The following is a 62,499-nucleotide window of genomic DNA, read 5'->3' as shown; positions in this document are numbered from 1 at the left end:
AAGGAGGATTTCCTACTGCTGCTCCTCTGTTTGTGCCACCCATGGAGGGGTGCATCTGGTACCAGGACCTGGAGGGGCTACAGGAAGGCTGCAGAGGGACTGTTCCCAAAGGCCTGCAGGGACAGGCCCAGGGGCAATGGCTTCAGAGCAGAGCAGATGGAGATTGGATGTGAGGAACAAGTTCTGCCCCAGGAGGCTGCTGGAACACTGCAGCAGGCTGCCCAGGGAGGTGGCTGAGGCTCCATCCCTGGAGCTGTTCCAGGGGAGGCTGCAGAGGGCTCTGGGCAGCCTGCTCCAGGGGAGGATGTCCCTGCTGGGGGCAGGGCTTGGGCTGGCTGAGCTCTGGAGCTCCCTCCCAGCCCAGAGCACTCTGTGGTTCTATGGTCTATGAACATGCAGCATCACTCCTGGCCAAGACCTCTCCTTATCTCAGACACTGTGTGAGTTGATGTCTCTAAGGGGGAGACATGGACTTGATGGATGGAGCACGGGGTGGGGATGGGGCTGGCTGCATGCTCACACTCACAGTTGTGATCAAGAGGTCCAGGTGGAGAGCAGTGCCAAGTGGAGTTCCTCAGAGCTCTGTCTGGGCTGCAGGGCTGTTGAACATCTTTGTCAGGAGCATGGGCAGTGGGACTGAGGCACTCCCAGCAGGTTTGCTGCTGACACCAAGCTGTGTGGTGCAGGGGAGTCACTGGGGGCAGGGAGGGCACCCAGAGGAATCTTCACAGGCTGGAGAGGTGGCTCTGTGCCAACTGCAGGAGGCTCAACAAGTCACAGGGCAGGGTCCTGCAGCTGGGTCAGGCCAATCCCAGGCACAGATCCAGGCTGGGTACAGAGGGGGTGGGAGCAGCCCTGAAGGAAAAGCCTTGGGGGTGCTGGGTGCTGAGCAGCTCCCCAGGAGCTGGTGGCCAGCCCAGCCCTGACCCTTGCCACTCCCCACCAGATAAAGAGACAGAGCTGCTGGAGCAATTCCAGAGCCTTCTGGAGAGGCTTTGCTTTAGCAGCTCCTCTGGGTGGTGGGGGAGGCTTTAATGGGTTGATAAAAGGAGGCCTGAAATCTCTTTGGATTTGAGAAGAGAAATGAATTCTTCTTCCCTCAGCTGGTTTTCCCCTGGGGATGGAGACAAGAGCCACTTGCCTTCACCTCCTGCAGCCACGGGGGAGCCAAACCAGTGTAGCATCACAGGTGCCAAAGGGATCCATGGGCAGGGACCCTCCCTGCAGAGAGGCTCACTCCAAGCTGGGTGTGCTCTGGGCAGCTCTTCATCAGTTCAGATATGCCACAAAGAGCTGGGAGGAAAGATCTGCAGAGAGCTCAGAAGTCCTCTGGGAGCGCAGGGCAGCTCCCACCCCTCCTGCACCTGCAGCTCCTCCTGCCTTGGCCACCTGGTCTGAGTGCTGCAGCTGGGCATGGAGCAGCTCTTTTTTGCTGCCCAGGAAAGTGGGACAGAGAGAGAATCAGAAAGGTTGGAGAAGACCTCTAAGATCAGCAAATCTAACCTTCAACAACCTCTCAGCAGCATGAGAAAGCAGAGTTCCTGCAGAGTGCCCAGACATGCTGGGCCATAGAGGGGAGAGGAGGAGACTGAGGAGAGGCCCTGGAAGGCAAAGCCAAAAGCTGCAGCAAGCCTGAGACTCCTACTTGGAGGGAATTCCACCACTGGCTCCCTGAGATGTGGAGTTGCTGCGGAACTGGAGGCTGCTCTGAGGCAGGAGGCCTGAGGCTGCCAGTCTGTGTGAGATGAAGCTGAACACCCCCAGGCTGGGCAGGTCCAGCAGCCCACTGCTGAGCAGCAGATACCTCCAGCAAGAGGAGAAGCTCTGAGGAGAGCCTAAAGCAGGCAGGGACCTTCTGCTGATGAAACAGCAGCTGTGGGTGCAGCTGAGACGTGAACTCAGAACAAAAAGCAGTTTGGGGGATGGTAAACCCTATCCCTGGAGGAGAGCTCTGGTCCTGCTGCCTGCCTGGCTGCTCAGAGGGAAGCAAGGGAGCCTAACCAGGCCACACCAGCATGGGCCCCAGTGCCCATCCTTCTGCAGCGTGTCTCACTCGGGTCTGGGGCTCTCCTACTCCTCCTCAGAGTGCTGTTGCTTGGCTTTGCTCCTCATGCTGTGAGTCTGACACTTGCTGGTTGCTTTACAGCCTCTGCCCACTGCTGCAAGGCAGCAGCTCCCCCCTCCAGCCAGGCCAAGAGAGGACACAGGGACAGTCCTCTGGCACCAGCCTTGAGTAACAACCTCACTGCAGCTGACTTCAAGTCCCAGCTGTACCCTGGGCTGTGCACCCCCCAGGAGCCCCCCAGAACCTGAGGGGCATGGGCATGGTAACAGCAACAGCTCCCAGCAGCACCTGGTGATGGTCAGGCAGAGGGAAGGATGCAAGTTAGGTCTGAGCTCAAGGCAATGAACCCAAACCCTCCAGGAGAAGGTGTGGAAGCAGGTGTGGCTACATCAGGCCAGGACTGGAGTGCCAAGGATGAGCTTAAACTGGGCCCATGAGCAGAGGTTGTGGTGGGGTCACAGGTGAGGCTGGTTGGGTTAGTGAAGGCCACACCTCAAATCCTGGGGGCAGTTGTGGGCTCCTCACTCCCAGAAGGACATTGAGGGCTGGAGCAGGGCCAGAGAAGGGCAACAGAGCTGGGGAAGGGTCTGGAGAGCAGAGCTGGGGAGGAGCAGCTGAGGGAGCTGGGGGTGTTCAGCCTGGAGCAGAGGAGGCTGAGGGAGACCTCATTGCTCTCTGCAGCTCCCTGAGAGGAGGCTGCAGGGAGCTGGGGGTTGGGCTCTGCTCCCCAGTCCCAGGGGAGAGAAGGAGAGGAACTGGCCTGGAATTGTGCCTGGTCCCCACCTGCAGCACAGCCTGGTCCCCACCTGCTGCACAGCCTGGTCCCCACCTGCAGCACAGCCTGGGCTCCACCTACGGCACAGCCTGGTCCCCACCTGCGGCACAGCCTGGTCCCCACCTACGGCACAGCCTGGTCCCCACCTGCGGCACTGCCTGGGCTCCACCCGCGGCACAGCCTGGGCTCCACCTGCAGCACTGCCTGGTCCCCACCTGCAGCACAGCCTGGGCTCCACCTGCAGCACAGCCTGGTCCCCACCTGCAGCACAGCCTGGGCTCCACCTGCAGCACAGCCTGGTCCCCACCTACGGCACAGCCTGGTCCCCACCTGCAGCACAGCCTGGTCCCCACCTGCGGCACAGCCTGGTCCCCATCTGCAGCACAGCCTGGTCCCCACCTGCGGCACAGCCTGGTCCCCACCTACGGCACAGCCTGGTCCCCACCTGCAGCACTGCCTGGTCCCCATCTGCAGCACAGCCTGGGCTCCACCTGCGGCACAGCCTGGTCCCCACCTGCAGCACAGCCTGGACTCCACCTGCTGCACAGCCTGGTCCCCACCTACGGCACAGCCTGGTCCCCACCTGCAGCACAGCCTGGTCCCCACCTGCGGCACAGCCTGGTCCCCACCTACGGCACAGCCTGGTCCCCACCTGCAGCACTGCCTGGTCCCCATCTGCAGCACAGCCTGGGCTCCACCTGCGGCACAGCCTGGTCCCCACCTGCAGCACAGCCTGGACTCCACCTGCTGCACAGCCTGGTCCCCACCTACGGCACTGCCTGGTCCCCACCTGCAGCACAGCCTGGGCTCCACCTGCGGCACAGCCTGGTCCCCACCTGCAGCACAGCCTGGACTCCACCTGCTGCACAGCCTGGTCCCCACCTACGGCACTGCCTGGTCCCCACCTGCAGCACAGCCTGGGCTCCACCTGCAGCACAGCCTGGTCCCCACCTGCAGCACAGCCTGGGCTCCACCTGCAGCACAGCCTGGTCCCCACCTGCAGCACAGCCTGGGCTCCACCTGCAGCACAGCCTGGGCTCCACCTGCGGCACAGCCTGGGCTCCATCTACGGCACAGCCTGGTCCCCACCTGCGGCACAGCCTGGGCTCCACCCGCGGCACTGCCTGGGCTCCACCCGCGGCACTGCCTGGTCCCCACCTACGGCACAGCCTGGGCTCCATCTACGGCACAGCCTGGGCTCCACCTGCTGCACTGCCTGGGCTCCACCTGCGGCACTGCCTGGTCCCCACCTGCAGCACAGCCTGGGCTCCACCTGCGGCACAGCCTGGGCTCCACCTGCGGCACTACCTGGGCTCCACCTGCAGTCAGCTGCTCTGTGGCAGGAGAGGGCAGATTCGGTCTGAGGCAGGACCTGGCCTCAGGCTGGTACAGGTGGACTCCTGCCCTGCAGCTCAAGCATTTGCTGGGTGACTTTCAACCTCTAACCCCATCTAGGGCTTTATCTCTTATTTCCCAGCAAGTGATTGCACTGAAAGGGGAGTGAAAACATTTCTGCCTTTGACTAACAGCTGTTGGGTGGGAGGATGGTGCAGGGCTGGAGGTGCAGGGGACACTGAGCTACCTTTCCACCTGGATCTCAAGTGTGAATGCAGGAGAGTTCACAGAGAAACCTCCTGCACAGTGGTTTGCACAGGGCTCCCTCATCCTTCTATCTAGGCAGAGAATTCCAGCAGCCACTTGTCCTTCTTCACCCTGGCAGCTAATGCTGCACCCAAGGTGCCCAGAGGCTGCCTGCCAGCGTGGCTACTGCCAGTAGTGAGTGCCAGCTTCACAGGGCAGGCCACTGCCTGTTCCGTGGGCAGTGGTTCCAGGAGCAATTGGTGAAGCCTGCAAAAGCTCTGCAGGTTGGAGATGACAGAGTGGTAGGGGCTGGAAGGAGCCTCCCCAAAGCACCATCCTTTGATGAGATGTGGACTGACTTCAGCTGGAGCAGCAACAAAACCCCTGGGGAAGAGGGAGGGCTGTGCCCCAGCTTCCAATGGTGCAAAGGTCATTTCTCCTGCCAGCAGCCAGCAAGGGTTTCTCTCCCCTCAGCAAAGCAAGGCCATGCAACCCAGAGCCCAGCAGCACCCGTGGAAGGAGCAGTCCCAGGGACCATCAGAGGCACCAGGACAGAGTCATTCTCGCTGAGCCTGCAGCAAAATGTGTGCCAGTGCTGGGGCTGGGCCTTCCAGCCCTGCTGTGACACTGCCAGCCCCTAGCAGGGGGGGGCTCCCAGCTGCTTCTACTGTAGATCTTGGCTGAGGGAGCTAATTACAGAGCAGTTCACTCTGCTCTTCTCAAGCTGTTGGATGCAGAGAGAGCAGCAAGAGACTCAGCTGAGCCTGGAGACGAAGGCAGCTCTGGGGAAAACTAATAACAACTCTCCAGTACCTGAAGGGGTTACAAGAAGGCTGCAGAGGGAGCAGACTGCAGGGGCTTGGACTGGATGAGCTTTGAAGGTCCCTTCCATGCCAGACCATTCTGTGACTGTGATTCTCAGCTGTCACTCAGTAGTGAAGAGGAAGGGTGAGAGAAGAAAGAGGTTAGAAGGAGGTGCTCCATCAGCCTGGAGAGAGTCTGGCTGGAGATTCAAGAAGTGACTCTAAGCTTTGGAATCCTCAAGTGAAAGTGAAGAGGGCTGGAGAGGGAGATCCCAAGCATCAGAAGTGCTAATTCAATAGCTTACAGCCTGAAATTGAAGGGGGGTTCCCCCCTAAAAACACAGCTCTCTGCTGGTTACTGTGGGCACAGGGTGCACTTGCTCTTGGACTGCATTTCCCAGCTCTAGGTGATGGCTGCTGGGTGGAAGCTTAGGTCTCTAAGTTACTATTAAGGTATCTAAATCACCATTAAGAAGCTGCAAAGCCTATTTCTTGACTGCAGAAGAGCCAGAGCTGACAGTGCTGCAGATAAGCCAAGCCAGAGCATCAAGGGGGATTTTCAAAGGTTCCCCTCCTGCAATTCCACCTCCTAAAGGCTCCTGCTCTGCTGATGTGATCTTGATTAATGACAGAGCAGAATCAGCAGCAACCCCCAGAGACAGTTCCATAAAGCCACAAATGCTGCTCCCCCCTGAGGTTTGTGCTTCTCCTGGCAGAGCAGAAGCAAAGCTAAGCAGGAGGGGAGGTTCTTGGGACTCCTGGAAGCATCCTGTGTGGCTTCCCTTCTGTCCCATCATGGATATAGACTTCATAGGATCACACCATGGGCTGGGCTGGAAGGGAGCTCCAGAGCTCAGCCAGCCCAAGCCCTGCCCCCAGCAGGGACATCCTCCCCTGGAGCAGGCTGCCCAGAGCCCTCTCCAGCCTCCCCTGGAACAGCTCCAGGGATGGAGCCTCAGCCACCTCCCTGGGCAGCCTGCTGCAGTGTTCCAGCAGCCTCCTGGGGCAGAACTTGTTCCTCACATCCAATCTCCATCTGCTCTGCTCTGCTCTGAAGCCATTGCCCCTGGGCCTGTCCCTGCAGGCCTTTGGGCACAGTCTCTCTGCAGCCTTCTTGTAGCCCCTCCAGGTCCTGGCAGGCTGCTCTGAGGTCTCCCTGGAGCCTTCTCCAGGCTGCACAGCCCCAACTCTCCCAGCCTGCCCCCACAGGGGATGTTCTCCAACCCCCTGATCATCTTTATGGCCTCCTCTGGACACTCTCCATCAGGTCCAGGTCCTTCCTGTGTTGAGGGCTCCAGAGCTGGCCCCAGCCCTGCAGGTGAGGTCTCCCCAGAGCAGAGCAGAGGGGCAGGATCCCTATCTCCATCTGCTGTCATTTGGTCAGGGCTCCAGAACACATCTGACACTCCACAGTGCATTTGGTTGGTGCCACTTGAGCCAGGCCACCCTAGCTCTACAGCTGACACTGGGAAAGGACAGCTCAGACTGGTGGGAGCATAGCCTTCCTGTAGGCCAAATGAAATGGTATTGGCAGTTCCACGGAATGCCCTGGGTTGGAAGGGACCCCAAAGACCATTCAGTTCCAGCTCTCTGCCTCCTCTTCCTCAGGAAGGACGCTGCCAAGATCCTTCCTCCTTATCATCTCAGCTCATAGGAGCTCTGCATCACAGAACACAACCTCTCTGTCCCACAGACCCCATCTGTACTGAAGGGCAGGATGAAGCCAGAGCAAGGAATATGGAACTGAGGATTACAAGGCAATGCAGGAAAGCAGAAGCTGCATGGAGAGGCCTGGGCTTGGCAGATGTGGCCTACATTCTCTTGCCAGGGCAATGTGTTTGGTATCCTGATGCCCTGCCAGGTGAGACACCCCCTGAGGGGCTCCCTCCCCTCTTCTGCAGGCAGACTGCTGACAGAGGCAGCGGGGCAGCAGCACAGGCTCTCAGTGTGGGTAAGCCATCAGTGCTCCTCTCCCTTCAGCACAGGCCATCTGCTCACCCACAGACCCAGCCTGGGAACCTCCTCTTCCCCCAGGTCCTGAACAAACCCTTGCACCCCTGTGCTGGTTTGGTTTTGCACCAGGTGATAAATTGGAACTTACCCCAGGGAGTCAGCGAGCACACTGCTCACAACCACATGAGATTCTCACCTACAAAAGTAGGCTACAGAGGAAAGCTACTAACCAGATACAAGTACAGATATGTAGATACACAGCTGGACAGTAGCCCTGCACCCCCTGCACCCCGGACACCCCCTGGACAAAAGCCCAGAGAGCTGTTACCAGCTAAGAAGTTTTCTCTCTCTCTCTCTCAGCCCCACCACTGTCTCTTAGCAGAACCCAAACAGCAAGGAGGAGGCCAAGCAAGGGCAGGAGCAGAGGCAGGGGGAAAGAAGCAAGAGAGCACAACCCAAGCTGTGCTTTAGGCTACACAGAAACTCTGCAGGCCAATGAAATGGGACAAACAAATCTCTGAGGGACCCCTGGGGACTGCCCATCCCCTGGGCTCTCCCAAATTCCCTGCAAAAGCTGATTTACAGCTAAGGTGTCAATGCTCAACCTGGAACAGCCACTGCTGGGACCACCCTGCCTGCATCCCATCGGCAGGAGCAGCCACAGCGCCACTCAATACTCTCCTGACAGCCTTCTACAGACCGCTCCTGCTCCTCCCAGCTCCCCAGAGCTGTGAGCCCAAGGCCTCCTGCCTCAGGGCTCTATCCCAGCTTGCAGCCTGGGCTGGGAATCTCGGGGGCAGGTGGGGGGTGGTGGTGCTCTGCGCTGGCTGCTCACCTGCAACACTGCACGCAGGCAAACTGGGGCTAGCTGAGCAGCACCATGGCCAGCATGGCCAGCACGGCCAGGGCACAAGCTCTGGTGGCACACATGGACCTCCCCTGGTGCCTTGCAGAGACAGCCAGCCGAGGGGAAAGCTTCACATGAACCACAAAGGGAAAAGCAGCTCGATGACACAAACCCCTGGCAAAGCAAAGCCAGCTTGAGAGCCCAGCTGCAAAAAGCATTGCCAATACCAACTGCACCTCTGCTGTGATGAGTAACAGCTCCTGGCACTCAGCTAGCCAGCAGGAGGCAGGAAGGATGCTGAACAATCCCCTGGATGTCAGAGGTGATCCTTCTGGAGGCTGAAAGCAGGCAGCAGCCTCCTGAGATGCCTAACAACCATAACTGATTCCTTCTGGGGCTCCATAAGTGGGCAGCTGTGGAGCTGTTCTTGGCAGCTCCTGAAGCTGTGCAGCAGGTCCAAACTACAGCATTGCCCAGCAGCTGCTTGTGCCTCTGAACTGAGATCCACAGAGTCACAGCAGGGTTGGCTTGGAAGGGAGCTCAAAGCTCTGCCAGCCCCAACCCCCTGCCATGGGCAGGGACCCCTCCCACCAGCACAGGCTGCTCAAGGCCTCATCCAGCCTGGCCCTGAACCCCTCCAGGCAGGAGGCAGCCACAGCCTCCCTGGGCAGCCTGTGCCAGAGTCTCCCCAACCTCACTCTCAACAATTCCTTCCTCCTCTCCACTCTCAGTCTCCTCTCTCCCAGCTCAAAGCCATTGTTCCTCAGCCTGGCACTCCCAGCCCTTCTCCAAAGTCCCTCCCCAGCTTTCTACAAGGGCTTGTAGTGATAGAGGGAGGACAGATAGATAGATAGATAGATAGATAGATAGATAGATAGATAGATAGATAGATAGATAGATAGATGTAGGTCGATTAATAGATAGAAGGGCAGAGAGATGAACAGACAGATAAAGAGACAAATAGGCAGAGAGATAAGGAGATAATCTCTGCAGGCCAGCTGCTGCTGCTGCAGACACCAAAGCAGGGGTAGCTCACTGCAGCTGAGCATGAGGGCTAAGCATACTGTGTGGAACACCCCCAGAGCACAGCTGTCTTCACTGGCTCTGGAAGGGACCTTCCCAAAGGCAGGCTGGAAGCTGTGGTTGTCACCATCAACATGAGCTCTGAAATGTATTTATGTCCCTCAAGGCTGCTGGACCTCTCTGGTAGGAACTTCAACTTTCAATTCCCCTCTGCTTTGCCCTGGTGAGACCACTCCTGGAATAGGGCATCCAGTTCTGGGCTCCCCAGTTGAAGAGGGACAGGGATCTGCTGGAGAGAGTCCAGTGGGGTCTACAAGGATGCTGAAGGGCCTGGAGCAGCTGTGTGAGGAGGGAAGGCTGAGCCCTGGGGCTGAGAGCCTGCAGAGGAGAAGGCTGAGAGGGATCTGAGCAATGTCTGTAAATCCCTGAGGGGTGGGGGGCAGGGAGGGGCCAGGCTCTGGGCAGTGCTGTCCTGGGACAGGGCAAGGGGCAAGGGACACAAACTGGAACCCAGGAGGTTCCACCTCAAGATCAGGAGAAACTTCTTTTGTGTGAGGCTGCTGGAGCCTGGAGCAGGCTGCCAGAGAGGTTGTGGAGTCTCCTGCTCTGGAGACTTTCCAGCCCCACCTGGATGTGTCCTGGGTGCCCTGTGCTGGATTCTTTGACCCTGCTCTGGCAGGGGTTGGAGTCGATGATTTCCTTAGGTCCCTTCCAACCCCTAACATCCTGTGAGCTGTGATCCTTTTCCAGGTGCTCCATGGACTTCACCCTGCCCTGGGGGACCCTGCTCTGGCAGGGGCTCGGACAGGATGATCTCTTCCACCCATTCTGTGAGTCCCCTGCTGCTTTCTGTTCAAGCAGAGATTACCTGGGGCTGTGGGTATGGTAAAAACCATCACTGGAAATGGTTCCTGCTCTACTCAGGTGCAGCCTGCTGGGTGCCTGTGAGCTGTGCTGTGGAACTTCCTTGGCCTGCTGAGGGTCCAGTGTGGCTTGAGCCACGTAGTGGAGAGCAGTTGCTGCCCTTGGTGATTAACAGCTGGAGGTCACTTCCCTGCTTCAGCTCACAGAGCAGCAAGGGCAGGGCTGTTTGCAGCATGTGTTGCTCAATGTCTTGTGCAACCTCTCAGGCTATAGGAGCACTGCACTCAGGACCTCAGCAGCAGCACTGTGCCAGCCTGAAATCAAGAGGAACTCAGGACCCCATGCAGTGGCAGAGGTTTGTTTGTGCTGCTCTCTGTGCCAACAGCTGTGAACACTTTCTCTGGGCAGGAGTGCTGAAACCAGCTGTAGCTGTGTCCTTCCAGACAAGCAGAGCAGTGGCATCTGGCCACACGGCTTCACCCTGCCAGATAAAGCAAGCTGCAGGCAGATTGGTTTGCTTAAGGGCTTTGCTTTCCTCCTGGGATTGGGGGCTTTTTCCCTCATGCTTTTGCAATAGCAGGGGTGTTGAGTCCTGGCACCCCCAGCCCTTCTCAAAAGGCCCTCCCCAGCTTTCTAGAAGAGCTTGTAGTGACAGGTAGGTAGAGGATGGATAGATAGATAGATAGATAGATAGATAGATAGATAGATAGATAGATAGATAGATAGATAGGTAGGTAGGTAGGTAGATAGATAGATAGATAGATAAACAGATAGGTAGGTAGGTAGGTAGGTAGATAGAAAGATAGATAGATAGACAGACAGACAGATAGATAGGTAGGTAGGTAGATAGATAGATAGATAGATAGATAGATAGATAGATAGGTAGATAGATAGATAGATAGATAGATAGTTAGTTAGTTAGATAGATAGATAGATAGACAGATAGATAGATAAATAGATAGGTAGATAGATAGATAGATAGATAGATAGATAGATAGATAGATAGATAGATAAATAGGTAGGTAGATAGATAGATAGATAGATAGTTAGTTAGTTAGTTAGATAGATAGGTAGGTAGATAGATAGATAGATAGATAGATAGATAGATAGATAGATAGATAGATAGATAGATAGACAGATGGATAGATAGATAGATAGAAAGATAAATAAATAGATAGATAGATAGATAGATAGATAGATAGATAGATAGATAGATAGATAGATAGACAGATAGATAGATAGATAGATAGGTAGGTAGGTAGGTAGGTAGGTAGGTAGGTGGGTAGGTAGGTAGGGAGATAGGTAGGTATCTAGCTAGAGATAGATGTTGAGCCCTCCCTCATTTCCCCCTGCTGATGGAATACTTGCAGAGTAGCAAGGCGGTGCCTACCACACACTGTGACTCATGACTCTAACTCAGATGGCCAGTTGCCAGCCCTGGATAACTCCCAGGTTCCTTTCCCTCTTAGGAATGCACAGATCTTTGGGATGAGCTCCCAAGCCACCTGCTCCCTCCTCACCTGCTCTCCTTCTGTCTTGGCATGAGGTGTCTGGCTCAGGCTAGTGCCTGCAGGAGCTAATGGCTGCTGCCCTGGGTTATTGCCCCCAAAGAAAGGAGCCAGGGAATAGAGAGGCCAAGCACTTGGGTGTCTTTTTTTCCCCTGCAGGACAGGAACACTCATGAGAAGGCAGGGAAAGCAGCTTTGCTTGAACTGTCAGCTTTGTGTCCCCCTCCTCTTCCCTCCAGAGCGACCAACCTCCATGGCCTCTGCCAGCCCAGCTCCTGATGCCCAGGTAAAGAGAGCTTCTCCTCCCTCCCAGGAGAGAGCTCTTCCTGACTCACCCCAGAGCTGTACAGCTCCTGCTGCTAAGTCTTCTCCAAGGCTTCCTATGTCTGTGCTGGGCCTGTGCATCGTCACAGTCACCACAGAATCATGGCACCATTGAAGCTGGAAGAGCTCATCACTGAGAGCAGCCATGCCCCAACTCCCATGGCCACTGAACCCTACCCTGGAGTGCCACACCTACAGCTTCCTGAACACCTCCACCACCCCCTGGGCAGCCTCTGCCAGGCCCTGACCACTCTGGCACCACAGACATTTTTCCTCCTCTCCAACCTAACCCTCCTCTGGCACAATTTCAGGCCAGTTCCTTTCATCCTATCACTGCTACATGGGAGCAGAGCCCAACCCCCACCTCACCCCAACCTCCTCTCAGGGAGCTGCAGAGAGCAATGAGGTCTCCCTCAACCTCCTCCGCTCCAGGCTGAACACCCCCAGCTCCCTCAGCTGCTCCTTGTATGATGTCCTCCAAATCTCTCCCCAGCCTCATTGCCCTTCTCTGGACCTGCTCCAGCCCCTCAATGCCTTTCCTGTACTGTGGCACCCAGACCTGAGCCCAGTGCTCAAGCTGTGGCCATGCACAGGGCACAGTCAGTGTCCTACTCCTGCTGGCCACACCGGTTTTGATGGAGGGCAGGATGCCACCTGGGCACACCATGTCCCTGTCTAAACCACAGCTGGTGCTTTCCTCTCCTCCACACCACCTCTTGTCAGCTGGGCATTTCTTGCTGTTTCCCCCTCCACATGCTTGCACTAAAGAGTACTTTGGCTGAAGGGGCCCTTGGCAAAGCAACCCAGCCCATGCCATGTGCCTGGGAGATGCTGCTCTGTGCTCCCCCTGTGAGGCTGTCTGCAGGAGCAGAACCACCTGGGAGTGTTGTGCTGCCCTGTGGCACAGCTGTCAGACAGTGCAGAGGGATTGCTCTTATTGTTATCGGCCTTTTCTTCCCTCTCTATCCTCTTCCTTCCTACAACAGAAACCCAAACAGATTTAGTCTGAGGGCCACAGTGTCCCTGTTCAGCAGCTCCTCTCCTCTCACAGGGAACACTCTGGCACTTGCCTCTCCTCTAGCAAATGCCCTTTGAGCAAGCCAGTTGGCACTGCTGAAGGGTAAGCCTGGACCACAGCAGTCCCCACTCTCTGGATTCAGGAAACCGAGATGCAACAGAGGTCAGCCCAGGGCAAGAAGCAGGAGGTTTAGTTGCTGGCTAGGGCAGTGGCTCCAAGGTGTCATGCAGGCATCCCATGGGATGTGCAGGAGAACCCCATGGGATGCAGGAGGCAAATGCTGTAAGTGCAGTGGGAGATGTCTGTAGTGTAGCAACACATCCACACACCTCCCTCAAGGGTCTCTGGCTGACAGAGGGGGGCAGCTTGGAGAACACCATCCCACCACCACCACACTCCTCCCCTCCCAGGCCAGCCTGCATGGAGGCTCTTAGCTCTGCATTTGCAGCCCAAGGAGCCCCCCAGGAGCAGCCACTGGAAGTCTTCTTTAAACCTGACTATGACCAGAAAGACCTCAGGGAGGGAAGGGGCACCTGAGAGAGCCATGAGCAGGGAGAGACCTCTGCTGCCCTGCTTTCTGTGTACACCTAAAGGACAGCAGAGCTCCAGGGGCAGCGTGAGGCACCGTTTGTTACTGGGTTGGTTCCAGGTCCATCCTCTGAAGTCCTGAACATGTTGCCCAGGGAGGTGGTTGGGGCTCCACCCCTGGAGACATTCCAGGTGAGGCTGGACAGGGCTCTGGGCAACCGGGAGGATGTCCCTGCTGAGTGCAGGGCTTGGGCTGGCTGAGCTCTGGAGCTCCCTTCCAGCCCAGCCCATGCTGTGGCTCTGCCAGCGTGGATACTGCAGATGGTGATCTGGGGTGGAGTCAATGTGTGTGCAGCAGTGTTTGCCAGGGTAAGACAGCCAGGAGTGGACCTTTGAGAAGGCCTGGCAGTGCCAGGACAAGGGACAATGGCTTTGAGCTGGGAGAGAGGAGACTGAGAGTGGAGAGGAGGAAGAAATTATTGAGGGTGAGGCTGGGGAGACTCTGGCACAGGCTGCCCAGGGAGGCTGTGGCTGCCTCCTGCCTGGAGGGGTTCAGGGCCAGGCTGGATGAGGCCCTGAGCATCCTGTGCTGGTGGCAGGGGGTTGGGGCTGGCTGAGCTTTGAGCTCCCTTCCAACCTGAGCCATCCTGTGATGCTATGAATGTTAGCAGCACTTGAAATGCAAAGCTTGGGCTGCCTACAAAGGGCAGCAGCTCCTTCGCCCCCCTGGCAGTGCAGTGCTGCTGCAGTCACCTCCACTCTGTCATCTCAATGGGAACAGAGGAAGTGAAGCCAAAGGAAGCCAAGGTCTGTCCCTGGGGCTTCAGGGGCACAGCTGTGTTTTTGTGTGCAGGTTTCTCAAGGCATTTCCACTTTCCCTAGCCCTGTCAAGGTGTGTGGCTGCAGGACAAGAGCAGGGCAGTGATCTCAGGTCTGAGCAGCTGGCTGCCACCACTACAGCAGTGACATTATTGATCAGTATTAGATTTCAGATTCCAATGAGCTAGCTGCAAGGATGGAGGCAGTGCAAACCTTCTGCCAGTGTGAGAGAGGCTGAGGAGCACTGCTGTGCTCAGCCCTCATGGTGCAGCCACAGGAACAGCTACTTGGAACTCCAATGAGAAGCAGTTTGCTGGTTCTGAAGGCATCACCATGAAGCACAGAGGCAGAATCACAGAGCCACAGAGTGCTCATCAGGGCACATCCTCACTGATGATCTGGATGAGGGCATTGAGTCAGTCATCAGCAAATGTGCAGATGACACCAAGCTGGGGGCAGATGTTGGTCAGTTAGAGGACAGAAGGGCTCTGCAGAGGGACCTTGCCAGGCTGGTCAGATGGGCAGAGGCCAACAGGATGGCATTCAACAAGTCCAAGTGCCAGGGGCTGCACTTTGGCCACAACAACCCCAGGCAGAGCTACAGGCTGGGGTCAGAGTGGCTGAGAGCAGCCAGGCAGAGAGGGACCTGGGGGTGCTGATTGACAGCTGCCTGAACATGAGCCAGCAGTGTGCCCAGGGAGCCAAGAAGGCCAAGGGCATCCTGGCCTGCATCAGGAGCAGTGTGGCCAGCAGGAGCAGGGAGGTCATTGTGCCCTGTGCTCAGCACTGCTGAGGCCACACCTTGAGTCCTGTGTCCAGTTCTGGGCTCCTCAGTTTCAGAAGGACATTGAGAGACTTGAAGGTGTCCAGAGAAGGGCAAGAAAGCTGGGGAGGGGTCTGGAGCACAGCCCTGTGAGGAGAGGCTGAGGGAGCTGGGGTTGCTTAGCCTGGAGAAGAGGAGGTTCAGGGGAGACCTTCTTGCTCTCTGCAACTCCCTGCAGGGAGGTTGTAGCCAGGTGGGGGTTGGGCTCTTCTCCCAGGCAGCCAGCACCAGAACAAGAGGACACAGTCTCAAGTTGTGCCAGGGGAGGGTTAGGCTGGAGGTGAGGAGAAAGTTCTTCCCAGAGAGAGTTGTTAGCCATTGGAATGTGCTGCCCAGGGAGGTGGTGGAGTCCCCATCCCTGGAGGTGTTCCAGAGGGGATTGGATGTGGCACTTGGAGCCATGGTTCAGTCATGAGGTCTGTGGTGACAGCTTGGACTCAATGAGGTCTGAGGTCTCTTCCAACCTTGGTGATTCTGTGACACTGAGCAGTGCTCTGTGTTACCATCTTCTCTGTGTTACCTTCTTCCCTGTGCATTTCTGTACCTACTGTAACTGCTGCTTATTGTGTAGAGATTCCTTGCAGTTCATCCTGCTTGTGAACACAGCCCTGGCCTTCTGCTTCCCTGGCTGAGTTAGCTGTGGTGTGTGGGGAGGGAGAGCTGAACTCTTCTCACTACCACACCCCCAGAGAGAGTTCAATAAAGCCACAAATGCTGCTCCCCCCTGAGGTTTGTGCTTCTCCTGGCAGAGCTCTGATGAGCAGAAGCAAAGCTAAGCAGGAGGGGAGGTTCTTGGGACTCCTGGAAGCATCCTGGTGGCTTCCCTTCTGTCCCATCACGGATATAGACTTCATAGGATCACAGCATGGGCTGGGCTGGAAGGGAGCTCCAGAGCTCAGCCAGCCCAAGCCCTGCCCCCAGCAGGGACATCCTCCCCTGGAGCAGGCTGCCCAGAGCCCTCTCCAGCCTCCCCTGGAACAGCTCCAGGGATGGAGCCTCAGCCACCTCCCTGGGCAGCCTGCTGCAGTGTTCCAGCAGCCTCCTGGGGCAGAACTTGTTCCTCACATCCAATCTCCATCTGCTCTGCTCTGCTCTGAAGCCATTGCCCCTGGGCCTGTCCCTGCAGAAGGATCTATCAGAGCTGAAGGGAGGGCAGAGGACACAACCCAAATCTGGTGACAGCTGGCTCTGCACTGGGTGTGTGGAGGTCACACTGTCTGTGTGTCAAAGGAGCTCCATCTGGATGTCAGCAGCAGGCTGGGGGGCCCTGCACACAGCCCAGCTCACAGCAGGAAACTGAGATCCCTTTGCAGTTGTGAGGCAGGGCTGGGGCAGGAGGGGCACACAGCAGCCCAGCTGGTCTCAGGCCTGTGCCAGGGTCTGTGGGGCAGGGAGCAGTGATCCCCTCCCAGCATGCTCCCACCTCATGCTGAGCCCTTGGACAGCCTCATCTTCATCAGCAGCTGATTGCCAAGGTGTGCAGGAGCCCTGGGGCAGCAGGAGGAGCTGGGGGTACTGTGGAGCCCTTCTCCACTGCCCTGCTCCTCATTCCTGCCTGCACCCAGTGCACATCTTCCTGTCTCTGTGCAGGGGGGCTCAGCCCCACCCCAGAGGTGGCACATTCCCCCCCAGCAGAGACTGGAGGCAGACACTCAGCAGCTGCTGAGCATGCTTGTGGAGTGCAGGGTGGCACAGGCCTGGCTGCTCTCACCCTGGGATGGAGGCTAGTCCAGAAGAGGTCAAAGAAAGCCTGAAGGCATCTGGATGAGCACTGGTCTTGGGGCTTCCACAGGGTGACTTCAGCTGTGGTGCCAACGTGGCATGAGGCTGGGGCTCCAGCAGAGACACTGATTGTGGCTGACAGGATGGCAGTAGGTTAATCAAGCAGAAAAAGCAGTGAGAAGAAGCTTTAACCCTTCTCTGCTTCCTTGCAGGCTCTGGCAAAGGGGCTTATACCCTAAGCCACCCCTGGCCTGTGCTTGCAGCTCCCTGTCTGCCCTGCTTTGCAGTCAGGCCAACTTCCCACTGCTGTTCAGACAATCTCCTTCCACCACCACACTCCTTGAGGCCTTCAGCAGTGCCAGGCTTTGCTGGGTGGAGGCTGGGAAACCTGCAGTGCCCTTGGCAGGCTGGAGAGGAAACTGCCACACAGCACCTGGGCTGTGCCTGTACCTGCTGCCTGCTGCTGCCCTGGGGGAGCTCCTGAAGCCCCTGCCTGGGCTCTGTCCCCCACATGGAAGGGGAAAAATCCACAATCAGCTCAGTTAATGGTAAACAAAGTGCTGCTTAGGAACCTCAGCACCAGAAAGTGTGCTGCTGCTCACCTGCCTCCTGCCTGGGCTGCACCTGACCTCAGGAGGAGAATGCCACCGTGCACTGCTGTCCTCCAGCTCCTGTGGACACTGCATGCCCTGTTCAGAGCCATGCAGGTGTCCCTGTGTGTGCTGAACCCTGACAGCAGCTGCCCTCTGCTCCCAGCAGGGCTCCCACTGCTTGCACTGCTGTGGGGATGGGTTTGGGTTGCTTTATTTTCTTTAGACTGGAGAGGAGGAAGAAATTGTTGAGAGTGAGGCTGGGGAGACTCTGGCACAGGCTGCCCAGGGAGGCTGTGGCTGCCTCCTGCCTGGAGGGGTTCAGGACCAGGCTGGATGAGGCCCTGAGCAGCCTGTGCTGGTGGGAGGGGTCCCTGCCCATGGCAGGGGGCTGGAACTGGCTGAGCTCTGAGCTCCCTTCCAACCCAAACTGTTTTGTGCTTCTAAGTAAAGACTGAGATGGTTCATTAACAACCCTTCCTCCATCCCCTCCCAGGGATGCCCCAGAGCTTCTCTGAGTCCAGGCAAAAGGCTTCATTTTCAAACAATCAGCTTTTCACTGCAGCCTGACCCCCAGCACAGCTGCTGCAGGCTGAGTCCATCGGGGCAGGCTCCTGCTCCCCCTCACCGGCAAGCAGCGAAGCAGCAGCGGGCAGAGAGGTGTCTCACAGCACTGCTGCGATGATCTGCTCCTCCCGAGTCACGCAAGCAGCTGCAGCCTCCCCCTGTGCCTGGCTGAGGCCAGAAGGCTGAATGCTGAAGGGGAGGCACCGTGGAGGCAGCGGCAGAGAGCAAACAATGCACAAGCGCTGGGGAAGGCAGCGCCGGAGGCACAGCTGGGGAGAGGGGAAGGGCAGCGGCAGCTGCGGAGCACTCAGGCAGCTCTGCCTCCAGCTCATGCACTCCTCAGGTGTTCTGGGCATGGGACCGAGGTCCTGGTCTGTGGTGATGAGAGGAGGACTGAAGCAGGCAGCCCTGCGTTTGGCTTGCCCAGGGTGCGCTCAGAGCCGGGCGCGGCGCAGGCTGCCCTGCTCGGGGGGGAAGCAGCCTCTGAGCCCCTTCAGCACGGCTCCGGCAGCACACAGCCTGCCCCCAGCACCAAGGACACAGCCTCAGGATCCAGGTTACTATTTCTGAGCACTCTCAATCCCTGCAGCACGAACCCTCCCAGCACAGCTCTGGGCACAGATGGGTTTGGCAGCTGCTCTGTGTTCAGCTTTGTTCTTTCCCCAGCGGTGCTTCCCTGCTCTCTGCAGCCCCACTCAGCTTCTCCCCTGCTGGGATTCTTGGTTCTGCTGCTTCTCCAGCTTCACGTTCTGAAGGGATTGCCCCTGGTTCCCAAACCCATCCCCTGCCTCAGCTGGGGCTGTGCTTCACCAAGGGAGCAGGCCCTGCAAAGCTCTCTGCCACCAGCCAGGAGTCCCCAGGGATGAGCTGAGCGCAGCGGAGCAGGAGCCAGGTCAGCAGTGGCTCTCGGGGAAACTGAGCTCTGTCCCTGGCCCTTCTGACCTGTTCCCCTCCCAACCCTTCTGCCTCCCTGCAGGGCCACACCTGTGCCGGGAGGAGGGAAGTGCTTAAGGAAGTGTGGTGAAGGGACTGGCCACCAAAGCACAGGACACCTTCCCTCGGGGAAAATCCATCCCTGGAAAGGTTCCTTCCCCTCTTCCCCCCCCAACAGGGAAGGGAAGGCAAAGCCTGTCTGCTCCTCTCCAGGATGGCATTTTAGGAGGGAGGACAAGCTCCTGTGTGTGCCTGTCAGCACTCTTCAGACATTCTGCACCTGTTCAGCAAGAACATCACAAAGCAGGAGCAGCAAACACCATCTGCTCCCTCCCCGTGGCGACGGCGGAGTCACTGCAGCACAAACCCAACTGCTGCAGCAGCTAAGGCTCCCACTCAGAGGCCTGGGAGCTGCAATGAGTCTGGAAGCTCCAGGTCTGGATTATTATACATCCCTATGGGACGGGAGGGCTGGGCTCAGTTCTGGGCTCCTCACTCCCAGAAGGACATTGAGGGCTGGAGCAGGGCCAGAGAAGGGCAACAGAGCTGGGGAAGGGTCTGGAGAGCAGGGCTGGGGAGGAGCAGCTGAGGGAGCTGGGGGTGTTCAGCCTGGAGCAGAGGAGGCTGAGGGAGACCTCATTGCTCTCTGCAGCTCCCTGAGAGGAGGCTGCAGGGAGCTGGGGGCTGGGCTCTGCTCCCCAGTCTCAGGGGACAGAAGGAGAGGAACTGGCCTGGAATTGTGCCAGGGGAGGCTTGGGTTGGAGAGGAGGAAAAATGTCTTTGGTGTCAGAGTGGTCAGGGCCTGGCAGAGGCTGCCCAGGGAGGTGGTGGAGTCCCCATGGCTGGAGGGGTTCCTGTGGCCATGGCTCCTGGGGCCAGGGTTTGGTGGCCATGGTGGGGCTGGGCTGATGTTGGATGACCTTAGAGGTCTTTTCCAGCTGAACAGTTCCATGATTCCATGACATCTCCATTGCCACATCAGCAGAGTGGAGCTGCCAGCTGCAGCCCAGAGATGAGCTATGACAGCACTGCCACCCAACCTTCCCAGCTGCCACAGCTGATCCCTGCTCTGGCACCTGGCTCAGTCTGCAGGCTGCACTGTGGAGCAGGGCCACACGGGGGTCAGGAAGCTCTCCAGAGCTGCTTTCTGCTTGGTGCCAGGGCCCAAAGCCAGCACTAACAGTTCAGTGCACCCCAGGGCTCTGTGCCCCAAGGTTCCCTCAGCTCTCAGCCTGTTCTTTCTCTTCCACTCCATCAAGGATGCTGAGCCTAGCAAGGAGCTGCACCAGAAGAATTGGACTCCAGAACAAAACGTTCCCCATGAGCACAGCTGGGCACTGGAATCATCTCCCCAGGGCAGCAGTGGATGCCCTGCACTGGGCAGGGTGGAGGCTCAGCCTGGCAGGGGGCTGGGCCAGCTCCTTGCAGCTGCTCCACCACCCAGAGAGGTTGGGGATGAGCCCTGGGGTCCCTCCTGACCTGGCACTCTGTGAGTCTGTGAGAAAGGCAGTGAAGCACAGGACACTGCAGCACCCTGTGCTGTGCTCTCACTCACACAACATCTGGTAATGCACTGCTGGAGACCCCTCATGGTGCTGCTGAGCTCTGAAGAGTTGATGTCTGCTCTAACCTGTGCTTCAGAGGTTGCCCTGGCTTCAGACAGCAGCTCTGGCAGAGCATGATGTCCCTTTCTCATGAGGAAGCTGCAGTAACATAGTGCCAGTGGGACAGCTCAGGGACTCTGAGGATACCTGGAGCATCCTGTGGGTCCTGAGCAAGGCTCTGCCTCTGCCAGGCAGGCTCTGTGGATGCACAGAGGAGAGACTTTTTGGCTGCCCTGTCCCTGTGCCCCAGCCCTTCCACTGGTGCAGGTTGCCACAGTCAGGGTGCTGCAGGAGAGGATCAGTTTAGGAAGAGCAGTTTGGAGTTTGAATTGTGGAATTGGGCTTCTGAGGCAGAGCTGTCAGTGCAAGGGGACTGCTGTGCCCAAGCAGGGCTTCAGCTCACTGAGCCTCAGCCATGCTTAACCACCTGCCCCTTCTAGGGGCGCTCCAGGCATTCCCTCACACACATCCAAGCTGCTCTGAAATGGGTCAGGACGCCCAGGCAGGGGCTGAGGGCAGCAAGCTTCAATGCTCAGAAAGGTTCCAAGAGCTGCCCAGCCTCAGGAGTCAGTGGAACTCCACTCAGGCCTGGGAAAGATGCAAGAGCAGAAAGGCAGCAGAGCCAAATCCCTTCATGACTGTCATGCCAGAACAGCTGCACTGCAGGAACCACAGTGCTGCAGGACTCCCCATCCCCAGCTGAAATGCTGCATCCCCAACCAAACCCCCTGTGCCAGCCCAGATGTCCTCAGCAGGAAGCCTGCCCTCCTGCAGGGTGCCCTGCCTCAGCCCCACATGCCAGCAGTGCCTCTTGCAGCACCGAAATGCTGGAGAGAAAGCAGCTGCTAGGGAGCACAGCACCCCCTGACACCACTGCCTGTAAGGAAGCAGCTCCCCAGGACCTGCAGGGGCTGGGTGTGTTCCCAGCCTGCTCTGAGTAATCCATTCAGCCTGGCAGATGCCAGTGTGCAAAGCATGCAAAGAGCAAATCCCTCTCTCCCAGGGTAAATATTTACTGCTCATATTCCCTGGTATTTATTGCTCTGCAAACAGATTGTCACCACTTCCACCCAGACTCATCCCTAACTGCAGCCTGAGAGCTGCCACAGGCATATCCCCTGGGAAAAGATGGTGAGGGAGGGGAAGGGCAGCAGGCTACAGAGGGGCTTGGCTCACTGAGCCTGGCACAGCTCCAGAGGTGAACCTGGCTGACTCCAGGTGAAAGCTGCTCCATGAGCTTGTCCCTGCCACACACAGAGCTGCAGGGATGATGTGGGACAGCTGTGGGACAGCTGTGGGACAGCACTGCCAAGCAGGCTGGGAACCCCTCTTGGTACTGGATGAAAATCCCAGAGTGCTCTGGGCTGGGAGGGAGCTCCAGAGCTCAGCCAGCCCAAGCCCTGCCCCCAGCAGGGACATCCTCCCCTGGAGCAGGCTGCCCAGAGCCCTCTGCAGCCTCCCCTGGAACAGCTCCAGGGATGGAGCCTCAGCCACCTCCCTGGGCAGCCTGCTGCAGTGTTCCAGCAGCCTCCTGGGGCACAACTTGTTCCTCACATCCAATCTCCATCTGCTCTGCTCTGCTCTGAAGCCATTGCCCCTGGGCCTGTCCCTGCAGGCCTTTGGGCACAGTCTCTCTGCAGCCTTCTTGTAGCCCCTTCAGGTCCTGGAAGGCTGATCTGAGGTTTCCAAAGAGCGTTCTCCAGGCTGCACAGCCCCAGCTCTCCCAGCCTGGCCCCACAGGGGAGGTTCTGCAGCCTCTGTTCATCTTGGTGGCCTCCTCTGGAGCCTCTCCAGCAGGTCCCTGTCCTGCTTGCCTTGAGAGCTGGCCCCAGCCCTGCAGGTGAGGTCTGCCCAGAGCAGAGCAGAGGGGCACGATGCTCTCTCCAGCTCTGGCCACACTGCTTTGGCTGCAGCCCAGGCTGCCCTTGGCCTTCTGTGCTGCCAGTGCCCATTGCTGCCTCCTCTCCAGCTTCTCCCCCCAGCCCCCCCAAGGCCTTCTCTGCAGGGCTGCTTTCAGCCTCCTCACCCCCACCCTGGACTGATAGTGAGGATTGTTCCAACCCAGATTCAGGGCCCTGCACTTGCTCTTGTTGATCCTCATGGACTCTTACTGTGCAGGGCTGGAAGGTTCCAGGTGTTTAAGGGATGTGGTTCCACCTTCCTGGACATAAGAGGGGCTGTGGCAGTTCTTGGCACTGCACCAACTGTCTGAGTGTATTTGAACAGTGCAGAAACTAAACTGGTGCCAGTCACCAGCTCTCCTTCCAAGGGCAGGTTCATTCCTTCTGCCCTTTGGCACATCCCTGCAGGGGTTAATGCCTGGGATGCAGCCTGGCTGTCCTGGAGCCATTTCTGCTCAAACTAACATCCTCACATCTCCTTCCCTGCCCTTCCAGCCCAAGCCCCTTTGGCAGCATTTCACACCACTCCATAACCTCTGCTCTCCTGACAATCCAGCTGAGAGCCCAGGGGTGCTCAGCCCTGGCTGAGCCTCTGGGGACACCTGCTATGGTAAGCACACCTCAGCACCCCAGCCTTCCACAGCAGGAGGCAGAGCTGCAGGCATCTCTGAACACCTCAGAGCCATCTCCTCTGGGGTGCTCAAAGGAACAGCCTGACCAGCTGGCACTGCCCATGCAGCACAGGGAGAGAGGTGAGTGAGGGCACAGCCAGGACACCCTCAGCACTTTGTGATCACAGCTTTTTTTTTTTTTCACTGCTTGTGTTTTCCCCTTCCACATCTGGGCTTCTCCATGCACATTTTTGCTCCCTCATATGGAGACAGACTGAGGGAGTTGGGATTGTGCAGGCTGGAGAGGAGAAGGCTCCAGGGAGACCTTCTGGTGGCCTTCCAGGAGCTGCAGGGGGCTCCAAGCAAGCTGGGGAGGGACTTTGGAGGGTGTCAGGGAGGGATAGGACTGGGGGGGATGGAGCAGAACTAGAAGTGGGGAGATTGAGCTTGGCTGTGAAGAAGAAGTTGTTCCCCATGAGGGTGGTGAGAGCCTGGCCCAGGTTGCCCAGGGAGGTGGTGGAAGCCTCCTGCCTGGAGGTGTTTGCAGCCAGGCTGGAGGTGGCTGTGAGCAACCTGCTGTGGTGTGAGGTGTCCCTGCCCATGGCAGGGGGTAGGAACTGACAGAGCCTTGAGCTCCCTTCCAGCCCTGCCAGCTCTGTGATTCTCCTGAGTGTTTTTCCCAGTAGCATCCTTGCTGCCCACTACACCAACCCTAAGGCCATGTGCTTTGCTCAACAGCTTCCCATCCTGCTTTGTTATTCTTGGCCTGCAGGATAATCCCTGCACAGCACAGACCTGCTCCCCCCTCTACTGTGTGAATGATGTCAGCATCGCTGTCACCCCTGGCCGGATCAGCAGGAGCAGCTGAGCCCCTGGCATGCTGAGCTTCCTTCTTCACCTGGTCAATGCCAGGATCACTACAGAAGGACCCTCACAGGGTAGGCTGCTCTCTGCACGGTTTGGGGATGATTCTTCCTTAGGTGATCTGTAGATAACCACAAGCAGCTGAAACCAGGAGGCGGTGTGCTGGCTGTAGGACGGCTTAAAGGAAGTCCTGACCCATTTCACGCAGCCCCGTGCTTCGGAACGCAGCTCAGACACACCTTTGTGTCTCCACGTGTACCTTAGGTGACGGATAAGAGCTCCACAGCCACTAGGGCGTGCCCCATGCAGCTGGGGGATGCCAGTGTGCAAGCTTTTAGGCTGCAGAACAACCCACCCAGAGCTGACTTCAGCCGCTGGATTCAGCACTGCCTGCAGCACCGTTCTCTGCTCACAGCAGCGCTGCTGCCACAGCACCATCTAAGCCAGACCTGCAGAGCTTAGGGACTGTGGAAGTTCTGCCTCGCTTGTGGTGGACATCTGTGCCTTTCACCGCCCAGGGCGGCAAGGAGCCGGCAGCCTTGTGCCTTCTGCTCGGCTTTCCTCTTCGGAGGCGATCAGGAAAGCTGGGAGGCAACTCCAACCACTGCTCCTCGCAAACCATTCCCGCGACGCTTGCTTGCAGAACCCGGGGGCGAGAGGCGCCCAGCGGAGCTCCGCCACCGGCACGCAGCCCGCGGGGGACGCCGGAGCCCGCGCCGCGGAGACTCGGGAGAATGAGACTCATCCGAGCGCTGCTTCGGAGCCCAGAGCCAGCTCTGCAGCGCGGTGCACACCCAGGGTGAACTAACCGCGACCGGAGCCGTTCACGGCGTGGCGCAGGAGCAACGGAACGACAGCACAGCCACCGCCCGCGCCGGGCGACGACAGCACCGCGGCCAAGCTCTCCCTCCCGGCGGGGCGGAGCGGGGCGGAGCCGGGGGGGCGGAGCGGGGCGGGGCGGAGCCGGCGCGGGGCGGGGCGCGCAGGCCGAGGCTCAGTGCTGCCGAGCTCGCTCCGTCGCGAGGTGGGAGGGGCTCCGCGCGGCGGACAACAGACTGCACGCAGACGCCCTCGCGGCCGCAGCGTCAGCACCACCCAGTTGCTTCCGCCTCAAGCCCCGCCCCTCGTGCGTCTCTTCCGTGGACAGGCGGCCCCGCCCCCACTCCCTCCCCCCTCTGCCCTCGCACCTCGGTGCTTCCGGGGTGAACGGCACCCACTGCGCGCGCGGAGGAGGCGGGGCGAATGGGTGGGAGGCGGGGTCGGAGCGGGAGAGGGCGGGGCGAGAAGCAGCCGGACCAATGAGAACAGGAGGGGCGGACCAAGAAGAGCAGAAGGGGGCGGGTCCTGGGCGGGGCCAGGCCGTGGCATGTGGCGGGCGTTGGGCGGCAGCGCTCCGCTCGTTCCCGCGGCGGCCGCGCCAGCGTCGGGCGTGCGGCCGCCTCCGCCGGGAGAAGCGCCCTACTGCCTCCGCCCCGCTGTTCCACTGTGCTGCCGCCGCCCAGCCGCCCGGCCCTCCGCCGGCCTTTGCCACGTCGTAAGTGCGGGCGGGCGGGTGAGTGAGTGGTGCCTGTCTCCGGGTCCGGGATGGGGCTGCCGGCATGGGTGCACGGCGGGCTGTGTCGTGCTGTGCCGGGCGAGCGGCGGTGCTGGCGATCCCTGGGGCCGGGAGAGCTGCGGAGCGGGTGCCGAGTTAAAGTGCTGCGGATCGCGAGCGGGACGGGGGCGGGCGGCCGCGGCCCGGGGGCAGGCAGGAGCTCCGTAGCTCTTGCCTTAAACTGTCTGGGAAGCTGCAGATCAGTTTGCCGCTAAGTTGCCCCCCAGGCCCTGCGGCCCCCTGGCAGCTATGGCGGTGTGCTCACTCCGTCCTCCGCTGCAGGGCCGTGGGGGTGTGCTCCCGGGGGCTTGTTCCTGGGGAGGTGGCAGCGACGAAACTCGGTCTCGGGGCGGGGAGCGCAGCTGACTGACTCAGCTCCCTGCCGGGGCGGTACAGTTTCCAGGCCCTACGGAGCACCTCCAAAACGCAGAGTCTGTAGCAGGTCGTCCTTGTGCGTGGCATTGCTAATAGGTGCCAGTGGCTGGGCAAACAGTGTCCAGTTCGGACAGCTGAGCTTACCCCGGCACGCGGAGTCCTCTTCCTTGCGTGCTGAAGTCTTCATCACACTTGAAGTAAGGCTTTTCGGTGGATTTGACTCTACCTGGGCAGTGTGAGCACGGTGGCAGCTGGGATCCAGGCAGTGGTAGGCAGCATGAACACTGCTCTGAGGCTCTCCCATACAGCATCCTCTGTGGACAGGCTCTGGCAGTGGATCTCGCCCTAGCGGATTCAGTGACTCCCTTAACTTTCCCCTCTGCTGTCTCCCAAACTTTGTCTTCTAGGATTGGCAAAGAGAAATCCTGCCTCAGGACCTTGTCAAGTAGGGTGCCCTGATGCCCTACACCTTGGCTGGCTGCCTCCCTGCCAGGCTGGGTCACGCCACGGCACTCCTGGCTCCCGAGAGCGTGAGTTACCCGGCGGCTTCTGCGGGAGCAGCCCTCAGCAGCCACCCTGGCTGCAGCCCTGCTGAGCTCAGCTGGCTGACAGGGAGCACTGCTGCCCTTTAGACCTCAGAAGGTTTGTGGCTGGGCAGTAGCTTTGAAAGCTGGGCTGTAGGGTGCATGCTGCTGCCGTGTCTGTCTGGTCAGAGGTGCCTGCCTGCCTGCCTGCCTGTCTGGTCAGAGGTGCCTGCCTGCCTGCCTGTCTGGTCAGAGGTGCCTGCCTGCCTGTCTGGTCAGAGGTGCCTGCCTGCCTGCCTGCCTGTCTGGTCAGAGGTGCCTGCCTGCCTGCCTGTCTGGTCAGAGGTGCCTGCCTGCCTGTCTGGTCAGAGGTGCCTGCCTGCCTGCCTGCCTGTCTGGTCAGAGGTGCCTGCCTGCCTGCCTGTCTGGTCAGAGGTGCCTGCCTGCCTGCCTGTCTGGTCAGAGGTGCCTGCCTGCCTGCCTGTCTGGTCAGAGGTGCCTGCCTGCCTGCCTGTCCTGTCAGAGGTGCCTGCCTGCCTGCCTGTCCGGTCAGAGGTGCCTGCCTGCCTGTCTGTCTGGTCAGAGGTGCCTGCCTGCCTGCCTGCCTGTCTGGTCAGAGGTGCCTGCCTGCCTGTCTGGTCAGAGGTGCCTGCCTGCCTGCCTGTCTGTCTGGTCAGAGGTGCCTGCCTGCCTGCCTGTCTGTCTGGTCAGAGGTGCCTGCCTGCCTGCCTGTCTGTCCGGTCAGAGGTGCCTGCCTGCCTGCCTGTCTGTCTGGTCAGAGGTGCCTGCCTGCCTGCCTGTCTGTCTGGTCAGAGGTGCCTGCCTGCCTGCCTGTCTGTCTGGTCAGAGGTGCCTGCCTGCCTGCCTGTCTGTCTGGTCAGAGGTGCCTGCCTGCCTGTCTGTCTGGTCAGAGGTGCCTGCCTGCCTGCCTGCCTGTCTGGTCAGAGGTGCCTGCCTGCCTGTCTGTCTGGTCAGAGGTGCCTGCCTGCCTGCCTGTCTGTCTGGTCAGAGGTGCCTGCCTGCCTGTCTGTCTGGTCAGAGGTGCCTGCCTGCCTGTCTGTCTGGTCAGAGGTGCCTGCCTGCCTGCCTGTCTGGTCAGAGGTGCCTGCCTGCCTGCCTGCCTGTCTGGTCAGAGGTGCCTGCCTGCCTGTCTGGTCAGAGGTGCCTGCCTGCCTGCCTGCCTGTCTGGTCAGAGGTGCCTGCCTGCCTGCCTGTCTGGTCAGAGGTGCCTGCCTGCCTGCCTGCCTGTCTGGTCAGAGGTGCCTGCCTGCCTGTCTGGTCAGAGGTGCCTGCCTGCCTGTCTGCCTGTCTGGTCAGAGGTGCCTGCCTGCCTGCCTGTCTGCCTGTCTGGTCAGAGGTGCCTGCCTGCCTGCCTGTCTGGTCAGAGGTGCCTGCCTGCCTGCCTGTCCTGTCAGAGGTGCCTGCCTGCCTGCCTGCCTGTCTGGTCAGAGGTGCCTGCCTGCCTGCCTGCCTGTCTGGTCAGAGGTGCCTGCCTGCCTGTCTGCCTGTCTGGTCAGAGGTGCCTGCCTGCCTGCCTGCCTGTCTGGTCAGAGGTGCCTGCCTGCCTGCCTGCCTGTCTGGTCAGAGGTGCCTGCCTGCCTGCCTGTCTGGTCAGAGGTGCCTGCCTGCCTGCCTGCCTGTCTGGTCAGAGGTGCCTGCCTGCCTGCCTGCCTGTCTGGTCAGAGGTGCCTGCCTGCCTGTCTGGTCAGAGGTGCCTGCCTGCCTGCCTGCCTGTCTGGTCAGAGGTGCCTGCCTGCCTGCCTGTCTGGTCAGAGGTGCCTGCCTGCCTGCCTGCCTGTCTGGTCAGAGGTGCCTGCCTGCCTGTCTGGTCAGAGGTGCCTGCCTGCCTGTCTGGTCAGAGGTGCCTGCCTGCCTGTCTGCCTGTCTGGTCAGAGGTGCCTGCCTGCCTGCCTGTCTGCCTGTCTGGTCAGAGGTGCCTGCCTGCCTGCCTGTCTGGTCAGAGGTGCCTGCCTGCCTGCCTGTCCTGTCAGAGGTGCCTGCCTGCCTGCCTGCCTGTCTGGTCAGAGGTGCCTGCCTGCCTGCCTGCCTGTCTGGTCAGAGGTGCCTGCCTGCCTGTCTGCCTGTCTGGTCAGAGGTGCCTGCCTGCCTGCCTGTCTGGTCAGAGGTGCCTGCCTGCCTGTCTGGTCAGAGGTGCCTGCCTGCCTGCCTGCCTGTCTGGTCAGAGGTGCCTGCCTGCCTGCCTGTCTGGTCAGAGGTGCCTGCCTGCCTGCCTGTCCGGTCAGAGGTGCCTGCCTGCCTGCCTGTCCGGTCAGAGGTGCCTGCCTGCCTGCCTGTCCGGTCAGAGGTGCCTGCCTGCCTGCCTGTCCTGTCAGAGGTGCCTGCCTGCCTGCCTGCCTGTCTGGTCAGAGGTGCCTGCCTGCCTGCCTGTCTGGTCAGAGGTGCCTGCCTGCCTGCCTGTCCGGTCAGAGGTGCCTGCCTGCCTGCCTGTCCGGTCAGAGGTGCCTGCCTGCCTGCCTGTCCTGTCAGAGGTGCCTGCCTGCCTGCCTGTCTGGTCAGAGGTGCCTGCCTGCCTGTCTGTCTGTCTGGTCAGAGGTGCCTGCCTGCCTGCCTGCCTGTCTGGTCAGAGGTGCCTGTGCTCATCTCACTTACCCCCCGTGAGGATCCACTCCTGTCTCTGGGTGCAGTCCCTTGCATGCCAATGGTGGCTTAGAAGGCATCTGTCTGTCCTGGGGCCTGGCAGTGCTGGTTGACAGCTGAACAGGAGCCAGCAGTGTGGCCAGCCAAGGGCATCTTGGCTTGTAGCAGGAGCAGTGTGGCCAGCAGGAGCAGGGATGGAGCTGTGCCCTGTGCTGGGCACTGCTGAGGCCTCACCTGGAGCACTGTGAGCAGCCCTGGGCCCTCACTTCAGGAAAGATCTTGAGGTGCTGGAGTGAGGCCAGAGCAGAGCAAGCAGCCTGGGGAAGGGACTGGAGGGGAAGGCTGATGAGGAGAGGCTGAGGGAGCTGGGGGTGTGCAGCCTGGGGAGAGGAGGCTCAGGGGGGACCTTAGCACTCTCTACAACTGCGTGAAGGGAGGCTGCAGTAAGGTGGGGGGCAGGCTCTGCTCCCAGGCACCTGTGACAGGATGAGAGGGCAAGGCCTGAAGCTGTGCCAGGGCAGGGTTAGGTTGGGTGTTAGGAAGCAATTCCTCAGGGAAAGGGCAATCTGGGATGGGCTGCTCAGGGAGGTGGTGGAGTTGCCATGCCTGGAGGTGTTCACAGAGAGATTGGATGTGGCACTTGGTGCCATGGTGTGGGCAATGTGGTGGTGTCACAGCCTGGGCTTGGTGGTCTCAGAGGCCTAACCCAGCCTCAGTGACTGTGCTCTCAGTAGCTGAGTGCAGTTGCTGTGGATGCTTGCTGCTTGCTCCTTGTGTGGAGGGAGCCATGTGCTGTTGGAGTGCTGTTCTGGGGGGGTCCCAGGCTGCCTTCCCCAACACACTGCTGCAGACAGCTCCATTTATTTATTTGTCCCCTTCAGTGCAGTCCCCTGCTGGGGTTCCAAACCCCTCTGCCAGACTCTGTGCCTGGTGCTGTGCCGTTGGCATCCTGGCTGGCACGGGGGCGACCCGCAGGCCGCCGGAGCCTCCTGGCACAGCCTTGCACAGGCAGTGGCAGGAACCTGCCAGCAGCCTTCCAAGCCTCAGTGATGAGACAACATCACTGCTGAAGGCCTGCTGATGTGTGCTGAGTTCCTGGCTGCACAGCCTGGCTGGGTGCTGTGCCTCCTTTGGGAGGCAGAGCCTGGCTGTGGGAGATGCCTGTGTGCTTTCAGGGTGCTGAGCAGGGAGCTGGCTGCTCAAAGCAGGGCATGCTGCAAGTGCCCAAAGCTGTGCTGGAAGAAACCATGCAGACTCCAGCTGTCTGAGTGGAGTTTCTTGCCTCTCTCTGTGTTTTGTGGCTCTTAAGGCCTGGATAAAACTTCTTTTTCCCTGCAGCTTTTGGTACACAGCTGTGCTGCTCTGCCCCAGGGCTCAGGGCATGCCCCTGGCAGCTGGGCTGGAGCCAGATGTCTTTAAGGTCCCTTCCAACCCAAGCCATTCTGTATCATCCTGAGCAGCTCTCCAGGCTGCAGGCAGTGCAGCCAGGCCCAGCAGGAGCTCATGCCAGCAGGGCTGCAGTGATGGGGCACAGGGCCCTGCCTGTGGCAGCAGTGAACTTGTTGCTGCACTGCACACCCCCAGCCCAGGGTGGCAGTGGCTGGGAGCTGGGGGAGGTGGTGCTGAGGAGCAGTGGGGTGAGCTCAGCTCCTGCTGGCTGTGTGAGTGCTCTGTCCTGGCTGCTGTGGGGAGGGGGCTGAGCTGCTGGCTGCCAGCAGGCAGGTCCTGGTGCTCTCATGCACCTGCATTGCCTCACACCTGCAGCTCCTCTGCGCTGCTGCATGCCTCTGCTGAGCAGCTCCCTCTGCTCTCATCACTGGGCCCCAGGCAGAAGCATCAGCAGGTGCTGCTGGTGCCTGCTTTGGGTTTCTCCTTGCCCCTCAGTCATTGCTTTGTGTTTGATACCCAGTTCTAAGAGCACAAGCAAGGCCATGCTGAGAGAGCCAGAGGAGAAGCAGAGCCTTGGCTGATGCTTGCCTGTGGATCCTCAGTGGCAACCCAGGCTGGCCATGTGCCCTTTGAAGTGTTTAAACTGGGCCTGGAGGCCTTTCTGAGGCAGGAGTTCACCCCCAGGAGCCCAGAGCTGGTGCAGGGTTCCTTTGTGCAGGGATGAGCCACCCTTCCCACCTCCTCCTGCTGCAGGAATTGCTGGGGGAAGCTCCATGGCTTATGCTGCACCAGGAGCCAGGCCAGGTGGTCTCTGTGGCTTTTCCCCTCCTACCCTGACAGGGCTGGGAGGGCAGTTTCACACAGCCCCAGCATGGTGAGGGTTGGATAGGACCTCTGGAGCTCACCCAGCCCAAGCCCTGCTCCAGCAGGGCACCCACAGCAGCTCACCCAGCCCAGCCCAGCCCCTGCTCCAGCAGGGCACCCACAGCAGCTCACCCAGCCCAGCCCAGCCCCTGCTCCAGCAGGGCACCCACAGCAGCTCACCCAGCCCAGCCCAGCCCCTGCTCCAGCAGGGCACCCACAGCAGCTCACCCAGCCCAGCCCCTGCTCCAGCAGGGCACCCACAGCAGCTCACCCAGCCCAGCCCCTGCTCCAGCAGGGCACCCACAGCAGCTCACCCAGCCCAGCCCCTGCTCCAGCAGGGCACCCACAGCAGCTCACCCAGCCCAGCCCAGCCCCTGCTCCAGCAGGGCACCCACAGCAGCTCACCCAGCCCAGCCCCTGCTCCAGCAGGGCACCCACAGCAGCTCACCCAGCCCAGCCCCTGCTCCAGCAGGGCACCCACAGCAGCTCACCCAGCCCAGCCCCTGCTCCAGCAGGGCACCCACAGCAGCCTGCCCAGGGGCACAATGGCCAGGGGGGGTTGGAAGCTCTCCAGGGAAGGAGACTCCCCAGCCTCTCTGGGCAGCCTGCTGCAGGGCTTGGCCATCTGTGGCTGGATGCCATCTGACACACTGCACTTGGGCCCAGCGAGCTTGCTTCCCTTCCTGGCTCCCAGCCTGTCCTGCAGGTGTTGCCCTTTGTCATACCTAACCCACCAGTGATGCCCAGCCTCATCTGGGGAGGGCTCCCCGGGGGCTGTTGGCCTTGGTGACTTTGGGAAGGCAAGATGTGCTGTGCAGTAACCCTGACTGACCCCCTCCTGGCAGCAGGCACCTCCTGTGTGTGCTCCTCCGGCTGGCTCTGCTCCCTTGGGCTGAAGCTGTGCTTCCCTTTCTGCAGCCTAGACCTGCAGGAGCCCTTGGGGCTTGTGAGTTGCCAGCTGGGGTGCAGGGCTGCTGCTGGTGCTGCAGCCACAGTGGCAGGGGTGCAGGCAGCAGCTGGTTGTGCACCTTGGAAACGTTGGCAGCATCTCCAGCTTCTGGCTGCTGGCAATCCAGGGAGGTCACCGTGCTGGGGAGGAGCCCAGGGGCCTGTGGGACAGCAGAGAGAGAGCAGCCCTGTGCAGAAGGACCTGGTGGCCCTGGTGGATAACAAGTTCCCATGGGCCAGCAATGAGGGCATGGGGGGCATGCAGAGTGTGTCCAGCAGAGCCAGGGAGGTTCTCCTCCCCCTCTGCTCTGCCCTGCTGAGACCTCCCCTGGAATATTGCATCCAGCTCTGGGCTCCCCAGTTCAGGAGGGACAGGGATCTGCTGGAGAGAGTCCAAGGGAGGCTGCAAGAATGCTGAAGGGACTGCAGCACTGCCTGGGGAGGAGAGGCTGAGAGCCCTGGGGGTGTTCAGTCTGGGGAGGAGAAGGCTGAGAGGGATCTGATCAATGTCTATCAATAGCTGAGGGCTGGGGGTCAGGAGGGAGGGGACAGGGCCAGGCTCTGCTCAGTTGCACCCTGGTACAGGACAAGGGGCAATGGAAATAAATTGCAGCACAGGAGGTTCCACCTCAGCATGAGGAGGAACTTCTGCCCTGTGAGGCTCACAGAGCCCTGGAGCAGGCTGCCCAGAGAGGTTGTGGAGTCTCCTGCTCTGGAGCCTTCCCAGCCCCCTCTGGATGTGCTCTGTGACCTGCATTAGATTCTGTGCTCCTGCTCTGGCAGGGGGCTTGGACTGGAAGAGCTCCTGAGGTCCCTTCCAAGCCCTGACATCCTGTGAGCCTGAACAGCACAATGCATCTCTGGGGTGGTGCAGGGTGCCCCCCCTGCCTGCAGCAGTGCCTGCATGGGCATTGCCCCTTGCTCCTCAGAACAGCCTCACCAGCAGAGCAAGTGGCAGGGTCTGCAGAGTGCTGGTCAGTGCCCACTGGAGGCTCTTGGGCCTTGCTCCCTGCTTTGGCTCTCCAGGAGTAGAGGTGGAAGCCACCCTGCATGTAGCTGCTGGCTCTGCTCTGCCATTGCCCTGCTCAGCACTGGAGGAGGGCTCCTCTGGGCAGCACAGCTGCCAGCACTGCCCCCTGCCAGCACTGCCCCCTGCCAGCACTGCCCCCTGCCAGCACTGCCCCCTGCCAGCACTGCCCCCTGCCAGCACTGCCCCCTGCCAGCACTGCCCCCTGCCAGCACTCTTCCCCTGCCTGCCTCTGCTGCCTTTGTTGCCTTGTGCTGCTGTGGCCTCAGGGATCTTGCCCAGGGAGGTGCTGGGGTCCCCAGGCCTGGTGTGCAGAAACCTGTGGCCAAGGCACTTGGGGCAGGCTTTGGTGGCCATGGTGGGGCTGGGTTGGTCTGGGGACCTGCTGCCCTTGCAGGGCTTTTCCAGCCCCAACCAGGCTGTGACTCCATGGTCTGAGCTTGAGCTGCAGTGCTGGGAGGTGGAGCTGCTGCTGCCCTGGCACTGGGCTGGTGCTGTGCAGGGTGCTCAGACAGGGCAGCAATGAAGTGTGCTCCCCAAGGGCTGTGTGGCTGTGGTGGGAGAGCTCAGCTTCAAATGCCCTCTGCAGCGTGGGAGGTGTCTGGGGTGCTGCTGAGTGAGCCTGGCTGTGCCAGCAGCTCCTTTCCCCCAGCTCACACAGAGCCACAGCTTGGCTGGGAGGGAGCTCAGAGCTCAGCCAGCCCCAACCCCCTGCCATGGGCAGGGACACCTCCCACCAGCACAGGCTGCTCAGGGCCTCATCCAGCCTGGTCCTGAACCCCTCCAGGCAGGAGGCAGCCACAGCCTCCCTGGGCAGCCTGTGCCAGAGTCTCCCCAGCCTCACTCTCAGCCATTTCTTCCTCCTCTCCACTCTCAGTCTCCTCTCTCCCAGCTCAAAGCCATTGTTCCTCAGCCTGGCACTCCCAGCCCTTGGCCAGAGTCCCTCCCCAGCTCTCCTGGAGCCCTTCAGGCACTGCAAGGCTGCTCTGAGGTCTCCCTGCAGCCTTCTCTTCTCCAGGCTGCACAGCCCCAGCTCCCAGCCTTGGCTTCTCAGCCGTGTGGTCAGCACACTGGGGGCCAGCTTGGGGCGAGGCCAGGGAGCCAGGGGTGTGAGCACTTGGGTGTTTGCAGCCAGGTGGGCCATGCCCAGTGCAGGACCCATGTCTGCAGCTGCTTGAGCACCCAGCCAGGCCCTGCCCTGCAGCAGGAGGTTAGGTGGGTGCAGGCTGCAGCTCTCTGTGCAGTGCCACTCTCTCATCTGGGCTGGGGGCAGCTGAGCTCTCTTCCCTGAAGGACCAAGGGCTGAGCTCTGCAGACTGTGCCCTGTCCCAGCCCCACAGCTGCACTGCTGCTGCAGAAGTAAAGAGGGAGGGAGAGGGAGGCTGTGACAAGGGCTGGTTTGTGTCTGCTGAGAGCCTCCAGCCGCTGCTGGGGGTGGCAGGGAGCTCAGTGAGCACAGAGCAGGGAGAGGCTGAGCTGCTGCAGGGCTGCTCTGCCCCAGGACCTGCCAGGGACAGAGCTGCTGCTTGGGGGGTCAGCCCCTGGAGCTGGGAGACAGGGCTGGGGAGCAGGAGGGAGCCCCCACAGTGCAGCAGGGAGTGCTCAGTGAGCTGTTGTGCACAGGCCTGAGGGACAGGATGGGATCCAGCCGGGGTGCTCAGCAGACTGCCCACCATGGTGTCAGCAGTCCTGGCTGACAGGGGGGTCCCAGCTGGCTGGGGGCCAGCAAACGTGGCTGGAAGGGCTGGAAGGGGGATCCAGGGAGCTGCAGGCCTGGCAGGCTGAGCTGGGTGCCAGGGCAGGTCAGGGGGCAGGGCATCCTGGGTGGCACTCCCATGGCACTCCCAGCACACACCAGGCTGCAGGGGCTGTGAAAGGCAGCTCCTGCCTGCCTGACCTGAGCTCCAGCAAGGTGAGCTGGCTGGGGCAGGAGGGCAGGGCCTGGGCATTGTCTGCCTGGACTTCAGCACAGCCTTTGCGCTGCCTGCCCCAGCGCTCTCCTGCAGCCACCCCTGGCACAAGCCTTGGCTCAGGGCCCCCTGCCCCGGCTCAGGAGCTGGCTGAGAGAGCTGGGGAGCTGCTGGTGCTTCAGCTGAGCACAGCACTTGAGCACAGCCTCCAGCTGGAGGAGAGGCTCTGGGCTGGCTTTGTTTGCTGAACAGAAAGCGATTCGCTGAGCTCTGCCTTGCCTGCTGCATTGTTTGTGTTGGATTTGGGGTGGTTTGCCTTGGGGGAGGCTTTGCAGCACTCCAGTCTGGCTGGGAATCCACTTCAGTTCCACTCCCAGTAGAGCTGGTGTGTGCAGAGCAGGATGGGGTCCAGCTCTGATAGGACTGAGCTGCATTCTCTCTTTGTCTTTCTTTTGTTTGGCTGCTCTGCATTGGGCAGCAGGGAAAAACCTTTCCCTCTCCCACCCTGTGCTCAGACTGCTGTGGCAGCCTCAGAGGAGGCTCTGGCTGCATGCAGTGATTTCCACCTGCACTCACAGCAGGGTTGGCTTGGCAGGGAGCTCAGAGCTCAGCCAGCTCCAGCCCCTGCCATGGGCAGGGACACCTCCCACCAGCACAGGCTGCTCAGGGCCTCATCCAGCCTGGCCCTGAACCCCTCCAGGCAGGAGGCAGCCACAGCCTCCCTGGGCAGCCTGTGCCAGAGTCTCCCCAGCCTCACTCTCAACAATTTCTTCCTCCTCTCCACTCTCAGTCTCCTCTCTCCCAGCTCAAAGCCATTGTCCCTCAGCCTGGCACTCCCAGCCCTTGGCCAGAGTCCCTCCCCAGCTCTCCTGGAGCCCTTCAGGCACTGCAAGGCTGCTCTGAGGTCTCCCTGCAGCCTTCTCTTCTCCAGGCTGCACAGCCCCAGCTCTCCCAGCCTGGCCCCACAGGGGAGGTTCTGCAGCCTCTGCTCACCTTGGTGGCCTCCTCTGGAGCCTCTCCAGCAGCTCCAGGTCCTGCTTGTGCTGGGGGCCCTGGCTGAGGAACACAGCTCTGTGCTCTCAGTCCCCTGCCCAAGCCATGGGGCTGTGCCCTGAGCATGCCATGCCTGTGCTGTGGGCTGCAGTTGTCTCTCACAGGTCAGCTCCAGTTCTCCTGGGCCCTTCAACTCCCACTGTGGAGCTCTGGGAAGAGCAAGTGGTGAGGAAAGAGCCAAGCCAGCCTGCACTGGGCAGGTGAAGCTGGAGGGAGCTGGGGGAGGCTGGTGCTGCCTGGGCAGGCAGGACTGGGGCTGCTGAGCTGTCCTTGACCTCCAAGGCTGCTGCTGGCAGCTCCCAGGGGGGATGGCCCAGGCATGACCCCAGGCTGCAGTGAGAGCCCTGCTCACAAAGCCCAGCCTCATGCTTGGCACTGTTACACCAGAGAGAGGAGGCCACAAGCCAGGGTCAGGGCTGCAGGTACCCCCTGGTGCAGTCCTTTTGGGCTCCCCTGCTCTGGGGCAGGAGATGCAGACATTTGGGGGGGTTATATTTTTTTCCCCCTGGGCTCTGCTCAGGCCTCACCTCCAGCCCTGCCTCCAGCTCTGCTGTCCCCAGCAGCAGAAGGACTCAGAGCTGCTGGAGAGAGGCCAGAGGAGGCCACAAAGATGCTGCCAGGGCTGGAGCAGCTCTGCTGGGAGCACAGGCTGAGGGAGCTGGGGCTGTGCAGCCTGCAGGGGAGAAGGCTCCAGGGGCACCTCAGAGCTGCTGCCAGGAGCTGAAGGGATCCTGCAGGAAGGCTGCAGAGAGACTTCTGCTGAGGGGGTCTGGAGCCAGGCCAAGGGGGAATGGTTTGGAACTGAGGCAGAGCAGAGTTAGAGTGGGGCTGAGGAAGAAGTTCTGCAGAGTGAGGCTGGGGAGACTCTGGCACAGGCTGCCCAGGGAGGCTGTGGCTGCCTCCTGCCTGGAGGGGTTCAGGGCCAGGCTGGATGAGGCCTTGAGCAGCCTGTGCTGGTGGGAGGTGTCCCTGCCAGGGCAGGGGCTTGGAGCAGATGATCTCTGAGGTCCCTTCCAAGCTGAGGCATTCCCTGGGCCTCTGTCTCAGTGCTCCATGGTTGCAGCAGGCACAGGGGTGAAGGACCAGAAGAGCAAGGAGGAGGCAGGGAGTCCCTCAGGGGACTTGCAGGGTGTCTGAGGCTGCTGGATTTGGGGCACTGCATTTTCCCATCCAGCTTTGGCCTCACTTTTGTCTCTGAGAGGCCAGTGTGGAGCTGTAGGTTGTGTGTCCTCTGTGAAGCTCAGGGGCAGCTGCTTGACTTCCCCCCTTTTCAGGCAGGCTCTTTTGGAGGCTCAAACTGTTCCCCTGGGCAGGGCTTCAGGGCACAGAGTAAGGAGGAGAATCACAATAAAGCTTCATGGTCTGGAGCAGCAAAATGCTGCAGTCTGGGAGCCCAAGCTAATGAGTATCATCCTGAGCTTTCTTGGAGGGGGAGAAGGCTCTTAGCCAGGTGCTTGGGTGCACAGGCATGGGGGCCCTGCCTGGCTGGCTACCTCAGCTCTTAGTTGTGTCCCCACTGGCTGCTGTCCCTTTGCTCTTTATGCCTCTCCCAGGTGTTCTGAGCTGCCTTTGTGTCCCCAGCTGCTCTTGTCCCCTCCACCTCTGAGATGTCTCCCAGGCTGACTCTGAGCACTCCTTGGAGGCCTTTTTCTCTCCATGCCTGCATGGGGAGGCCCAGAGCTTGCTTCAGTGAGGAGGAAGAAGGCAGCCCTTGAAAAGTACTTAGGGGAGAGGCTTAGAGTTGGTTTGGTTGAGGCTGGTGTGTCTGCAAGGTCCTGCCCCTGCTCTGGGCACTCCCCAGCACAAACCCAGGCTGGGCAAGGAGTGGCTGAGAGCAGCCTGGAGGAGGAGGCCTTGGGGCTGTCAGCTGCTGCCAGACTCAGGCAGGGTCTCAGAGCAAGCCAGAATGCTTCATCTGTGCTGCCCTGCTCCCTGGGCCTGGGGCTTGGCTCTGCTGCTGGGCTTCTGACTTGAGCTCCTCTCCCCTGGGGCCTGAGGGGAGAAGGGCAGAGTGCCCCTTCCAAAGAGCACCCCGGGAGAGCTCCTGCCCTGCCTCTCAGTGTGCTGGGTGTGAGGATGCTGCCCTGCCTGTGTGCTGGGTGTGAGGATGCTGCCCTGCCTCTCAGTGTGCTGGGTGTGAGGATCCTGCCCTGCCTCTCAGTGTGCTGGGTGTGAGGATGCTGCCCTGCCTCTCAGTGTGCTGGGTGTGAGGATGCTGCCCTGCCTGTGTGCTGGGTGTGAGGATGCTGCCCTGCCTGTGTGCTGGGTGTGAGGATGCTGCCCTGCCTCTCAGTGTGCTGGGTGTGAGGATGCTGCCCTGCCTGTGTGCTGGGTGTGAGGATGCTGCCCTGCCTCTCAGTGTGCTGGGTGTGAGGATGCTGCCCTGCCTCTCAGTGTGCTGGGTGTGAGGATGCTGCCCTGCCTCTCAGTGTGCTGGGTGTGAGGATGCTGCCCTGCCTCTCAGTGTGCTGGGTGTGAGGATGCTGCCCTGCCTCTCAGTGTGCTGGGTGTGAGGATGCTGCCCTGCCTGTGTGCTGGGTGTGAGGATGCTGCCCTGCCTCTCAGTGTGCTGGGTGTGAGGATGCTGCCCTGCCTGTGTGCTGGGTGTGAGGATGCTGCCCTGCCTCTCAGTGTGCTGGGTGTGAGGATCCTGCCCTGCCTCTCAGTGTGCTGGGTGTGAGGATCCTGCCCTGCCTCTCAGTGTGCTGGGTGTGAGGATGCTGCCCTGCCTCTCAGTGTGCTGGGTGTGAGGATCCTGCCCTGCCTCTCAGTGTGCTGGGTGTGAGGATGCTGCCCTGCCTCTCAGTGTGCTGGGTGTGAGGATGCTGCCCTGCCTCTCAGTGTGCTGGGTGTGAGGATGCTGCCCTGCCTCTCAGTGTGCTGGGTGTGAGGATGCTGCCCTGCCTCTCAGTGTGCTGGGTGTGAGGATGCTGCCCTGCCTGTGTGCTGGGTGTGAGGATGCTGCCCTGCCTCTCAGTGTGCTGGGTGTGAGGATGCTGCCCTGCCTGTGTGCTGGGTGTGAGGATGCTGCCCTGCCTCTCAGTGTGCTGGGTGTGAGGATGCTGCCCTGCCTGTGTGCTGGGTGTGAGGATGCTGCCCTGCCTCTCAGTGTGCTGGGTGTGAGGATGCTGCCCTGCCTCTCAGTGTGCTGGGTGTGAGGATCCTGCCCTGCCTCTCAGTGTGCTGGGTGTGAGGATGCTGCCCTGCCTCTCAGTGTGCTGGGTGTGAGGATGCTGCCCTGCCTCTCAGTGTGCTGGGTGTGAGGATGCTGCCCTGCCTGTGTGCTGGGTGTGAGGATGCTGCCAGGAGTGCTTCCTGGAGCGGTAGGGGTGGGGAGGGAGATCTGGAGGGGCTGTGTAGAGCAGCACTGTGATGGGAGTTGGTCATTTCCTCCCCTCTCTGATTTGGTCCTTTCTTCCCAGCAGGCACACTGCAGTGGGTCTGGAGGTGACCACAGAAAGCATTGCTCCTGGGAAGAGAAGCTCCCCTGGGAGGCCCCAGATGAAGATGTGGATTGCCATCCTGCTCCTGCCCCTGATCCCCTTCTGTGTCTGTGAGCAGAGGCCTGCTGCCCTGAGAGGGAGAGGAGTCCAGGTGGTGCAGATCAGCAGGCTGTCCTCTGAGCAGCAGTGCAGGCAGGCCTGCCAGAGCCCAGCTGCTGCAGGTCAGCTTCCTGCCCCTGAGCTGCAGTGCCTCCTGCTCCCCTGGCAGCTGCCTTCCTAACCCCCATTGTTCCCAGCACTTCCAGCTCCCTCTGCACCCCCTGAATAGCTTCTGCCAGCTTGGGATGAGCTGGAGCCAGAGAGCAGGCATTTCCCTCTGGCCTCTGTGAGCAGCAGGCTGCAGGAGTGCCTGGTGTGCACTGCAGCCTGCAGACACTGGGCTCAGCTCTCTGGGCTTGGAGGGTGCTGGCTGCATGGTGCCCCAGGGAGCCCTGCAGGGAGCTGTGTGCTGCAGCCAGGCACAGGGCTGAGCAAGGCTGGGGGCAGAAGGACCTTCTGCAGTCCCTCTCTGAGGTGTCTTTACAGAGCATTCACCTCCCAGCTGACTCTGTCAGAGCTGTCCTGCCCCACCTCATCTACCCCCAGGGGTGTGCTGGTAGCACCCAGAGAGAGCTGGAGAGGCTGTGGTGGGATGAGACCTTGGCTGTGGTGCAGGATGTCTGACAGGCAGCTGGGCAGGGCTCATGGTTCCAGGAGGCTGTGACACTGCTGTGGCACTGAGCACTGAGGAGAGGGCCATGGGGGAAGAGATGGAGCTCAGTTCTTGCCCTGCTGAGGACACCCAGCTGAGTGCTGAGTGGGTGTGAGCTGCAGGGCAGTCTCTGTCCCTGTCTAAGGCACTGAATTGCTGCTTTGGGGAGGTGCTGGTGCCAGAAGACAAAGCAGGGTAGGGGAGCTGCAGCTGCTGGGTGAATTTCATTGCCTTCCAGTTGTTTTCACTGAGGCAGAGCAGGGATCCTTTAGGGGCAAAACTTCCACCTGGTGCTGGCTTTTCATCCTGATTCTTTAAGTCACCAATCAGTGGGAGGAGATGGAAGCTGCCTGCCAGCAGAGGCAGGGCAGAGCAGCAGGGGGGGAGGTGTCCCTGCCCGGGGCAGGGGGGTGAAACTGGAGGATGTTTCAGGTCCCTGCCAATAGAAACCATTCTATGAAGCACAGAGTCACAGCCCTGCCCCCACCCAGCCCTGCAGGCTCAGCACCAGACCATGGCCCTGAGCACCAGGCCCACAGCTGCTGGAACACCCCCAGGCATGGGGACTCCAGCACTGCCCTGGGCAGCCTCTGCCAAGGGCTCAGATCCCTTCCAGGGCAGAAAGATTTCCTCCTCTCCAGCCTCAGCCTCCCCTGGGGCAGCTTGCAACCATCTCCTCTGCTCCTGGCCCTTGGCACCAAGGAGCAGAGGCTGCCCCCTCCTCACTCCAACCTCCCTGCAGGGAGCTGCAGAGAGCAAGGAGCTCTCCCTCAGCCTCCTCTGCTCCAGCCTCAACCCCCCCAGCTCCCTCAGCCCTCCTCTAGCCCAGGGGCTCCAGGCCCTTCTCCAGCCTGGCTGCCCTGCTCTGGACAGGCTCCAGCCCCTCCATGGCCTTCCTGCAGGAGGGCCCAGAGCTGAGCACAGCACTGCAGCTGTGGCCTCAAATCCCAGTGCTGAGCACAGGGGGATGATCCCCTCCTGGCCCTGCTGCCCACCCTGCTTCTGACCCAAGCCAGGCTGCCTTTGGCTTTCTTGGCCCCCTGGGCACTGCTGGCTCCTGCTCAGTGCCTGCCAACCAACCCCCCCAGGTCCCTCTCCCAGCTGCAGCTTTCCAACCACCCCTCCCCAGCTCTGGAGCTCCCATGGGGTGCTTGGGAGCCAGGGGCAGGCCCTGGCCCTTGGTCTTGTTGAACTTCAGCCAAGGAGCCTTGGCCATGGCTGTGACCTGCCCAGAGCCTGCTGTGAAGCTTCCCTAGGCTCTAGCAGATTGTGGTGGGTTGAGAGAAGGCCAAGCTCTGCCTCCCCCACAGAGAGGGGAAAAAAGCAAACCAAAACCCCACAGCTAGCTCAGTGGGAGAAGCAAGAGTGCAGCCCAGAAAGCCAACCAGAGCTGCAGCAGGAGAAGTGTGGCCAGCAGGTTGAGGGAGGTGATCCTCCCCCTCTGCTCAGCTCTGGGGAGACCCCACCTGCAGTACTGCCTCCAGTTCTGGAGCCCCTATGGCAAGAGGGATCTGGAGGGGCTGGAAGGTGTCCAGAGCAGGGCCAGGAGGATGAGCAGAGGGCTGGAGCTGCTCTGCTGTGAGGACAGGCTGAAGGAGTTGGGGCTGTTGAGTCTGGAGAAGAGAAGGCTCCCAGGTGACCTCATTGTGGCCTTCCAGGATCTGAAGGGGGCTCCAGGAAGGCTGGGGAGGGACTGCTCAGGATCTCAGGCAGTGATAGGACTAGGGGGAATGGAATGAAGCTGGAGGTGGGGAGATTGAGACTAGATGTGAGGAGGAAGTTCTTCCCCACGAGAGTGGTGAAGCCCTGGAATGGGTTGTCCAGGGAGGTGGTTGGGGCCCTGTCCCTGGAGGTGTTTAAGGCCAGGCTGGATGAGGCTGTGGCCAGGCTGATCTAGTGTGGGGTGTCCCTGCCCATGGCAGGGGGGTTGGAACTAGATGATCCTTGTGGTCCCTTCCAACCCTGAATGAAACTATGAAACTATGAAACTATGAAACTATGAAACCTGAACTGCAGGTTCTACACACACAATATCCAGTGTTTACAATGCATATACAGAAATACACAGCACAGGGAAATACAGGAGCAAAGCTCCCTGCCCTGGGCAGAGCTGGGCGCCCCCTCTGCGCCCCCTCTGCGCCCCCTCTGCACCCCCTCTCTGCCCCTACCTCCCTTGTTTCCCAAAAGGGGCTAGAGAGAGAGGAAAGGTAATTAATGAGGATGGCATTTGGTTAGGCCCCCAAGCAGAGGCAGGGTCAGAGCTTGTCTGGTGTCCAGGGTCAGAGTCTGGCTGCTCAGGAGCAGGCAGGCTGGAAGAGCAGGGCACAGACACTGAGAGGAATGCCAGCTGCACTCAAACAAGGCTGCATTCTGCCAGCCCACCAAGGAAACTCCTCTGGGATATCTGCTGGTGTTTGTTACTGCTCCAAACCATTCAGCCAGAGGGTGCCAGCACTGCCCCAGCCTCAAACAGCCACACAGGGGACTCAGCCTCCCAGCCCCGTGCCACCTGCAGGCTCCCTGGGGCTGCCTCGGGGCCCTCGCCCAGAGCAGAGATGAGGACACTCCCTGGGCCAGGCTGTGGTGCAGGGCAGAGGGCACTGAGGGCAGAGGGCACTGAGGGCAGAGGGCACTGAGCCATGCTCCAGCCCTCATCTTCCTCTGCTGTTTCCAGGTAGCCACCACTGCAACTGGTCTGTGCCCTACCAGGATCACTGCCTGCTCCTGCAGTGTGCCCAGCTGAGTGTGTGCCAGGCTGCTGCAGAACAGGACCTCAGAGACCTGCTGGCAGGTAAGGCCATGGCCCAGGCCCTGCTGCTGCAGGCTGCTGCTGCTGCCCCCAGGGCCTGTGCTCACATCCTGCCTGGCTCTCAGCTCTGGGGCTGGCTGGGGATGAGCAGCAGGCTGGTTCTGTGGGTCAGGGCTGCTGCCTGGGCACACTCTCTGCCTGGGCACACTCTGCCTGGGCACACTCTTGCCTGGGCACACTGCCTGGGCACACTCTCTGCCTGGGCACACTCTTTGCCTGGGCACACTCTCTGCCTGGGCACACTGCCTGCCTGGGCACACTCTTGCCTGGGCACACTGCCTGCCTGGGCACACTGCCTGCCTGGGCACACTCTTGCCTGGGCACACTCTTTGCCTGGGCACACTCTCTGCCTGGGCACACTGCCTGCCTGGGCACACTCTTGCCTGGGCACACTCTCTGCCTGGGCACACTCTTGCCTGGGCACACTGCCTGCCTGGGCACACTGCCTGCCTGGGCACACTCTTGCCTGGGCACACTGCCTGCCTGGGCACACTCTCTGCCTGGGCACACTCTTGCCTGGGCACACTGCCTGCCTGGGCACACTGCCTGCCTGGGCACACTCTTGCCTGGGCACACTGCCTGCCTGGGCACACTCTTTGCCTGGGCACACTGCCTGCCTGGGCACACTGCCTGCCTGGGCACACTCTCTGCCTGGGCACACTCTTGCCTGGGCACACTGCCTGCCTGGGCACACTGCCTGCCTGGGCACACTCTTGCCTGGGCACACTCTTTGCCTGGGCACACTCTCTGCCTGGGCACACTGCCTGCCTGGGCACACTCTCTGCCTGGGCACACTCTCTGCCTGGGCACACTCTTGCCTGGGCACACTGCCTGCCTGGGCACACTGCCTGCCTGGGCACACTCTTGCCTGGGCACACTGCCTGCCTGGGCACACTCTTTGCCTGGGCACACTGCCTGCCTGGGCACACTGCCTGCCTGGGCACACTCTCTGCCTGGGCACACTCTTGCCTGGGCACACTTCCTGCCTGGGCACACTGCCTGCCTGGGCACACTCTTGCCTGGGCACACTCTTGCCTGGGCACACTGCCTGGGCACATTGCCTGGGCACACTCTTGCCTGGGCACACTGCCTGCCTGGCCTCCTGAGGGCTGTGGCACTGCCCCTGTGCTGCAGGTGTCTGTGTGCAGCCTGGGGCAGGCAGCAGCAGCCTGGCTGCACGCTGGGGACCTCACTCCCTGGAGCCCTTGGCAGTGCCCAGGCTGTGCCTGGCAGCAGGAGGGCAGAGCAGATGTGTTTGCTTGAGGGGCAGGAGCTTGGCCTGGGCTGTGCTGAGCTGGCAGGGGTTTGTGCCAGAGGCAGCAGCCTGCTGCTGGAGGCAGAGCAGCTCAGCAGTGGCTGGTGGGGAGCTGCCAGGGCAGGGCCTTGCCTGGCAGCCCAAGGCACACAGCAGAGTGGAGCTGGCTGGGAGCTGGGCTCAGTGCTCTGAGGGAGCTGCAGGAGGGCTCTGTGCCCAGCCCTGCACGGGGAGCAAAGGTCTGCATGGTTCTGCCAGGCTGGCAGAGGCCTCTGTGCCTCAGCAGATGGGGCTGGTGCCACTGGAACCCTGCCTCACCAGAGGGGCCTGCTGTGGCAGCAGGGAGGTGTGAGTGGGAATTCCCACAGCCTGAGGTGCCCAGCTCAGAGTCTGCTCAGAGCTCCTCTGCTGCTGCCTGGCTCGCAGCCTGCCCAGCCCTGCACCGCTCTGCTGCTTCTCTGCACAGCTCCTGAGTGCAGCCTGGGACTTCAGCAGCCCCTGCTGTGGGATGGATTCCCTTGGAGGGCAAATGCCAGAGGGCTGTGGCCAGGGGGAAGCCCAGCAGACAGTGAGCCCCCAGGGGGTTTGTGCAGCAGGGCCAGAGCTGAGCTCCCCTCCTCCTGCGGCCCTGCCCCCACCCCACAGCCCCTGCTCTGGCTGCATGCTGGGGCTGAGCTCAGCTTTGACCTTGGCAGTTTTGGTCTTGCCACAGCCATTGGTTTTGTCTTTCTTTGAAGGAATTGTCAGTGGGAGAAGGGACACAGCCCTGCTTCAGCCCCAGAGAGAGGAGAGGCTGAGGGGTGCAGGGGGGGAGCCACAGGAGGCACAGAACCACCTGGCTGCCTCCGCTGCTGCCGCCCACAGGGTGCCCCTGAGGCACTTGCTGGAGGCTGGGGATCAAGATGGACCAACAACTGCAAGCAGAACAACTGCAGCCAGCACTGCTGCAGCCAGCACCACTGCAGCCAGCACCACCTCAGCCTCCACCACTGCAGCCAGCACCACCTCAGCCTCCACTGCAGCCAGCACCACCTCAGCCAGCACCACCACAGCCACCACTGCAGCCAGCACCACCTCAGCCAGCACCACCTCAGCCTCCACCACTGCAGCTGTCACCACCTCAGCCAGCACCACCACCACCACAGCCACCACTGCAGCCAGCACCACCTCAGCCACCACCACCACAGCCACCACTGCAGCCAGCACCACTGCAGCCAGCACCACCTCAGCCAGCACCTCCTCAGCCAGCATCACCACAGCAACCACTGCAGCCAGCACCACTGCAGCCACCTCCTCAGCCACCTCCTCAGCCACCTCCTCAGCCACCTCCTCAGCCACCACAGCCATACCAACAAAGGCCACAAATGCCACTGTCCTCTCTACAGCTTATGGAGTAACTGCCAAGGCCTCCACTGCCCCTGGAGGTTCTCATCTCGCTGAGGCCACATCAGCCACTGCCTCTTCTCCCCCTCCTGCTGCCAGTGCCAACAGTTCTGCCTCGGGCTCCAGCCACGTCCCCGAGCCTGGGGGCAGCGTGGGGAGCTCAGGACATAACAGCTCTGTCTCAGTGCCACCCCCCAGATCTGCTGCCCTCCCCACTGCTCCCCTGGCACTGGCCCCTCAGAACAGGACATACCCTGCACAGCCTCTGCCTGGCACTGCAGTGCCTAACCCAGAGGCAGCAGCAGGGGCACCCACCGCCTCCTCGTCCACTCCTCTGGGCTCTACAAGAGGTGGTGAGGTTTTACCTCCTGCCTCCCCAGCAGAAACAATGACTGGGCCTGGGATGGGGCCAACATCTCTCACTTCCTCCCCAGCAGATGCCCCCAGAACAGCAGCTCCTGGCCCTGCAGGCGCTCAGGACACAGACAGTGACTACCTGCTGGTGGCTGCCGAGCCCCTGACCCAGTACCTGGTGGACAGGAGCTCCCTCCTGGCAGTGCTGCTGGTGGGTACAGGCTTCTTCATCACTGTCCTGGTGCTCTTCCTCATGCAGGCCTATGAGAGCTACAAGAAGAAGGATTACACCCAGGTGGATTACCTGATCAATGGGATGTACCTGGACTCAGAGATGTGAGAGGCTGGGGAGGAGAGGGGGAGCAGGGGTGGGAAGGGGAAAGCAAGCCTGGGCTTGGGCTTCTTCCCTGCTTGCCTGGAACACCAACTGCAAGTGCTTCCAGACTTCCTTCCAGTGCAGCTGAGGGGAGATGCCCTGGGCTGGAGTGAGGGGGGAGCAATGTTTTGTATTCAGCCATGCAAGAGGTTGCTGTCAAACAAAAGCCCAAACCAAGCCAGCAAGGCCTTGGAAAGGCTTCCACAGAGCACAGCAGCTTTGGTCTTCACTGCAGAGCAGCCCCAGCCAGGGGGCAGCCAGCACCCTCAGAAGAGGCTGAGCTCTGCTGTGTGCAGAGCAGGTTCCTGGTGCTGCCTCCACCCCACCTGTGCTGCTCCCCTGCAGGGTGCTCTGAGCTCAGGGCTGAGGGAAGAGCAGTGCTGCACAGGGAGCTGTGAATCCCCTGGGCCCTGTCTCAGTGTGCTGCTGGCTTGGGAAGAGGGCTGGCTCCAAGGCTTTGCTTGCTGCTAACCCAAGGTATCTCCTCACCATGGAACAGGTTCCTGTGCCTCTGCACTCAAAGCATCTTATTTTTGTATTCACTGAATAAACAGAGCCCTGCCAGGACAGCTCTGGGGCCACTTCTGGTTTCATTCACCTCCCTGCAGTGCAGAAGCAGGCAGGGGGGCTTGGGAGGGCTTCACACCTTAGGCCTACTTCAGCACTGCAAGTGTGAAGGCTCTGCAGCCCTCCCTGGAAGTGTGGACATGGCACAGGAGGTGCTGATCACCTCCCAGGGTCCTGCTGCTGCCAGTCCCCCAGGCACTGCTTGTGCTCTTGAACTGCAGCAGGCTCTGGGCTTAGCATCACAGAGTGGGAGGGCCTGGAAGGGACCTCTGGAGATATCCAGTCCAAGCCCCTGCCAGGGCAGGGCACACAGAACACATCCAGGTGGGGCTGGAAAGTCCCCAGAGGAGACTCCACCACCTCTCTGGGCAGCCTGCTCCAGGCTCCAGCAGCCTCACACCAAACAACTTTCTCCTCATGTTGAGGTGGAACCTCCTGGGTTCCAGTTTGTGTCCAATGCCTTCTGTCCTGTCCCTGCACTGAGCAGAGCCTGGCCCCTTCTTCACAAGGAGCTGCAGAGGGACATAAAGCCCCAGAGGTATGGACTCCATGACCTCAGAGGCCTTCTCCAGCCCAAACAGTTGTAGGAGTCTATCCTGTGCTGTGGTTTCTCAGCTGTTGCCCCAACCCCTCTGCTGCAGGCATGTTCTGAGCAGCTCTGCTCAGCCTCAGCCTCTGCAGCTGAGCTGAGGCTGGAGGATGAGCTCAGATGAGCAGCAGGAGTTCTCATGCTGAGACACCTCTGACAGCAGAGGGGAGCAGGCTGTGGGGTGCACAGGGGTGCCAAGGCCTCAGGCAGGAACAAGAACATCCTTGGTGTGGTACCATGGCATGGGTCAGCAGGGCTGTGGAACTGGAGCAGGGCAGAGTTAGGTTGGAGCTCAGGAGGGAGTTGTGCCCAGGGAGGCTGGGGAGACTCTGTCCCAGGCTGCCCAGGGAGGTGGTTGAGGCTCCATCCCTGGAGCCATTCAGGCTCAGCCTGGCTGTGTCCCTGGGCAGCCTGCCCTGGCTGGAGCTGTCCCTGCTGCCCATGGCAGGGGGTTGCAGATGTCCTTCCCACCTGATGCAAGCTGTGACTCTGTGGCACCAAACTGGAAATGCTCAGAAGAGCTGCAGGCAGCACAAGCAGCAGCAGGGGCCAGGGGTAGTCTGCAAGCTGCAGGTCTGGCTGGGGAGTGACTTCCTGCACCTTACCCAGCACAGATTCTGAGGAGAAGGTTTCAGGGAGCAGAGGCTGCTGAGGCAAGGAAAGTGATGGCCTGGTTGTCAGCCTCAGGCAGCCTTCTGCACTGCTTTTGCATCAACCATGTCTGTGTCCCAGTGGGGTGAACCATCTCCCAGGGTAAAGGATGATGTGGCTTTGGGAATCTTCCCTTGCTGGAAGGCACAACTTCACATGAGCCTGCCTGGAGGAGGGGAAAGGTTTGAGAGTCAGAATTGTATTCTGAGGCTCTGAACTGATTTCTCCTTGGCAGAACCCTGCCTTGTGCCATCAGCCAGGAGCACCCCGTGTGCAGCATCCAGCCCACAAGCTGCTGGGAGCATTCTCCAGCACAGCTGGGCTCTTGCACCCTATGAAAGTGCTTGGGACTGTGCCTCACAGCACAGCTGCCCTGAGCTGTTAGCAGAGGGCAGGCAGAGGCTGCTCTACAGCCACAGAGTCCAGAGACTTCTCTTTGTGTAGAGCTCTCAGCTTTCCTCTGCCTGCAGGTGAGGCACTACCACAGAGCTGAGCATCTGGTCTTGGGACTCTGCTCCACAGCTGAGGTAAGAGCTGGGTCCCCAGCTCCCTGCTGGCTCCCAGCTGGGGACAGCGGTGTTGCCTCAGAGCCAGCTCCCTGCTCTTGCCCCTCATTCAGGCATCTTGCTTAAATAGAGTCACAGAGCTGGCAGGGCTGGGAGGGAGCTCAAGGCTCAGCCAGCTCCAACCCCCTGCCATGGGCAGGGACACCTCACACCACAGCAGGTTGCTCACAGCCACCTCCAGCCTGACTGCAAACACCTCCAGCCAGGAGGCTTCCACCACCTCCCTGGGCAGCCTGTGCCAGGCTCTCACCACCCTCCTGGCCAACAACTTCTTCCTCACAGCCAATCTCAAGCTCCCCACTTCTAGTTCTGCTCCATCCCCCCCAGTCCTATCCCTCCCTGACACCCTCCAAAGTCCCTCCCCAGCTTGCTTGGAGCCCCCTGCAGCTCCTGGAAGGCCACCAGAAGGTCTCCTGGGAGCCTTCTCCTCTCCAGCCTGCACAACCCCAACTCTCTCAGGCTGTCTGCAGAGCAGAGCAGCTCCAGCCCTCTGCTCCTCCTCCTGGCCCTGCTCTGGACACCTTCCAGCCCCTCCAGAGCCTTCCTGGCACAGAGGCTCCAGAGCTGGCCCCAGAGCTCCAGCTGTGGTCTCAGCAGAGTGGAGCAGAGGGGCAGAATCCCCTCCCTGGCCCTGCTGGCCACACTTCTGCTGCTGCAGCCCAGGCTCTGCTTGGCTCTCTGGGCTGCAAGTGCTCCCTGCTGGCTCCTGCTGAGCTTCTCCTCCCCCAGCAGTGACTCCTCTCATTGCCTGTGTGTGTGAGTTCCTGCATCCAGGCAGTGCCTTGCTGTGTGCAGGGTCCATGCTGCAGCTCTTCCAGCAGTGCTCTGCAGGAGCTATCTCCCAGGGAGGTTGCTCAAAGTGCCCTTTGAGGGTCTCTTCCAAGCCACCTCAAGCTGTGACCCTGTGGAGCTCCCCTAAGGCAGTCTGTGAGCATCAGCCCTGGAGCTGCTGAGCCTAGGGACGAGGACAGTTTGGGCTGAGCCTTACACTAGCTGTGGCTTTGCTGCTTCTGCTCTCCATGGATCCCTTCCCAGCCCCAAGGTGGGCTCTGTGAAGTGGAAGCCTGTGAAGGTGTGCTGGATCTCTGCCCTTTGAAGGGATGTCCGATTGCAGTGGCGGTTCCTGGGGGCAGGAGGGGGCCTTGCTTGCAGCTCTGCAGGAGCTGTCTGCAAACAGATTCTTTCCAAGAGTGGTTTATTAAAAACAAATAAAACCCTGGAGGGATAATTTCAGTGAGGGAATGCCAAGAGCTGGAACTGAGTTACAACTCTATTTACAAAGAGTCTCAGGGAGTTTCTCATGAACACAGAGAAAATATTGCAGCTGCACCATAGCTAAAGCAACCAGCACCATAAATCCCTCTGTGGCTTCTCAACAGGTCCTTACAGGAGGCTGAGTGCTCACCAGAGCCTTGCTGCAGTTCCCACAGCCCTGCTCTGTTTACATCCAGGCCTCCTCTCCAGCTCCTGGCACAACCTGTCTGTTGTGTGCTTCCCTCAGCTGCTGCCCTGCCAGCTGGGAATGGCTTGCTCAGCAGGAGCAGCTGCTTGGTGTGAGGCTGAGCACCAGAGTCACTCTTGCCTCAGTGCAGATCTGCCCACAAGGCAGAGACCCTCATGCTTACCATGAAAGGGTTGGGGACAGAAGGGACCTTTAAAGCTCACCTGGTCCAGCCTCCTGCACTGAAACTGCAGCCAGAGCAGGCTGCTCCCAGCCCCACACAACCTGCCCTGCACTGCTGCCAGCCATGGGGCAGCTCCACCTCTCTGGGCAGCCTGGGCCAGGCTCTCCCCACCCTCAGCACCAAACATTTCTCCTTCTCTGCACTCTCCATCTCCCTCTTGCAGTTCCAACCATCCCCCCTGGGCCTGCCCCAACAGGCCCTGCTCCAACCTCTGTCCCCAGCTCTCTGCTCAGCCCTTGGAGCACTGCAAGGCCACCAGGAGGTCTCCTGCAGCCTTCTCCTCTGCAGGCTGCCCAAGGCCAACTCTCTCAGCCTGGCCTCCCAGCAGAGGGCTTCCAGCTCTGCCAGCACTGCTGTGGCCTCCTCTGGCCCTGCCCCAGCAGCTCCCTGCCTGTGCTGAGGGCTCCAGAGCTGCCCCAGCACTGCAGGGACAGAATCCCCTCCCTGCCCCTGCTGCCCACCCTGCTGGGGCTCAGCCCAGGACAGGCTGGGGCTGGGCAGCCTGGGCCAGGGTCTCACCACCCTCAATATAATAAATGTCTTCCTTGTGTCCAGCCTGGATCTCCCCTCTTCTAGCTTAAAAGCATCACCCCTAGTGCTGTGGTCATGGTGCTCAAAGAGGAGCAGTGTCAGGTAGGTTTTCCTCTGCACCCCCATGGTTTCATCTCATACTGGAACAGTTCAGGCTGGAGCCTGGCCTCTGAAAGTCAAGCTGCGCTCTCTGCCTCATGCCTTGAAGGCCAGCTGTAAAGATAGAATAAGATAGAATAGAATAGAATAGAATAGAATAGAATAGAATAGAATAGAATAGAATAGACCAGACCAGGTTGGAAGAGACCTTCAAGATCATCAAGTCCAACCTATCATCCAACACCATCTGATCAACTAACCCATGGCACCAAGCACCCTATCAAGTCTCCTCCTGAACACCTCCAGTGATGGTGACTCCACCACCTCCCCAGGCAGCACATTCCCATGGGCAATCACTCTCTCTGTGTAGAACTTCTTCCTAACATCCAACCTAAACCTCCCCTGGCACAGCCTGAGACTGTGTCCTCTTGTTCTGGTGCTGGTTGCCTGGGAGAAGAGACCAACCCCCCCCTGGCTACAACCTCCCTTCAGATAGCTGTAGAGAGTGATAAGGTCTCCCCTGAGCCTCCTCTTCACCAGGCTAAGCAGCCCCAGCTCCCTCAGCCTCTCCTCACAGGGCTGTGTTCCAAACCCCTCCCCAGCTTTGTTGCCCTTCTCTGGACTCTTTCCAGCAAGTCAACCTCCTTCCTAACCTGAGGAGCCCAGAACTGGACACAGGACTCAAGGTGTGGCCTAACCAGTGCAGAGTACAGGGGCAGAATGACCTCCCTGCTCCTGCTGCTCCTGTTCCTGATGCAGGCCAGAATGCCATTGGCCCTCCTGGCTGCCTGGGCACACTGCAGGCTCATGTTCAGCCTACCATCAACCAGCACCCCCAGGTCCCTCTCTGCCTGGCTGCTCTCAGCCACTCTGACCCCAGCCTGTAGCACTGCCTGGGGTTGCTGTGGCCAATGTGCAGAACCTGGCACTTGGATGTGTTCAATCTCCTGCCCTTGGCCTCTGCCCATCTGCCCAGCCTGTCCAGGTCCCTCTGCAGAGCCTCTCCACCCTCCAGCAGATCAACTCCTGCCCCCAGCTTGGTGTCATCTGCAAATTTACTGATGATGGACTCAATGCCCTCATCCAGATCATCAATAAAGATGTTAAAGAGCACAGGGCCCAGCACTGATCCTTGGGGCACACCACTGGTGCCTGGCTGCCAGCTGGATGTGGCACCATTCACCACCACTCTCTGGGCTCAGCCTCCAGCCAGTTCCTAACCCATCACAGTGTGCTCCTGTCCAAGCCAGGGGCTGACAGCTTGGCCAGCAGTTTGCTATGGGGGACGGTGTCAAAGGCCTTGCTGAGGTCCAGGTAGACCACATCCACAGTCTCCCCACACCCACCAGGCAGTCATCTGATCATAGAAGGAGATCAGGTTGGTCAGGCAGGACCTGCCCTTCCTAAATCCACGCTGGCTGGGCCTGATCCCTTGGCCATGCTGTGAGTGCTGTGTGATTGCACTCAGGATGACCTGTTCCATGATCTTGCCTGGCACTGAGGTCAGGCTGACAGGCCTATAATTCCCTGGCTCATCCAACCGGCCCTTCTTGTGGATGGGCACCACGTTGGCAGCTTCCAGTCCTCTGGGACCTTTCCAGTGAGCCAGGACTGCTGGAAAATGATGGAGAGTGGCTTAGCCAGCTCATCTGTCAGCTCTCTCAGCACCCTAGGATGGATCCCATCTGGTCCCATGGACTTGTGGGGATCCAAGTGGCTGAGGAGAGCTCCAACCACCTGCTCATGGAACATAGGGAAACTGTGCAGCTCCCTGGCTCCTTCTGCCAGCTCTGCAGGCCAGCTGTCAGGAAGACATTCTGTCCTGCTAGTAAAAATGGAGGCAAAGAAGGTGTTAAGTATCTCTGCCTTTTCCTCATCCTTTGTTACAACGTTCCCCTCCATGTCAACCAAGGAGTGGAGGTTGTCCTTGCCCTTCCTCTTGCTATTAATGTATTTATAGAAGGACTTTTTGTTGTCCTTCACAGCAGAGGCCAGTCTAAGCTCCAAATGTGCTTTTGCCTACCTAATTTTCTTCCTGCATGATTTGGCAACATCCTTAAACATTCTGTGGGTTGCCTCCCCTTTCTTCCAAAGATGATACACCCTCTTCTTTTCCCTTAGTTCTAGTAAGAGTTCATTGCCCATCCAGGCTGGCCATCTGCCCCGGCGGCTCATCTTCCGGCACATTGGCACAGCCTGTCCCTGAGCCTTCAACAATTCTTCCTTGAAGCAGGTCCAGCTCTCCTGGACCCCTTTGTTTTTAAGGGCTTTATCCCAAGGAACCCTCTGAAATAGTTCCTTGAGTAACCTGAAGTCTGCCCTCCAGCAGTCCAGAGTGGAGGTCTTCTTGCTGCCCCTCTTAGCTTGGCTGCATATTGAACACTCAGTTATGTCCTGGTCACTGGCCCCTAAACACCTCTGACCACCACATCCCCACCAGCCCTTCCCTGTTGGTGAAGAGGAGGTCAAGCATAGCCTTGCCCCTGGTAGGCTCTCGCAGCACCTGGGATAAGAAGCTGTCCTCCATGCACTCTAAGAACCTCCTAGGCTGCCTCCTCTCTGCTGTGTTGAGATCCCAGCAGATGTCAGGCAGGTTGAAGTCACCCATGAGAACAAGGTCAGGAGATCCTGAGACAGCCCTAAGCTGCCTATAGAATGCTTCATCAACATCTTCCTCCTGGTTGGGTGGTCTATAACAGACTCCAACCAGGGTGTCTGCCCTGCTGGTCTTCCCTCTAATTCTTACCCACAAGCACTCAACCCAATCATCCCTAATCTCTGTCTCAATGGCATCTAGTGCCTCCCTGATGTACAGGGCCACCCCTCCACCCCTTCTTCCTTGCCTGTCTCTCCTGAAGAGCCTGTAGCCATCAATTGCAGTGCTCCAGTCATGTGAGTCGTCCCACCACGTCTCTGTGATGGCAACTACATCATAACTTTCCTGCTGCAGCAAGGCTTCCAGCTCCTCTTGTTTGTTGCCCATGCTTCATGCATTAGTGTACATGCACTGCAGCTGGGCTGCTGGTTTCACCTCTGGCTCTGGCTTATCACCCCCAGACTCCTGCCTAGGGGGACTGGTTCCAGTCTCTTCCCCCCTCGAAACTAGTTTAAAGCCCTGTCGATGAGACCTGCCAATTCCCTCCCCAGGATCTTTTTACCTTTGGGGGACAGGCCATTCTCATATACTGTGACCTTTCCCCTCCTCTGGGACAGATGTGCTCCAGCTGTTGCCAGCTGGCCTGGTGCAGCAGAAAGTTTTTCAAGATCGAAAAACCCAAAATTCTTTTGCCTGCACCAGCCTCTAAGCCACTTGTTGACTGCAGCTGCTGACCTGTTCCTTATGGTATTCCCTCCTGCAGCTAAGGGTATAGACAAAAAAATTATTTGTGCCCCTGACCCCTCAACCAGGTCTCCCAGGGCCCTGAAGTCATCTTTGATAGCCCTGGGAGTTCTGGTTGCAACATCATCATTCCCTAACTGCATAACTAGTAAGGGATAGTAGTCAGAGGGCTGCACCAGACTAGGCAGCCTTCTGGTAACATCATTAACTTGGGCTCCTGGCAGACAACAGAGTTCCCTATGAGATGGGTCAGGCCGACATATGGGGCCCTCTGTTCCCCTCAGAAGGGAATCACCAATAACAATTACCCTCCTCTTTTTTTTGAGGGAACAGGCCCTGATGCCAGGGGAAGGCTGTTTAACCTTAGGCTGCTTTGCCTTAGGCTGTTTAACCTTAGGCTGTTTAACCTTAGGCTGTTTAACCTTAGGCTGTTTAGCCTCAGGGAGAACCGCAGATGGTGTGTCCTCTGACATCAGGACCACCTCACCCTCCATCTCCAGTGCCCCATACCTGTTTTCCAAGAGCAGCAGGGAAGGTGAGAGGAGGCAAGGAGGTTTTACTTTGTGTCTTTTGAGAGGAACCTGCCTCCATTCCCCTCTGATTTTTGGATAACCAGCCTCTGCTGGGGGAGCCTGCATAGCCTGCTTACTCTGATTCAACTCTTTCCCCCTCTGGTTCACCTCTTTCCTCCTCTGGTTCATCTCTTTCCTACATTCCCTTACATCTCTAAGACTAGCAACCTCATCCTTCAGTCTGGCCACCAGGTTAAGCAGATAGTCAATCTGCTCACACCTAATGCTGGAGTTGCCCCCACTACCCTGCATCTCAAGAGCCAGGCTCCAGCACTCTCTACAGCCAGATACCTGGACAGTACATGGATTTTTTTAGGGAGTTTTTGCTGTGAGTTACAACCAAGCCTGTCCCTGGCCACAGCACCTACTGGACAACAACATTAGAAAAAGTGGGGCGGTGCATGAGAGCAGGAGAGAGTAGGAGACAGTAGGAGAGAGCAGGAGAGAATAGGAGAGAGTAGGAGAGAGTAGGAGACAGTAGGAGAGAGCAGGAGAGAATAGGAGAGAGTAGGAGACAGTAGGAGACAGTAGGAGAGAGCAGGAGAGAATAGGAGAGAATAGGAGAGAGTAGAGAGAGTAGGAGAGAGTAGGAGAGAATAGGAGAGAGCAGGAGAGAATAGGAGAGAATAGGAGAGAGTAGGAGAGGGTAGGAGAGAGTAGGAGAGAATAGGAGAGAATAGGAGAGAGTAGGAGAGAGCAGGAGAGAATAGGAGAGAATAGGAGAGAGTAGGAGAGAGCAGGAGAGAGTAGGAGAGATCAGAAGAGAATAGGAGAGAGCAGGAGAGAGTAGGAGAGAATAGGAGAGAGTAGAAGAGAATAGGAGAGAGTAGGAGAGAGTAGGAGAGAATAGGAGAGAATAGGAGAGAATAGGAGAGATCAGAAGAGAATAGGAGAGAGCAGGAGAGAGTAGGAGAGAATAGGAGAGAGTAGGAGAGAGCAGGAGAGAATAGGAGAGAGTAGAAGATAATAGGAGAGAGTAGGAGAGAGTAGGAGAGAATAGGAGAGAATAGGAGAGAGTAGGAGAGAGTAGAAGAGAATAGGAGTGAGTAGGAGAGAATAGGAGTGAGTAGGAGAGAATAGGAGAGAGTAGGAGATCAGGAGAGAGCAGAAGAGAATAGGAGAGAGTAGGAGAGAATAGGAGAGGGTAGGAGAGAGCAGGACAGAGTAGGAAAGAGCAGGAGAGAGTAGGAGAGAGCAGGAGAGAGTAGAAGAGAATAGGAGAGAGTAGGAGAGCATAGGAGAGAATAGGAGAAAGTACGAGAGAGTAGGAGAGATTAGGAGAGAGTAGGAGAGAATAGGAGAGAATAGGAGAGGGTAGGAGAGAGTAGGAGAGAGCAGGAGAGAGTAGGAGAGAATAGGAGAGGGTAGGAGAGAGTAGGAGAGAGCAGGAGAGAGCAGGAGAGAGCAGGAGAGGAGAGCAGGCGGGAGAGCTGCCCGCCGAGCGGGAGCCCCGCCAGCCGCGGCTGGGCCTTTCAAAAGACCTGGCAGCTTGTCTGGTTCTGGCTCCTGAGGCACACTGGAGAAGGGGAGCAGTGGGTCTGGGGAAGGTGGAATGCAGGGGCAGTCCTCTGAAGGGCTGTCTTGGTATCAAAGGCTGAAGCACCTGGGATGCCTCCCCTGCTGTCTCTGTGCTGGGAGGTCCCCAGCACAGCCACTCCCTGGGCTGTTCTGTCTCTGCCAGCCTCTTGCCCTGGCTTCCCCTCTGCGTCCGAGGCTGCCAGCGGCACAAAGCCACTGCCTGTGGTGGTGCAGCGCTGCAGTGGTTAACAGCCGGCCTGGGAGGCAAGGAAGTGCAGCAGCCAGGCAGGTTTGCCTGCAGGACCGGGGGCAGAACCACAGACAGGGGCCTACCAAGCCATCTAGAGGACATCTGCCCGGGCAGTGCCAAAGCAGTGTGCTGCTGCTGGGGCAGGGCAGAGCTGAGCCCCAGCCTGCTGCGTGGCCTCTTGCTCAGTGAAGCACAGGAAGTAAATGCAGAGCAGAGCAGTTCCCAGTGCACCTCCCTCTCATTTCATGGCCTGTAGTAGAGGAATGTTGTCTAGACTAGAGAGAAGCCATGAGGTAAGGGAGGGTTAAAGATGTAAAGGGATACTGGGAATGAGGAACTTCCTGGCTGCAGCGTTTGCACCATGCCTTGGGGAGAGCAGGGGACAGGGGAGCCCGAGCAGAAAGCTGAGGTGTGGCAGAATCACAGTGCCAGGGCTTGGGAGGCACCTCCAGAGATCATCCAGGCCAGAGCAGTCACCCAGGGCAGGAGCACAGCCAGAAGGGTCTTGAAAGGCTCCAGAGAAGGAGACTCCACAACCTCTCTGGGCAGCCTGCTCCAGGGCTCAGGACCCTCAAGGTACAGAAGTTCCTCCTCATGTTTAGATGGAACTTCCTATGTCAATGGCTGTGCCTGTCCCCCTTTGTCCTGCCACTGGACACCACTGCACAAAGCCTGGCCCCACCCTCCTCACCCCCACCCCGGAGGTATTGATCAGCACTGATCAGATCCCCCTCAGCCTGCTCCTCTCCAGACTGAACAGCCCCAGGGCTCTCAGCCTCTCCTCATCACAGACACAGCATCCTTGTGGCCCTTTCCTGTGCCCTCTCCAGCAGGGTGGTGCCTGTGGCCAGGAGCAGCCAGGGCACTCTGGAGACAGGCTGGTTCCCCATGGAGCTGGTTCCCCGGGGTTTGCCCAGGGGCTGCTCATTTCTGGCAGCAAGGAAGGAAAGCTGAGCCCTGCCCTACTGAAGCCTTTCTAAGGGCTTTTGGCAGCAGGGGCTCTGTGGTGTGCAGTGAAGGGCAGCTCACAGTGCAGCATCTCTCTGCCCCCTTCACATTGCCACAAGACTGAAGACCACCAGTTACAGCAAGGGTGGCCACAGCAGGATGGAGACTGCCTTGTGACAAGCAGTCCCATGGGGTCTCAAGGGCTGCTGGGGACAAGTCACTAATTTGTCTCGTTGTGGAACAGGGGCAGACACCCTGCAATGAGCTCTGCACCCTGAGAGGTGCTCTGGGAAGTGCCAGGGAGGCCCTGCCAGCACACATGAGCTGCAGGGATGGGATGGCATCCAGAGGGACCTGGACAGTCTGGAGAGGTGGCCCAGGGGAACCTCCTGAGAATCAGGAAGACAAAATGCAGGCTCCTGCACCTTCATTGGAGAAGGCTCAGGGCAGACCTTAGCAGCATGGAGCAGGACACCCAGGGTGGCTCCAGGAGGATGGAGACTCCCTTGGGACAGAGTCCCCTGGGGCAGCCAAGGGCTGCTGGGGACAAGTCTCTGCTGGCCACATTCCCCTTGGGCTGCAGAGGAAATGCTCCCCATGAGCACAGCTGGGCACTGGAATCATCTCCCCAGGGCAGCAGTGGATGCCCTGCACTGGGCAGTGTGGAGGCTCAGCCTGGCAGGGGGCTGGGCCAGCTCCTGGCAGCTGCTCCACCACCCAGAGGGGTTGGGGATGAGCCCTGGGGTCCCTCCCAAGCTGGCCCTGTGTTTCTGAGCTACCTTTGTTGCACTTGGCTGAGGCTGGCCCATGGGTTCCCAAGCACAGGGGGGAGCTCAGCCAGGCTGAGCACCAGCAAAGCCTGCAGCAGCAGCCCCTGGGGTTCAGTGGTGCCCAGTGACAGGGCCAAGGGGAACAGGCACAAACTGGAACAGAACAAGTTCCATCTAAACCTGAGGAGGAGCTTTTGTACTTTCAGGGTGACAGAGCCCTGGAGCAGGCTGCCCAGGGAGGTTGTGGAGTCTCCTGCTCTGGAAAGATCTCCAAACCACCTGGATGTGTTCTGTGTGCCCTGCCCTGGGTGCCCCTGCTCTGGCAGGGCTTGGACTGGATGAGCTCTGGAGGTGCCTTCCAGCCCCTGCCATGCTGCCTAAGCACAGCAGGGTCAGGCCTGTGCTGTGCCTCTTTCTGCCCTGCTGAGCAGGTGATCGCTGTGGGCACAGCTGCTCCGCTCCGCAGCAGCCTGGGTCACCCTCCCTGGCGTTTCACGTCCCTGCCCCTCCTCTGCTGCGCTCCTGCCGGGCCGGGGATGCTCGGAGCGGCGCTGCCTTGCCTGAGGGATGCCAGCAGGCTGTGCTGCGGGGCAGCGCTTCTGCAGCTTGCCTCTTCAGCCTGCCTCTGCCACGGGAACCCCAAAGGCTCTGCGGCAGAAAGGACCTGGAGCTGCCTGGCCAGCCCTGGGCCAGGCTGGTGTCCCGGCTGGAGCTGTGGTTGACTCACAAAGGTCCTCTGCCAGCACGAAGCACTTGCCCAGCATCCTGCTGGCCCCACTGTGGAAGGATGAAGCTGTTTGGAAGGGGCTGGACAATCAGTCTGGCACAACACACAGAGCACTTGTCTGCAAGACAGGTGCTAAGTACCTTAACCCCCTCAAGGGACCGGTGAAACCCTCTGCACTGCTTGGAGAGGAATGGCCCAGGAACCACTTGCACCACCCTCACACTCAAACTATCCACAGATCTGTGATGGATAGGGGCTGATGCAAGTGGCTCCAGCTGTGCTCTGCAAGCAGCTGAAATGGCAGAGGCCAAGGTTGTGAGTGCAAATAATCACAGGACCACAGAGTACATCCTGTTGGCAGAGCCCTGCAAGAGCATCCAGCCCAGCCCTGCAGGCTCAGCACCAGACCATGGCCCTGAGCACCAGGCCCACAGCTGCTGGAACACCCCCAGGCATGGGGACTCCAGCACTGCCCTGGGCAGCCTCTGCCAAGGGCTCAGATCCCTTCCAGGGCAGAAAGATTTCCTCCTCTCCAGCCTCAGCCTCCCCTGGGGCAGCTTGCAACCATCTCCTCTGCTCCTGTCCCTTGGCACCAAGGAGCAGAGGCTGCCCCCTCCTCACTCCAACCTCCCTGCAGGGAGCTGCAGAGAGCAAGGAGCTCTCCCTCAGCCTCCTCTGCTCCAGCCTCAACCCCCCCAGCTCCCTCAGCCCTCCTCTAGCCCAGGGGCTCCAGGCCCTTCTCCAGCCTGGCTGCCCTGCTCTGGACAGGCTCCAGCCCCTCCATGGCCTTCCTGCAGGGGGGGGCCCAGAGCTGAGCACAGCACTGCAGCTGTGGCCTCAAATCCCAGTGCTGAGCACAGGGGGATGATCCCCTCCTGGCCCTGCTGCCCACCCTGCTTCTGACCCAAGCCAGGCTGCCTTTGGCTTTCTTGGCCCCCTGGGCACTGCTGGCTCCTGCTCAGTGCCTGCCACCCAACCCCCCCAGGTCCCTCTCCCAGCTGCAGCTTTCCAACCACTAGCAAAGAGGTGAGCCTGGGGACACCACTGGTGCCTGGGCACCAGCTGGACTTCATTTCCCAGCACTGCCTGGGCCCTGCTATCAGGCAGGGCTGCGAGATCTTCCTGCTCAGCTCTCAGGACTGCAAGAAATGGAGCAGGGATGGAAGGTTTCTGCACTCTCAGGTTTGGAAGTGGCTGCTTATGGCTAACTTGACAAAAGTCAGCATGTCCCCAGACTCTGGGTCTGGATTGTTGACAAACTGCTCCCAGGCTGCCAGGCTGCAGCCCCTGCACTGAGCAGAGCTCTCACAAGGAGCTGCAGAGGGACATAAAGCCCCAGAGGTATGGACTCCATGACCTCAGAGGCCTTCTCCAGCCCAAACAGTTGTAGGAGTCTATCCTGTGCTGTGGTTTCTCAGCTGTTGCCCCAACCCCTCTGCTGCAGGCATGTTCTGAGCAGCTCTGCTCAGCCTCAGCCTCTGCAGCTGAGCTGAGGCTGGAGGATGAGCTCAGATGAGCAGCAGGAGTTCTCATGCTGAGACACCTCTGGCAGCAGAGGGGAGCAGGCTGTGGGGTGCACAGGGGTGCCAAGGCCTCAGGCAGGAACAAGAACATCCTTGGTGTGGTACTGGTTGACAGTAGGCTGAACATGAGCCAGCAGTGTGCCCAGGGGGACAAGAGGGCCAAGGGCATCCTGGCCTGCATCAGGAACAGTGTGGCCAGCAGCAGCAGGGAGCTCATTGTGCCCTGTGCTCAGCACTGCTCAGGCCACACCTTGAGTCCTGTGTCCAGTTCTGGGCTCCTCAGGTTAGGAAAGAGGTTGAGCTGCTGGAAGGTGTCCAGAGAAGGGCAAGGAGGCTGGGGAGGGGTCTGGAGCACAGCCCTGTGAGGAGAGGCTGAGGGAGCTGGGGTTGCTTAGCCTGCAGAAGAGGAGGCTCAGGGGAGACCTTCTTGCTCTCTGCAACTCCCTGCAGGGAGGTTGGAGCCAGGTGGGGGTTGGGCTCTTCTCCCAGGCAACCAGCACCAGAACAAGAGGACACAGTCTCAAGCTGTGCCAGGGGAGGTTTAGGCTGGAGGTGAGGAAGAAATTCTTCCCAGAGAGAGAGAATGGCCATGGGAATGTGCTGCCCAGGGAGGTGGTGGAGTCCCCATCCCTGGCGGTGTCTAGAGCCTGGATGAGGCCCTTGGTGCCATGGTTCAGTTGATCAGATGGTGCTGGGTGATAGGTTGGACTTGATGATCTCTGAGGTCTTTTCCAACCTGGTTAATTTTACTCTACTCTACTTCTATTCTATTCTATTCTATTCTATTCTATTCTATTCTATTCTATTCTATTCTATTCTATTCTATTCTATTCTATTTTATCCTATCCTATCCTATCCTATCCTACTCTATACCATGGTATGGGTCAGCAGGGCCTGTGGGGATAGGCCAAGGGGCAGGGCTTTGGAACTGGAGCAGGGCAGAGCTAGGTTGGAGCTCAGGAGGGAGTTGTGCCCAGGGAGGCTGGGGAGACTCTGTCCCAGGCTGCCCAGGGAGGTGGTTGAGGCTCCATCCCTGGAGCCATTCAGGCTCAGCCTGGCTGTGTCCCTGGGCAGCCTGCTCTGTCCCTGCTGCCCATGGCAGGGGGTTGCAGTAGATGCCCTTGGAGGCTCCCTCCAGCCCAGTGCAGTCTGTGACAGCCCCAACTCTCCCAGCCTGGTCCCACAGGGGAGGTTCTGCAGCCTCTGCTCATCTTGGTGGCCTCCTCTGGAGCCTCTCCAGCAGGTCCCTGTCCTGCTTGTCTTAAGAGCTGGCCCCAGCCCTGCAGGTGAGGTCTCCCCAGAGCAGAGCAGAGCAGAGCAGAGGGGCAGGATCCTCTCTCCAGCTCTGGCCACACTGCTTTGGCTGCAGCCCAGGCTGCCCTTGGCCTTCTGTGCTGCCAGTGCCCATTGCTGCCTCCTCTCCAGCTTCTCCCCCCCAGCTTCACCCCCAAAGGCCTTCTCTGCAGGGCTGCTCTCAACCTCCTCACCCCCAGCCTGGATGGGTGCTGAGGGCTGCCCTGACCTGGGTGCAGGACCTTGTTGATCCTCACTGAGCAGCTGCTCCCCAAGAGCCTCATCTCTGGGCTCCTTCCTGGCTTTGAAGCTGTGGATCCTGGGCTGGCACTGCAGGGATTCAGCTGATCTGGGAACTGTTTTCACTGGAGAGCTGACAATGCCTGTCTGAGCCAGCACCCTCAGCTCTCCTGTCTTGGTGCAGTGTGGGGCTGCTCCAGACAAGGTGCCAGGATATTTATTTCCCCTTTGTACCCATGCCAGCAGCTGTATTT

General features: G+C 59.8%; 1 protein-coding gene across 9 annotated transcripts; it reads left to right on the top strand.

Annotated features, from left to right (window-relative positions):
* Nucleotides 1-25,089: 25,089 nt before the first annotated feature.
* Nucleotides 25,090-46,945, top strand: CUNH11orf24 (chromosome unknown C11orf24 homolog). 9 transcript variants are annotated; one of them, XM_068166651.1, is made up of 6 exons: nucleotides 25,090-25,257; nucleotides 26,100-26,334; nucleotides 39,428-39,669; nucleotides 42,874-42,990; nucleotides 45,001-45,268; nucleotides 45,323-46,945. In XM_068166651.1, exons 3-6 carry the CDS (start codon nucleotides 39,507-39,509, stop codon nucleotides 46,338-46,340), a joined length of 1,566 nt encoding a protein of 521 aa, XP_068022752.1. In that variant the 5' UTR covers nucleotides 25,090-25,257; nucleotides 26,100-26,334; nucleotides 39,428-39,506; the 3' UTR covers nucleotides 46,341-46,945. The 9 variants fall into 9 exon arrangements, with proteins under 9 accessions (XP_068022752.1, XP_068022748.1, XP_068022749.1 ...); XM_068166647.1 differs by having other exon boundaries at nucleotides 26,100-26,222; nucleotides 39,431-39,669; nucleotides 45,001-46,945; XM_068166648.1 differs by having other exon boundaries at nucleotides 26,100-26,222; nucleotides 45,001-46,945.
* Nucleotides 46,946-62,499: the final 15,554 nt, after the last annotated feature.

Source organism: Melanerpes formicivorus, unplaced genomic scaffold (assembly GCF_026170545.1).
Source record: "Melanerpes formicivorus ecotype bairdi unplaced genomic scaffold, bMelFor1.0.p_v2 SCAF_103, whole genome shotgun sequence".
NCBI lineage: Eukaryota > Metazoa > Chordata > Aves > Piciformes > Picidae > Melanerpes > Melanerpes formicivorus.
This window is presented reverse-complemented; position numbering and strand designations above follow the sequence as displayed.

Coding starts and splice junctions, on each gene's coding strand:
- CUNH11orf24 (XM_068166649.1), top strand. CDS start 39,507: ATGAAGATGTGGATTGCCATCCTGCTCCTGCCCCTGATCCCCTTCTGT. Junction 39,670..42,873: donor CCAGAGCCCAGCTGCTGCAG/GTCAGCTTCCTG, acceptor TGCTGTTTCCAG/GTAGCCACCACTGCAACTGG. Junction 42,991..45,000: donor CCTCAGAGACCTGCTGGCAG/GTAAGGCCATGG, acceptor CTTTCTTTGAAG/GAATTGTCAGTGGGAGAAGG.